The 71,061-nt window shown below is 45.8% G+C and overlaps 2 protein-coding genes across 2 annotated transcripts in view; both read left to right on the plus strand.

Annotated features, from left to right (window-relative positions):
• Nucleotides 1–15,039: 15,039 nt before the first annotated feature.
• ZNF892 (zinc finger protein 892) lies at nucleotides 15,040–17,291 on the plus strand. The gene is made up of 2 exons (XM_063077817.1): nucleotides 15,040–15,091; nucleotides 16,372–17,291. Exons 1-2 carry the CDS (start codon nucleotides 15,040–15,042, stop codon nucleotides 17,289–17,291), a joined length of 972 nt encoding a protein of 323 aa, XP_062933887.1.
• A 43,294-nt stretch (nucleotides 17,292–60,585) lies between these two features.
• PROM2 (prominin 2) overlaps nucleotides 60,586–71,061 on the plus strand; it is a 12,606-nt gene continuing 2,130 nt past the window's right edge. Inside the window, exons 1-18 of the mRNA XM_063078629.1 lie at nucleotides 60,586–60,901; nucleotides 61,533–61,582; nucleotides 61,961–62,163; nucleotides 62,266–62,386; nucleotides 62,680–62,743; nucleotides 63,026–63,115; nucleotides 63,461–63,663; nucleotides 64,052–64,126; nucleotides 64,780–64,843; nucleotides 65,035–65,194; nucleotides 65,540–65,692; nucleotides 66,610–66,733; nucleotides 67,311–67,402; nucleotides 67,539–67,623; nucleotides 69,230–69,376; nucleotides 69,890–69,961; nucleotides 70,740–70,832; nucleotides 70,974–71,027. Of these exons, the coding sequence (XP_062934699.1) occupies nucleotides 60,658–60,901; nucleotides 61,533–61,582; nucleotides 61,961–62,163; nucleotides 62,266–62,386; nucleotides 62,680–62,743; nucleotides 63,026–63,115; nucleotides 63,461–63,663; nucleotides 64,052–64,126; nucleotides 64,780–64,843; nucleotides 65,035–65,194; nucleotides 65,540–65,692; nucleotides 66,610–66,733; nucleotides 67,311–67,402; nucleotides 67,539–67,623; nucleotides 69,230–69,376; nucleotides 69,890–69,961; nucleotides 70,740–70,832; nucleotides 70,974–71,027 (2,094 nt within the window). The 5' untranslated portion in view covers nucleotides 60,586–60,657. The remainder of the gene's footprint in view (nucleotides 60,902–61,532; nucleotides 61,583–61,960; nucleotides 62,164–62,265; nucleotides 62,387–62,679; nucleotides 62,744–63,025; nucleotides 63,116–63,460; nucleotides 63,664–64,051; nucleotides 64,127–64,779; nucleotides 64,844–65,034; nucleotides 65,195–65,539; nucleotides 65,693–66,609; nucleotides 66,734–67,310; nucleotides 67,403–67,538; nucleotides 67,624–69,229; nucleotides 69,377–69,889; nucleotides 69,962–70,739; nucleotides 70,833–70,973; nucleotides 71,028–71,061) is intronic.

Genomic DNA, 71,061 nt, shown 5'->3' on the forward strand with positions numbered 1-71,061 from the left:
CTATGCGGGAGGACCTCATGTAACCACTTATCCTCACCCCTCCTCAGAGGACTCACACTGGAGGGAAGCCCTATGACTGTCAAGAATGCAGGAAAGGCTTCTGCCATAGGAGCAGGCTTAAAAAACATCTGATGTCTCACTCTGGGAAGAGACCCTTTGAATGCAATGAATGTGGAAGACTTTCTATGATTGACTAACTCTCGCTGAACATCAGCAAACTCATACTAGAGAAAAGCCCTTTCGATGTAATGAATATGGCAAGGCCTTCTTTGTCCACTCATGTTTTATTCGACATCAGAGAATTCATACTGGAGAAAGTCCTTATGAATGTACGGAATGTGGGAAGTCCTTTAGCCAGAAAAACATTCTCGCTCGCCATAAGCTCACTCATGCTGGAGAGTGGCCCTGTGAATGCAAGGGGTGTGGCAAGGCTCTGTTTGACATTCATCCCTCATTCACTACAGGAAAGTGCACACTGGAGAGACTCCTTTCGAGTGTAATGAGTGTGGGAAGGTTTTCTTTGACTGCTCATCCCTTAATTGGCATCAGAAAATTCATAGTGGGAGACAAGTCCTGTAAATGCACTGAATGTAGGAAAGCCTGCCTCCGGTAAAGATGGCTTAGTCAACATCAGAGAGTGCACGCTGGAGAGAAGCCATATGAATGCACGTGTGGGACAGTTTTCAGGTGTAAGTCCTCTGTCATCCAACATCAGCATTATGCCAAACAGCCTTCATAATATCATGGAATATCAGAATATCATGTACTTCAGCCAGATAAGCAATCCCATAGAGACTTAAGATGCTTTTGTTCAAGATAATAAAGATTTATGTTTGAGAACCTTCTAACTACTGCTTATTCTCATGTTTCCTTTTGGTATCGGTCTCAATAAATAGTCTCAATGGACCATGCTGTAGATTTCACCTGGGATGCCTCACATTTGAGATAACACTCTGAGGATCCCCAAATTGGTCAGAAGCTCTCCAATCAATATCCTTTGTAGGAGGGCTGTGTGGTTAGCTCAGTTGGTTAGAGAGCCACCTTGTAACAACAAGGTCAAGGGTTCAGATTCCTGTACTGGCCAGCCACCCCCTCCCCCATAAAATAAATAAATATAAGTTTAAAAAGGGGGGGTTGGCGCTGGCTGGTTGGAGCAGCTGGTTAGAGTGCAGCATTATAACACCAAGGTCAGGGTTCAGATCCCATACCGGCCAGCCACCAAAATGTTCTTCATAAGTGTTTGGAGGGGGCCCTAAAATAAGCATCATGTATTTTATTTACTTATTTATTGCTGGATTACATGTTCCATGAGAACAGGAAATGTTCCACATCTGTGCACTGTTGTGTCCTCATTGTTGTGCCTGGCACTCATCACACATTTTCTGAATGAATGAATACCTACCTAGTCATGAAAACTTGAGCCCCAAATCAAAACACTTTACAGAATTAGAAACATCAGTAAGAAAATAAACATCAAGCTTATATCTGCTTAAGACTGAAAATGCCTTAGCTCTGAGTCCACTCCTGGAGCTCTGATATTGGCTATAAGCTCTTATTCTTCACTTCAGCTTTCAGGACCCTTAGATTCCCTAAACTTCAGCCCTTCTAGCCTCATAACCTGACCTCTGGGCTGTGGTAGACTAACCCATCATCCAGCTATGCTCGTTTCTAGGGTAGTTGTTGTTGTTTTTATCTTTGTTTAATTTCATTGATGACTAACATTCCCTAGTCTGGCTCTACCATTCCATGAACGCCCCAGACACACCACCTTTCCTTTCTCATTGCATGATCACTCATAGCTGCTGAAGGGAAGAATATTTACGTCAAAAAGATCAGAGTCCAGTTGCAGCAGCCAGCTCAGCCATGGCTGCTGGGCAGAGTCCCAGGCTGACGAGGTCAGCCACGACCAGGAAATCGGGCTATGTCTAATCTCAGAGAATGCCACAAAGCCAAAGTTAACTCCAGACATAGCTCATCCATGACTGGTCATCCTTTAGTACCAAAGCAACGGACGTGAGGATGTGGCTGAAAGCGAAGCTACCAAGTCCTATCACATGTGGTGTTCTCCCTCTTGCCCTCAACATCAGTATCATGAAACTAAAATACACTGTCCTGTCCACTCCTACACAACAAAGACATAGATTGCATTCTTCACATCTACATCTTTGAGAATTCCTCCTTAGTAATAAAACAATAATTCCAGAGAGAAGCTAAGAGAGCAGAAGCACCAGGAGGAGGATGGGTTTTTGATGTCTAGTACTTTTTTAAAAAGCACAATTATTTTAATTTCTTGTGCCACATTGGCACTCTCATGGATGAAGTATAGAGAATTAGCACAGCCTTCTTTTCTCTCATCCTGTTAATGAGCAGAAACCTAGACTGTTAGGCAGGACAAATGGAGTGATGGTGAATCCCAGTAGCAGAAGCCACAAAAAAATCAGTCCCCATGGTGACCAAAGATCTGCCCCCTGGCAGTACCAAAGCCTGTTGAGCATGAGATAGGCACCTTGTAAGGACATGGATTCCTTTCCATCATACGTGGGTACAAAATCTTTGTAGAGTCTACGGAAGAGACAAATGACCAAGTATCCTAGGGTCAGCAGTTCAACTTACCAAGTCACTTTATAGAACCTTGTGATAAATTAACGTGCAACAGCTGAAGTGCTGACAACGAGCACTGAGTAATGCCTCCTACGGCTGATGCTGTCGTCGTCTAACCAGAAGTCATTCTTCACATCTTTAACAATAGGAATTCTGATTCTATTCTGAGCAGCAGAGGGCCCAACTATATTTCTCAGCCTCTCTTGAAGCTAAGTGTAGCTAATCTAGCCAATTAAATATTGATATATCAAATATCAGGCCAATGATATACTGATATAATCAGAATTTGCTGGATAAGACTTCTGAAAGGCACCTTAAAAGAGAGAGCAACACTAAGAAACTCCCTCTCGGCCTTGCCCTTCCCTTCTACCCGGAATGTGGGTTTAGCAACTGGAACTCTAGCAGCCATCTTGTGAATTTGAGGATATAAGCCATGCTTTAAGGATAGCAGAGGAGAAAAATAGAAAATGCCTGATTCCCTGATGATTTTATGGAGGCTTCAGACTTGAATGTGAGAGAATAAACTCTTTTGTAATAACCACTATATTCACAGCCAAAGGAAATTCCCATTAAACATTCCAAGGCAATACATAGATTCAGCAGAAAGGGAGCTAACTGCCACCCAGAGAGAACACTGCCACAGACCAGGACCAGAGGGGAGGTGGGCAGTACCTTACTGTGAGGCTGGCCTGACCTCAGAAGCATAATGGACCACATCCTTTATGATCAGTTCCAGAACATTGATGACTCCAGGGTTGTAGCTAATTGTGGCAAAATAATGGTGACAGAGGAGAAAGGTGCGGATCTTCCCTGTCCCTATAGCCCAGCATAATTCTTTGCAAATCTTTCATAAAAATCTGGTAACTCAATCCCAGAGTCCTTCAAATATCCTTTTGCATGGCTTGTTTTAAGTCCAACTTATCTGCCACTCCTACTAAAAACATATCCATTTATCCATATACAATTGTCTTTTAATAGTACACAGAGAATGAATTATAAATAAAAGATATATAATCGCACTATTTGAGTTTGGCTAACTTGCTTATGTAGCTCTTGGCTGTTAATCATACCTGGCTGTGGAGACACCTAATAACGCTCCAGGTCTACTACTTGTCTCTTTCTGTTGTTTGGGGGTGTGTGAAAGGGAAGAACATGATGTGTCTTGGTGCAAGAGGATGATATATTAGCTGAAAGTGTGTCTCATGTAAAGGTCTATTGTTTTCCCTCACAATGCCTATTCCCAATATTTCTTTCCCAATAACCCCCAACAGCTACCTTACTAGGAAATGGGAGTTTTCTATTACTCCTTGAAAAGCCATAAGTCTATTAGATTGGTTAGAGCATGGTGCTGATAACACCAAGGTCAATGGTTCACATCCCCTTACTGGCCAGCCACCAAGGGGAAAAAAACAAACAACAAAACAAAAAATCAAAGTCTATTAGATAGAAGCATAGTAGGAGTAAGACTCCCTTCAGTTGAATAAGTAACTTTAACTTTATGAGTTTCAAAGAATCCATAATACTCTTTTAGCTATTGTTGAGTGAATAAACCGAGCATATATTAGCAAACCAAGGACAGGCTGAAACCAACCCTGAATGTCCTGTGTCTGGGCAAAGTGGACGCAGACCACTGTATCACTTGCCTACATAGACCTCTGTGTATCAGACACCTTTGCATTCTTCAGTCTTCATGGTTTCCTCTCCCAAATGTGAGATAAAATACCAGATCAGCACTTACCAGGTTCCAGAAATCTATATTGGTTTATGCTTGTGAAGTCAGCAACCATCTTGGTGTTATTCTGTGGCTCTTTTCTGGACTGCTGTGCCAGCTCCTCTACCATCAGCGTGACTCCTTCATTCTGATGAATGGTCAGAAATTTTATGTGTGAATTCCTGCTGCCCTATATTAGAGTTCTTTAAATATCTGGCCACTGACACTAATGTTCCTTGAGCATCACTAAGACCCTAAGGCATTTTGCTTCCTTGAAATTCCTTGTGCTAGGACCAGAGACCCTCTGTCATCCTCTCCCAGTGGCTTGTCTTTAGGCTCCTCCTTATTGGTCCAGGCCTGTGCCTCTGCCTTCATCGCCTGGTCCTAACCACCAGTCCTGGCTGCTCCATGAATCAGCACTCCGACCCATAGGTCCCCCTTGAAATAATGCCATCACTAGAGGGACCAGGGGATCAGAGATGGCCATGCTCCTAGCTGGTGCTCTTAAGCCTAGGGCAGCAAGAGTGAGAAAAGGAAGTAGCAGGGAGGGATGGGAAGAAAAGCAAGGTGGTCCTGTTGGCTTCTACTTCACAAGCTGAGAAGAGAGATTATTATCCAGCAAGTGCACCTACTTGGCTCTGAAAGACATCTCTGTGTGGAGAAACCATGCCTTGGAGCAACTGATGGGTGAAGGAAAGCAGAAGAAATTTATCTGACCAGCTCCCTCCGTCTCCCTTACATTCCCTCCTTCAGGTTGCATTATCCAGCCACCCCTAGGGAAGCCTGATCCCACAACCCATCGTGTGGCACTGGAACAAGCCTGGAAGAGGTGCAAGGAGCCAGAAACCTGAGGCATGCAGCTGTTCGGCCTGTGGCAGGCAAGGGGGAGAGCCTGACACCCTCAGGCAGGTAACTGTGCAGCTGCAGTGGTGCAGTTGAACAGCTGTGTGTTCAGAGGCTCTGACAGCTGAGGTGGGGCAAAAACTGAGAGTCTGTGCAGAGGCCTAAGGTAACACGACCAGGCATGAGGCACATGCCCAATTTACTCCCTTTGCTGTTTCATTCCAAGCCTGATTTCCTGTCTCAAGTCTGACTTCCTCTCTCACTACCTGAGACCATTAACACCTCTCTCTTCTGTTGAATTTCATGTCCCCCAAACCTTCACCTGTTTGCCACCCAAATCCTTCCTTTCTAATTTTGGTTTTGCCCTCTTCCATGGTAATTAACAGATTCCTCATTCATTTCTCTCAACATCAACTTTCACATAAAAATAAATGGCCTTTTATGGCCCTATAACTTCTTAAGGAAGGCCGGGATGCTTTCCTGACAGGATGTTGTGGCAAACACAAAGGCAGACTAGAAGGAAATAGTGGCCCTCACTAAATTTAGAAGAACTCAAGGACAATCCACCTGTAAGAGACAATGGGCACTCACTGGGGACCGATGGGCTTTTATTCCAAGGTGTTCCAATTCCACTCTACTGTTGTGTGACACCAGTTTTTGTGCTGGGGGGAGGTGGGCGGGCATGCTAGTGTCCAGGGCCACGTTATTCTAAAGTAGGGCCTACATAAATAAAAGCCGGGTTATGAAGGAAGTCCAAGATTTCCAAAAGCACACGGATGAAGTCTAAGAAAAGCAACGAGAACAGTATTAGTTTCAGGCCCTTTTACCTTCTCTGCAAAGTACAGAAAAGAGCATACTCTCATGCAGTCATTGATCACCTAAGTACTCGTAAATACTCGGGGGATACTTTTTGCCCCCCATAGAGCTTAGTTTCTGTTGTATGTATGTTGGGGGACACCCAAAAAATAAAAATAAATAATTATATACTAGAAAGAGAGAAATGCTATCAGAGAAAAATAAAAGTAACGTGGTCAGAGAAAACTTCACAGAGAAGGTGAACCAAGGATTGCAGGGGGTGAGAGAGCAAGCCATGTGGCCATTAAGGGGAAGGCTATCCAGGTAGAGGGAACAAGCACAAAGTCTCCATGGTGGAAGCAAGCTCCACTTGATTGAAGAATGACGAGGAGGCCAATGTAGCTGCAGCAGAACAAGTGAGGGGAAAGTCATGGATTACACCAGCGAACCAGTGGGAGTGGATGGTGCACATTATGAAGGGCCTGTGAGCCACTGTAAGGGTTTTGGCTTTTACTGGGATGGGGAAGCCATTGTACTGAGAAAACAATGTGCAGGGTAAGAGTAGGAGTGGGACTAGTTAGGAGGCATTTGCAGTGATCCAGGCAAAAGATGATGGCGACTTGGGTCAGGGTGCTAGTGGTGAGAAGAGGCCAGATTCTGCATATATTTTGAGAGCACAGCCAACAGGGTTTGCTGAGGAACTGGATGTGGTGTGTGAGATAAAAAGAATGACAAGGTGTTTGAACTGAGCAACAAGAAGGATGGAGTTGCCAATTACTGAGGTGAGGAAAACTACAGGTGGAAGAGGCATGGCAGTGGGGGAGGAGGAACAGCACAAGTTCAGTTTCAAACATGCTCCATTAAAGACATTTATTAAACATCAAGCAAAGAGGTTGAAGAGACAGCTCAAAGTCAGGGAAGAAGGCCAGGCTGGAGATATACACTGGGAATTGGCCACATATGGATAGTATTTAGAGCATCTAGACTGAATAAGGAGTAAGACTAAACTAAGCAGTTAAGTGTTGATAGAAAAAGAAGAGAGACCCAAGGTTTGAGCTCTGGGGAATTGCAACATTTAGTTGATTCCCAGACGAGCAGCTTCAGCTTCTCCTGGGAACTTTTTATTTTTTTTATTTATTACTTATTTTTTTAAAAAAGATGACCGGTAAGGGGATCTTAACCCTTGGCTTGGTGTTGTCAGCACCACACTCAGCCAGTGAGCGACAGGCCATCCCTATATAGGATCGGAACCTGTGGCCTTGGCATTATCAGCACCGCACTCTCCCGAGTGAGCCACGGGCCAGCCCCTCCTGGGAACTTTTTAGAAATGCAATGTCTCAGGCCCCACCGCAGACCTCCTGAATGAGAGTGGAGTCCAGCATCGGGTTTTAGTAAGCCTTCCAGGTGATTCTCATCCAGATAGTTTGAGAAGCACTGGTTTAGAGGCTGGGGAGAAGACGAAAAAATACCTAAGGCGACTGAGGAGTGACCAGTCAAGGAGGAAGAAAACCAGAGTGTTTTTCCAGGAGCAGGGAGTTGTCAAGTTTTATCAACTGCTGGCCATAGGTAAAGTGACATGAGGACTGAGACTGACAATTGATTTGGCAACAAAGGAAAAGGGATTTCTGTGATGGGGATGGTTAGCAACAAGAAAGGTATTTCTTGGCATTCCAGACAGGTCAGCTGGTGGTGCCTTTCATACACACCATCTTCTGAAGGAACCTGACCATCTCACATCTCTTGCTGATGGAAGGGTGGGGAGACTCTCTCTGGCTGTTTGTTAGGCTGGCTTGACATTGTCTGTGTTATCGGGGTAGGTGGGGACAAGAGGCAAGCTTTTCTCTTTCCTGTAAGAATCACTTTTGCTCTCAGCCCCCCAGGAAAGAGGCAAAAATGATGAGAAATGGAATCTTTACTCTGCGAAGCCTTATGCCTAGCTAAAAGTTGGGGATTCTACTAGAGAAAGGACAATTGGATATTGTGGCTTGTACCCAAACAGGGACACAAGTAAGCTAATTAGATTTTCTCTCTTGGGAATTTGAACTGGCTAAAAAATTGGCACTTTACTGCAGGAAGATAAGTGAGAACACGCATTAGTCTGAACATCCACTGACTCCTAGAGCTCATGGGGTTGGAAAGAGTTTCAGGTTCCAGTCTCCCTGAGGTCAGCAGTACCAGTTACTGGTTTTCCTTGGGGCACTGGCTATTCATGGATTGAGGTGATTTCTTCATTGAAATGAAATAGAGCTCGCTGCCCTCATAACGTACACTATCTGCTTCTGTAGAACTGCTTGCTTAATCTAAGTACCTCCATTTTGCCCCATCTGACCGGCAGACTACCCCCCCCCTTCTGCATGAGATACGGTTGACCCTCCCATAGAAACAAAAAACAATTGCATAGAAACAGGAACCACACACAATGAAAACTTGTACGCTTGCCTGCTCGAATGGCTCATTCTCGGCCTCTGTGACCTAGCTCCCTAGCTTGCTTTGCGCACCTGGACAAACCCATGTGCCAACGGGATGTAGTTTTGGCCTTTAAAAACCCTACAAGACCGAGGCCGATGCCGCTCTTGGTTGCTCCTTGGGCAATGGTCGCTGGCCAGCTGGAGTGAATAAACGGCCCTTTTCTGCACCAGTGGCGTGTAAGTGCATTTCTGGTGGGAGGGGGCCTCACAACAAAAATCCCACTTTTCCTTAAGCAGAGGTGCAGCCTGGAACAAACATCCCTGGTTACTTGAGGTAAGCCGAGGAGGCGCAGTAGAGGAGGAACGACGGGCTGAGAGAAGCACCCTTCGGGATGCGGGCCCCTCCTCTCCGAAAGGGCACGCAGCTAAGAAGGGAATCCTGCGCCGCCCTCCGCCGTTACAACTGCGGAGAGCGAACGTCCCACGCGAGGCGGGGCTTGGCGCGGCCAGCGTCCGGAGCCGACATCGAGAGAGGGACGGCCCGGAGAGCAGCGGGGGGTGTGCTTCGCTAAGGACCGGGCGCTCCTGCGGGCCTGGACGGCACAGGCCGTCGCGGGACACGCGGCGCGGGAGCAGAAGGCAGCCTGGCGGGCGGCCGCGGGGACCTCTGGGAAGCGGCGTCCGGCGACGGGGGCCGCGCCCTGCGGAGGATTCTGGGAGTTGTAGTTCAACCTGGCGGTCGGCCGGCGCCGCTCGGCCCCGCGGGCTCCGAGATGCCTTTCTCGTCTGGCCGCGCCTTCATCAGTGTCGGGGGTGCGGTGGGGCCCGGGGTGCAGGAGGGCTGAGCGCGGGTCCTTCTAAGTCTGAGTGACTGGAAGGAGGGCGGCGGGAGGGCCCCCGGGTGGGGGGCGCCGGTCCGCCGGCGAGGGTCCCGCGCGCGTTCCCGGGCCTCTGGGCGCACCCGAGCCGCGGAGCCCCTGGCCTTTCCCCCGCAGCGCTCGTCTCCGGTGCTGGCCGGAGGAAGGAGTCGCCATGGAGCCTGGGGGCAGAGGTGAGAATTTAGGAGTGATGGGGCCGCGGTGCCCGCTGGAGAGAAAGACAAGGAGGAAGGATGCCCTCCGGCTGGGGCGGGCTCGGGGACGAGAAGCATCACGCCCTCTCTGGGAGACAGCCCCTTCCCACCACTTGGTTTCCCCTTGAGGTTCTGAGGCAGAACCTGCTACCTCCATTGCCCTGCTAGTTGGTAGGGTGACGGATGCCTCCCTTGTCCCCCCAAATCGACAGATCTGACAATTGGCTTTTGATAGTGACTTTCTTTTGTCCTCACAGGAACCCTATAAGGCAGTAAGAAGGAGACTCTTTGACCCATTTGGCAAATAGGGAAAGCGACGATTCGAGAAGTCATGTCGTTGTGTAGAATCTCATTTTAGTTCTTTTGGGGAGGTGGGGTGGGGAGGAAGTGTTGTTTCTCCACAAGACACAGAACTTTTCCGAGACAGACCGTATGGTATCTGAAAAGCTAGTGTTCAAAAAGGATTTAGTTTTCATTCATCCTGTGACCCTGGAATACAACAGAGATGAATCGAGTGAGGTGCAGATTGACACACAGAGACTTTGAGTATTATTGAGACTTTGAGTATTATTTTGACTACACAGCAGATGATAGATAGAAATATGTTTTCATTTATGTATCCAGATTATCATAGCAGAGTTCTACTGGAGTATAAGGGCAGAGAAGGATAGAAGGAACCTGAGCCAACAATGGTCCCAACTGTCTTGATTCAAGGATGTTGTGGGGTTGTCCCTGGTTTCCCTGTGCTGACTCTTCTTAGGTGACGGGTAGCTGGTGTATGGTAGTTTCTGTGAGATTACTGCAAGGCTAAAGTAGTCATTATGGCTCCTGTCTCCACTTCTAGGATCACTCTCTGAGGACTCAGACCTACCCGGTGCTGGAAATCCAAAAGAAAAAGGTGTGACTACCGTGACAGCTGTGCTGCTGACCCCTGGGTCCGAGGTAAGTTTAGATTTCTTCTTCTTTTTTTTTTTTCCTTCAAGTCTTAGAGGATTCCATTGTTATGGAATTGCTCAGCCCTGATTCCTAGTTTACTGGGTTCATCCTGATAAACTGATGAGTCAGGAACCTCACAGAAGATGCTCCTCATTTGTGCAGAACTTTCTTTCCCAGCATTGCTGCTTCTCTACGCACTAAGTACTTGCTGCACACTCCCAAGCCAGTCAGTACTGTAATTGGCCTTGTGGTGAGATGCAGACTAGCAAAAGCCACTTGCCCCTGCCTCATGGAGATAAGCAAAATAGTTAAGCATCATAAAAAATATGTGTATTTTTTAATTAAAAAAATTTTTTTTAAAGATCCGAACCCGTGGCCTTGGTGTCATCAGCACCACATTCTCCTCAGTGAGCCACGGGCCAGCCCAAAAATATATATATATTTTTTTAAATGCAGAAATAACTGGTGCAAACAAGTCATGAAAGCCCCCAGAAGAGGTTTTCCATTATCTACAGTATTGAGAAAGGTTTGGAATAAAAGTTGCACTTTGGAAAACAATGGAGAATACAGGAATATTCCAAGAAAGAGAACAGCTTTGGCAAAAAAAAAAGAATAAAAGAGTCTCTAAGTAATGGGAGAGTTGGAGGTCTTCAAAGAGTGTGTGAATCACCATGGGGCGAGCTGGAGTGTGGTGAGGGGAACCTGGATGTGTTGTACCCAGACCACAGAACAATCTACACTGGGTCTTATACCAAAGGCAAATAGCTCCCATGAAGGTTTTTAGAGGCCCAGCAAGATGAAACATGCCATAACTGATTGGATAGAGAAGATTAATAGAGATGTGGCTGTAGGATCTGGCCAGGACACCTGGAGATTGGCAAACCCTTTGGTACAGGTGCTGGAACTGCTTGTCTACAATCAGACCAGGCCGCATGGCATACAGGTACTGACGATCCATGTAAAGTGATGGAGAAAACACCAGTATTGATTTAGATCTGTGAATCTCAGGTGGCTTTCACAGGGAAGAGGGAAGAAAAAGGCTGTAGCATCTGCTGGACAGCATCTGATTGGTCTGCCTGTGCTTTCCAGCCCCAGCACATGTGCACTGGAATGAGTTTGACTGCTGCAATTTTCTCAGGAAACTGAAGTCTGAAAGGAACTGCCAGTTAGTCTGTTAGTGTTAGCATTGTTTGTAAAGAAAGAAGACTTGTGTTGATCACTCCTGAGGCATATAGCCTTAAGCCTCAACTTAAATAAAAAGTATAAGATTTTATACTTCAAGTGTTAGAATAAAGAGTTTATTATGGGCCCGGGATTTTCCGTAAGTAGTTCTTTAAACTTTATTTCATTATGTGCATTGTTTTATCAGTTGTTTTTGGATCGTTATATCATATACATTAGAATGCTGAATATAAACAAAATTAAGCATTATATTCATGTATGTGTTTAGGGGGCTGTGGTAAAAGTGATAGTTCAAAGGCGATAGTTCAAAGACTAATTCATTTGCTAGCAACCCAGGGACTGGTCTATTTTAATGTGTCTCAATTGAATTGTAGTGGTACAGAAATTTTAGAAATAGGATTAGAAAAATTATTAGACATTTGTCTTATCAGCAGTAAACGGATTCAAAGGAATATTACCTGCCCTGCTCCCTCCCCACATTTCAGTAGACAAACTAAACTTTGTGCCTATCATCTAGATTAAGGTTAGGCTAGAGTAAACACTCCTGCAATGTTTTCAATCTTTGATACACTTCTGTTCCCCTTCCCACCTCTGTTCCCATGCACCCCTGTTCCCATGTACACTTGTTTCTACTAATTCTGTTCATTCATACCTTCCTTCATTCAACTATGCAACAAATATTTACACAGTTCCTGCTCTGTGCCAGGTACTGCATCCATGAGCAAAACAGACCTGCCCTCTGCTCTTGTGGAGCTTACAGTCTAATGGGACAGACAGACATTAATCACAACGTTCCCTCAATGTGTTTAATCCAGGAGAAGGGAGAGAGAATGGTGCTGCAGCCAGAGAGTCAGGAAAGGCTGAGCTGAGATCTGAAGTGTGAGTAGGATTCAAATAGCTGAAAGGATCAGATAGCGGGAGAACATTCAGAAACAGGAAACAGCATGTATAAAGGAACAAAAGGGAACATGGCACACATTTCAAACAGCTGAAAAGTGGCCACCAACTGGAGCCTAGAGAATGCGGGAAGAGTGTATAATGGGATAGAGAGTAGATGGGGGGGGGGGGGACCAGATCGATCAGGGCCATTGTAACAAATGACAAGAACACTTTGGGAACTTTCAGAATAATTTGGGCTTGAGTGAATCTATATTCTGTGACATGTGTAGCAAACATCTTAATTTTTAATATATATTGGACTGAGTTTATTCTGAAAGGAAAACTAGACAGAATACTTCATATTTCTTGAACCTCTTATATTTTAAAAACCATACCATAAAGAAAATATGTAATTCATAATTATATTATCTCCCTTTTCCCATATATGAATAGTAAGGAATTTTGTAGTTCCATAATTTAATTTATTGATACAAAACTAATAACTTTGTACCTTTAGATTTTACATTGAAGGCGCTTTCCTTCCTACTCGCAGGTAACATGCAGTTCTGATGCATGGAGGCAAAGAGTGAATCTGTGGACTACAGATGCACCAGAGAGTCTTAATGTTGGAAGGGACATTAGAGGTCATTTCCTATCCTTCCTTCTCCTATGTTGTTAGCTTTAGTCCTTCCCAGAGGCCTGTGAAAGGACATCCGTTGGTGAGCACTGGTGTCTTTGGTTTTTTCAGGAATCATTGATGATCAGGGACATGGCTGAGGCTCTCACCCAGTGGGAACAGGTGAACCCTCCTCAGGGAGATGTGCCTGGGAAGCATAGGAATCTGGTCTTGTTGGGTAAGGATGGCTCTCCCTCCTGCTGTGAATTTACCCAGTGTGGTACCTTTGCTTCCTCAGTTCCTAGGAGCGCTGAGGTCCTTAGATTCAAAGATTCTTAATTTCTGTAAGGCCTGAGACAGGCCATTTCTGCTTCTTATATGTGAATATAATTTTAACACTCCCAGAATTAGGGATGGGCACCTCTATTGTATGGACCTGTAGCTTCTTTCCTCTCTACTCCTTGACCAAGGATGTTGATACAAAGTTCTAGTGAAAACAACTCTTAAGAGAATGGGTGCTTGTTCTCTTAACAGGGAAAGGTAAAAACAAGCATCTTAATTGTTCTGAGCTCTATTAAACCTCATATCAATCTTCCTACCTTTCTCTGAGCACTTCTGAGGAAGAAACCTAGAACTGATCTCACTCTTTCTCATACTGTCTTCCCTCAAGACCAAGGAGCTAGCACTGAGCTTTCTAGCGGACTCCTTTTTCTTTCCCCATGAACAGGGCTTCCAATCTCCAAGCCTGATGTAATCTCTCAGTTGGACTGTGGGGAGGAGCTGGAGAGAGGAATTTCAAAAGCAGCCAGTCCAAGTAAGTGAGTATTGGAAACAATGTAAATAAAATCCAGATGGTCAGTGGAAATGCCTGTAGAGGAGCCTTTCCAGATTTTGCTAGACCTATGGAAAAGTTGGAGCGAGGTCCCAATCTCTCCTGTGCCACACTCCAGCTCTGTGAATGATCTCTTTATAAAGTCATAATTTGATTTTTTTAGAGAGTAAATACTCCACCCTTTTAAACCAATTCTTTTTCCCAAATAAGGTGAAATAAAACCAACATTTTAATGTTTGTTAATAACTTACTTGGGTGCAAGGATGTAAACTAGGCATTTTCACATGTTGTTTTATCTGTGCCAGATAATGCTATTGTTTGAGTCTCAGACCAATGCCTATAAATTGATCTCTGAGTTTTCCCTTGCTTTCCTCTCCACCCAAGCAGAGAAAACATACCATGGTGGTTAAGAGAGCAAACTTTAGAACCAGTCTTCCTGTGTTCCAAGCCAATCTTAGCTACTTACTAGCTCTATGACTTAACAAGTCACTTATCCTCTCTGTGACTCAAATCCCCAACTGTAAAATGGGGATAGTACAGCCCTTGATCCATAGGGTTGTGAGGATCAAATGAAATCCATGAGAAATGTTTAGAACAATACCTAGCTATACGCTGAGCAAAAGATAGCTACTGATTAAGTCCCGGTAACTTTTTTTTTAAGATGTCATGGATTTGACCTTATTACTTCAGTCAAATTGTATTACTGCAGTAGACTATGAGCTAGCTATATTTTATTTAACCTTATCCTTGTGTGATCGAGGCAGCATAATACTGCTAGATTCCCTGGTGAATTGCTTACTTTGTCAGTGCCATAATTCCTCTACCTGGTTTCAAGGCTTTTTTTAGTTTACCTGCCTAACTTTTTTGCCTTCTCTGTTCTCCAACTTGAACCCTTAACACCAGCCAGGCAAGTCCCTTATTATCCTCCACTAACCATGTGTTCTCTGTGAATATTTAAGGCTTTAATTCTTCCACTTCTGTTAGCTGGAAGTCCATTCACTTTTAACCTATTTCTACATATTTGACCTTTAAAATCCCAAGCACTTCCCTGTGTATGATAGGGAAGTTTAGGACATTGTATCATATTGATTCATTTAATGTAAGTCATGGTTGGAGTGGATATTAAATATCATCTAAGCCTAGAAATATTTAAGCATTTTAGCAATGAAGGTTTTCCCACCAAACTCTTACCAGGAAGCCCAGGATCTTGGAGAAGGTATCCTGACAGGTTGGGGACCAATCTGAGCACATGGAGCTTTGACCTTCCCTTCCCAACACAGTGCTGTTTTTCTTTTTCTTTCCTTCTTTCTTTCTTTTTTTTTTTGTTTTTTGGCAGCTGGCTGGTACAGGGATCCAAACCCTTGACCTTGGTGTTATCAGCACCAAGGCCGAGCACCACACTCTAACTAGGTGAGCTAACCCACCAGCCCTCTTTTTTTTTGTTTTTCCTTACTTGGTTCCATTTTACTCTTTTTGGTTTTCTGGATATGGGGTGTGATAGTCAGCAATCAGGTGATCAGTTGCTTCCTAATTAATGAGCTTTGTGATCGTTTGAATTTGTAGATCTGGACCACATTGAATGCTAGCTTCTAGAATTTGTGTCTCATCTTGAGACTGCAAACAACAGAGATTTTAGTGTAAGACGGATGATTTTGAAAGATTAGTCTTTTAGCAGTGATTGGGACATATTGGAGTGGGAAAAGATTGGTGGCAAGGACATCAGCTAAAGATGGTCTTTCTCAAGGCATGAAGTAATGAGGCTCTGGTGAGATGGGTACAATGAGTAATCCCTGGAGGGTCATCTTTCTCTGGTCCCAGTCCTGTCACCACCCGACCCTGTTTTGTGACCGCTGTTTCCCCACACCACCTCTGCTTAGTCTTGTCCTGTTCTTCTTTCTCATTTCCTGTCCTGCTGCATACACAGATGTTGAGTACCTGCTCATCCTTTCCCTTTGTGCAGCTGTACTTCTTTGCCCAGTCATCTTTCTTTTCTCAAGTTCTCCCAAGATTGCAAGACTATTTTTGAGAGCTTTCAAGTTCATGCATTCCCCGTAAGCATTTTTAGTTTGTTTGTTTCATTATTTCCCTACCACAGCAGTTATTTTTCTCTCAGTATAGGAAATGATGCATGTGTATTTTTTCTTCTTTCAGACTGGGAGACAACAGGAAGCAAGGAGCTAACTCCAGAGAAGGACATCTCTGAAGAGGAATCAGTCCCTGGAGTGTTATTAGAAAGATTTCCAAAGGAAGGTTCCAGTGAATGTGAGGATTCTTTAGAAAGTCAGCAGGAAAACCATGAGAAACATTTGATACAAGAGGTTGTCACTCAGAAATTTTCTGGGGAGAGAAGTTTCCAGTGTGATGGATTTAGAAGAAATTTCAATCGGAGGTCATTACTTGTTCAACAACAAGGAGAGAGACTACATAATTATGATTCATTTAAAAAGAACTTAAAACAAAATTCGGATATAATTAGGCACGAGAGAATTTGTACAGGAAAGAAGCCTTGGAAGTGTAATGAGTGTGAGAAAGCTTTCAGTTACTACTCAGCTTTTGTTTTGCATCAGAGAATTCATACAGGAGAAAAACCCTATGAATGTAACGAATGTGGTAAAGCGTTTAGCCAGAGCATACACCTTACTCTACACCAGAGAATTCATACCGGAGAGAAACCCTACAAATGTCACGAATGTGGGAAAGCCTTCAGTCACCGCTCAGCCCTTATTCGGCATCACATAATTCATACCGGAGAGAAACCCTATGAATGTAATGAATGTGGGAAGGCCTTTAATCAGAGTTCATACCTCACTCAACATCAGCGAATTCATACTGGAGAGAAACCTTATGAGTGTAATGAATGTGGGAAGGCCTTCAGCCAAAGCACGTTCCTTACCCAGCATCAGGTAATTCACACTGGAGAGAAACCTTATAAGTGTAATGAATGTGGCAAAGCCTTTAGTGATCGTTCAGGTCTTATTCAGCACCAGAGAACTCATACTGGAGAGAGGCCTTATGAGTGTAATGAATGTGGGAAGGCCTTTGGCTACTGTTCAGCCCTGACTCAGCACCAGAGAACTCACACTGGGGAGAAGCCCTATAAATGCAATGACTGTGCCAAAGCCTTCAGTGACCGCTCAGCCCTTATTCGTCATCAGAGAACACACACTGGAGAAAAACCTTACAAGTGTAATGATTGTGGAAAAGCTTTTAGCCAGAGCTCATCTCTTACAAAACATCAGAAAACTCACACTGGAGAAAAACCCTACAAGTGTATGGAATGTGGAAAAGGCTTCAGCCAAAGTTCATCCCTTTCTCAACATCAGAAAACTCATGCTAGAGGGAAAACCAAGAAGTATGGACAGTCCTTCAGTGATCATTCAGACTTTAGCCAACAAAAGAGAATTCATACTGGATAAAGATCATGTAAATGTATATTCAGAAGATATTTATTGAGCATCTACCATACATGCTGTGGGGCTACAAAGAAATTTAAGACTTACAAAATAGTTATTGAGAAGTCATTGTTTATGTAGGACAGAGTTTAATTAGGCTGTAAAGGGGGGGTATGTTTTTTTGAATGTCCTAATGGAGGACACTGAATCTTCCTGGGGAAAGAGGAAAATTATTTCTGACATCCTAATGTGTATGTAAACTATCAGATCCTTTAGAGAGAAATAGGGTATGCCATGGTGGAAAGAAGACATCTTGGCTGGGCTAGGTAGTCTCTTAACGCAAAGGAGATAAAGTTGTAAAGAGATAAGTGGTCCTTTTAGGGAAATTACAGGGATAGAAATAAGAGATTGAGAATTTATGATGAGTTTGTTCAGGGTCAGAAGTGGTGGCAGAAGGAAAGTTGTCCTTCTGTCCTAAGTATAAGGACACAAAGAATGGAGAGGATAGAGAAAAAGCTAGGGGGGGAAATGCAAGAAGTGTTGACAGAGATAACTACTCAACTGAGTATTCACAACCAGGAAAATATTAGACTTCTTAGTTGGTCAGTTGCAAAGTTTCTATGAGGACAACTTTACCCTGAAGCTGAGGAATGTTGGCCTGGGGGTCTGCTTCTGCACTTTTTGTCTTTTGGTCTTTGTTCATTGAGGTGTCACCTACGAGGATTCATGTCGAGACCTACAGCTTAGAAAGAGAGAGTACAGAAGGGATCTTTGATGTGTTCAATCTGTTTTAAGCTATCTGAATTACCTGAGAATGTGCTTATTTATAAAGATTTACCTCAGTTGGATGTAGTTTGTACCTTAGGTTTTTTTCATACATAGTAAAATTTAGTTGTAGACTTGTTCTAATTAGATTGTGAAAAACTTGTTTTGAAATACTTGCCTTTCACCATTTTACTCTTGGGTAGAGGCAGATGACATCACTATTTTTTTTTTTCCCTTGAAACTTTGAAGGTTATTATTGGAAACATTATTTCGAGTGCAGTATTTTTAATTTTCAGAAGTTTCACTATTATGTGTCTTGGTGTGGATTTGTTTGAGTCTAGGTTTATATATTTTGCCAAACTTGGGAAATTTTTAGCCGTTGTTTCTTTGAATACCTTTTTAGATGAGCCCCCACTCCTTGTCTCCTGGGATTCTGATGACAAAAATGTTAGGTCTTTGGTTGGAGTCTCACAAGTTCCTGATGTGCTGTTCATTTTTTTTTTTCCAGTCTATTTTTGTCTTAGTCTGCTTGATTTCCCATAACAAAAATAGCCATAGACTGGGTGCCTCAAAAAAATTCATTTCTCACAGTTCTGGAGGCTGGGAAGTCCAATATCAAGGTGCCATCTGACTCAGTTTCTAGTGAGGGTTCTCTTTCTGGCTTACAGATGGCTGCCTTGTCACTATGTCCTCACGTGGACTTTCCTTAGTGCATGTAAGTGGAAAGAGATCTCCTTCTTATAAGGCCACCAATCCTATGGGATTAGGACCCCACGTTTATGACCTCATTATACCTTAACTACCTCCCCCAAATCCTATCTCCAAATACAGTCACATTGAGGGATATAAATTTTAGGGGGACACAGTTCAGTCCATAACATTTTCCCCTTGCCCCCCATTTATGTCCTTGTATGCAAAATACATTCATTCCATCCCAACAGCCCCAAAAGTCTTAACTCATTACATCATCAACTCTAAAGTTGAAAGTTTCATCTTAATATCGCTTAATCAATATGGGTGAGACTTGAGGTACAGTTCAATCTGAGGCAAAATTTCTTTCTAGCTGTGAACCTGTGAAACCTGTACATAACTTCCAAAGTATAATTGAGGGACAGGCATGGGGTAGACTTTCCAATTCAAGAGGGGAGAAATAGGAAAGAAGGAAGGGGTAGTAGGTCCCAAGCAAGTCTAAAACCAAGCAAGGCAAATCCAATTAGATCTTAAGCCTTGAGAATAATCCTCTTTGACTCCTGCTTTCTGGACTCACTGGGGTGATGGTCCTGCCTCTGCAACTCTGCCAGGTGGCCTCACCCCCAAGGCACTGTAGGGCTGTCCTGCCTCTAAGGCTTAGGTTGGAGACGATCTGGTGAGCTAAGGTGATCACTTCACCATTTGAAACAGAGGAGGCAGTGCTGATTTTTCAATTGTCTTTAGGGTCATTCTTTCCTTTTTTTGACAATAGTGCCAAATAGGTCTATTGTCTGGTCCTGTAAGATGTCTGAAGTCCAACAGCCTTCCTTCATTTAGTCTCTTTTTCTCTGTCCCCTTTAGTCCCAGCTGGCTTTATTTCTGCTGGTATAGTCCCATTTTTGTTCTTGACTTCTGTTTGGATAGCTGATTGAGTCCATGTGTCACGCCCATGATCTCTTTATCAAATGGTGTTCTGCCACACCCTTAGTGTTTTCTTCATAACAAACTTTCTCATTTTGTGCGATATGGATAGAATTTTCCAGATCTCTTAAGTTCTGGTTCTTTTTGCTTAACAATTTTTTTCTTCAGTTCATCTCTCTCCACATTATATTATAAGCAGTACAGTAAGGAGGATCCAAGCCACACCTTCAATACGTTGCTTAGAAATCTCGGCTAAATATGTCATTTCATTACTCTCGAGTTCCACCTTCCACAAAACACTAGAACACAGTTTAGACAGCTTTGCCACTTTTCAACAAGGATCACCTTTCCTGCATCTCCAATAACATGTTCTTCATTGCCATCTGAGACCTGACTAGAATGGCCTTACACATCCATTTTTCTAGTATACACCTCAAAACTTTTCTAGCTTCTACACTGTTATCCAGTTCCAAAGCTGCTTCTACATTTTTAGGTATTTGTTACAGCAGTACCCCACTTCTCGGTACCAAATCTTAGTCTGCTCAGGCTGCCATAACAATACCATAGATTGGTTGGTTAGAACAACAAATTTATGTCTCACACTTCTGGAGGCTGGAAGTCCAAAGTGAAGGTCTAGCAGGGTTCAGTTCCTGGTGAGGGCTTTCTTCCTGGCTTATAAGATGGTTGCCTTTTCACTGGGTCCTCACATGGCCTTTCCTCAGTGGATGTGTGTGGAGAGAGAGATCTCTTCCTCTTCTTGTAAGACCACCAATCCTGTTGGATTAGGACCCCACTTTTATGACCTCTTTTAATCTTAATTATCTCCAAAAATCCTATCCATATACAGTCACATTGGGGGTTAGGGCTTCAACATAAAGAATTTGGGGGAGGGAGAGAGACACAATTCACCCCATAGTAAATTTCTTTGTTGTTCAGATTGGATATTTCCTCTTTTTCTATCTTCAGGCTCACTGGGTTGTCCCTCTGTGCCTTCCATTCTGCATTGAGTTTTATTTCAGTTATTGTATTTTTCTGTTCCGTTTGATTATTCTATTTCTTTGCCAAGACTTTGATTCTTTGCTGAGACTTTATATGTTTTTGTGTCAAGCATGTTTGTAATTACTGAGGCATTTTTATGAGAGCTACTTTAAGATCCTTGTTAGAAACATGATAAAGTAGAAAAAAAATTGTTAGGTTATTCTAACATCTGTTTCGTCTCAGTGCTGGCATCTGTGGATTATCTTCTCATTGAAGTTGAGATTTCCTTGATTGTTGGTGTGATGAGTGATTTTCTATTGGAATCTGGACATTTTGAGTATTATGTTATATGACTCGGTATCATTTTTAAATCATCTGTTTTGGCAGGTCTCTTCAGACACCACTTTGGTGGAGAATGGGTTGGCAGGATGTGGCTTCATTAAGTTGCTGTTGGAAGTCCCAAGTACATCATTGGCCTCTTGACACCTGGGGCAGGGGTCAGTACTGCTGGGCAGGGGTGGAATTTACAGCTCCACACTAGGCCCCCCCCGATACTACCCTCGCTGGGAAGGTCAGCAATGTCCTGTTACTGCTCCTGACATGGTCTCTACTGGCACCATGGGGGCGGGGTGTGACTTCATTACTATTGGGTATTGGTATAAGGCCTGACTCTCTGCTAACACCACAACAGTAAGGAGGGAGAGAGATGTCTTGTCTCTGGGTAGAGCTGGAAACCTAGTCTCCCACGTCTCCACTGACACTGCCAGGGTGGGGTGGGGGGAGGGTAAGTTTTGAAAATCTGTCCACTTGGCCTTCTCTGATACGACCCCGTGGTGAGGGTGAGGGATTGAAGAGCCTTGTTACAGCCTGGCGAGGGTGGAAGTTTACCCCCGACTCAGCCTTTGTTGGTGGGGATAGGGCTACGGTATTTTCCGTGGTGTTTGGCTGGAATAGAGTGGTTATTTTCTAAAAGTTTTCTGTCTTGATTGGCTGTTTTCTTCCCAGTCCTTTGGCTAGAAGAAGCAGACCTTTAGGCCCCTTTTTTTTGTCTGTGCCTGTTGGCATTTCTGGGTTGTCAGCTTCTCCAGAACCCAGACTGGTATAGATGAGGCAAAAAGAAAACCCAAGAAACTCACTGCTGTGTTGTTCCTCAGGTTCCTAGGCCCCTAGGCAGTCTATTCTCTCTTCAGCTTGTGGAACCTTCTTACGTTTGTCTTATATATAATATCCAGGATTCTTAGCTGTACTTAGAGGGATAGGGGAAAGTACTACTCCATCTCTCCCATGACATCTACTCAACTCCAGCCAGCATGAACTGCCTGTTGTTGGGAAACCTGGGCTTTCTTGTAAGATCTCTCAATATATTGTTGGCAACTGATTCAAACATTTTATAAGAGCAATGCAAGCAAAACACATTTGCGGCTATGATCAGCCTTCAGTCTGTGATCTCAGACTGATTTGACACTGCAATGGCACATCAGTTGTGTAGAGTACAACCCAAAGGTTTGTGGGATACATAGGTCATTTGTTACCAGTTAGGAATAAGTACCAAGGGGAATGCTCACTGGTTCCCTAAAGATAAGCTACCAATTTGGTAGGTAGGAACTACCAGGTGGCTTCATCTAGCTTTGAAGTAACTGTGGTTTTTAATTTGGGAAAACACCAGTGTTTATTGTAGATTGCAAACTTGAGAAGGAAAGATAGATATGACTAACAATATAAACTATAGGGTTAACATTTTTTGTTTGTATCTTTGTTCCAAGATTATGAGAGAACCACTGGAGAATTGGATTCAGAATTTTGGTGCCTTTTTTTTTTTTTTCCAATTATGTATTATCTATATGTGGCTATACATTGATGTTAATTAGATATATAGTACATGTTATAGAGAACGAACAAAATAAAGAATGAAAATAATTGAGATTTGGGACAAGTCACGTAAGCCTTTGAAATCTGTTTCCTCTGTATATTTTAAAAATGTGATACCTACTTGAGAGCGGTTAGAATTTGGTAGAAAATGGATGCAAAAGTGATTTGTAAGCTATCAAGTGCTATATAACTATTAGGTATTGTAGATGTAGTTATTTATATGGCCTGTCCATCATGTATGCCTTATGATGGTGTAGCCCAATAAAAATCACTATGATTAATGGAATGAGTCTTTTTAAAATTTTTCTTGAACAGCAGTAAAATCTGCATTTTTTGAGATGATCAAACAGTTTTCTTTGATCTATTAATGTGGTAAATTACGTTGATAGATTTTTTTTATGTTAAAGAATCCCTGCTTTCCTGGGACTTACCCAATTTCCTGATTTTTTTTTTTCCCATCTCTGGATGAGTGTGTTTCTTGAATGTTTGGTTACATTCACCTGTTAAACTGTGATTATTGTGTTTGTAGAGTATGTTTTGATTGGTTTTAGGGGCTATTCAGGTTTTCTATTTCTTCTTGAAAGTTTTTGTTAGGTTTTTCCAAAAATAATCTTTTTGTCATGAAGTTGTTCAAAATATTTCTCCTTTTTTTATTGAAGCATAATTAATTGTACATATTTGTGGGGTATAGTGTTGAATACCGATACTTGTGTGCAATATGTGATGCTCAAGTCAGGATAATTAGTATATTTAACACTATACAATGTAATCATTTTTGTGGCAGTATTAGTCCATTTTGTGTTGCTATAACCGAAATACCTGAGACTGGGTCATTTATAAAGAACAGAGGTTTATTTGGCTTACGATTCTGGGACAGCTGCATCTGGCACAGGCCTCAAGCTGCTTCTATTCATGGCAGAAAGTGGCAGGCAGCTGAAGTAGGGTTCTATTCTACTTCTCGCAAAGTAGAACACATGGCAGTGGAAGCAAGAGAGAGAGAGAGGGGAGGTGCCAGGGTCTTTTAAACAACCAGCTCTCTTGGGAACTAGTAGAGCGAGAACTCACTCACTACCCCTCCTCCCCCAAGGAGAGCATTAATTCATTCATGAGGGATCCGCCCCCATGACTCAAACAGCTTCCAACACTGTCACATGGGGGATCAGATTTCTGCATGAGTTTTGGGGAGACAACACATCCAAACTCTATCAAAGGCCCTTTACCAATTCCTCACTAACCCTCCTCTACCTCTCCTTTTCCCACCTCTGGTAACCTCAGTTCTGTTCTCTCCTTATGAAATTTTAGCATATTATTGTGATTGTTGTATCTTTCTTTTTTTATTGATTGATTTTTGTAGGTCCCACTTATGAGTGAGAACATGCAGTATTTCTCTTTCTGTGCCTGGCTTATTTCATGTAACATAATTTTCTCTAAGTTCATCCATGTTACTGCGAATGGCAGAATATCATTCTTTTTTATGGCACAGTCATATTCCACTGTGTATATACACCACATTTTCCTTATCCAGTCATCCATTAATGGACATTTAGGTTGGTTCCAACTCTTGTCTATTGTAAATAGAGCTGCAGTAAACATGGAGCACAAGTATCCCTTTGACGTGATGATTTCCATTCATTTGGGTATGTATCGAGCAGTGGGATTGTTGGCTCATATGGCAGTTCAATCTGCAGTTGTTTGAGGAAACTCCATACTGTTTTCCATAATGGCTGCACCAATTTACAGTCCCACCAACAGGTTCCCCTTCCTCCACATCCTCACCAGCATTTGTTATTCTCTGTCTTTTTGATAATAGCCAGTCTACTTGTGGTGAGATGATATCTCCGTGTACTTTTGATTTGCATTACCCTGATGCTGAATGATGTTGAGCATTTCTTCATGTGTCTGTTGGCCATTTGTATATCTTGCTTTGAGAAATGCCTATTCAGCTCCTTTACTCATTTTTTAATCAGGTTACATTTTTTTTTTTTTTTTTTTTTTTACTGTTAAGTTGTTTGAGTTCCTTGTATATTCTGGATATTGATCCCTTGTTAGATACACAGTTTGCAAATATTTTCTCCCATTCTGTAAGTTGTCTGTATTTTCTTTGAAGTCCCTGTTTTATCTGTAGTTATGTCCCTTTTTTCTTTCCTGATATTGCTTATTTGTGTCCTCTCTTTTTGTCATCATTCTGTATCCACAGATTTGTCAATTTTACGAGTCTTTTAAAACAACTCACTTTTTGGACTTATGTAAAATCAACTTTATCAAAGTACACTTTACATACAAGAAAATTCATCCACTTAAAGTGTTCAATGAGCTTGACAAATGTGATACCTGTGTAGCCACCACTGTAATTGTGTGTGTGGTTATAGTAGTTCCTCCTCCTTCCTGTCTCCTTCCTTCCTTTCTTCCACTGTTCTATGAATTTTAAGACCTGTGTAGACTCATGTAATCATCACCACAATTAGGTTCAGAACAAGTCCATTACACCAAAAAATCCCCTTGTGCTGCTCATTTTTGGACTGGCTTTTTCTTTCCTACTGAGTATAATGGCTTTGAGATTCATCCGTGTTGTGTGTATCATTTATTCTTTTCTATTGCTGAGTTGTTTTCTATTTCATGTACCACAATATGTTTATCCATTCACCTGTTGAAAGATATTTAGGTTGTTTTTAATTTTTGTTGATTATGAATAAAACTGTATTAACATTTGTATATAGGTTTTTGTACGAACATAACTTTTCATTTCTCCAAGTTAAATATCTAGAAGTGGAATGGCTCGTCATTTGGTGTGTGTTTACCTTTGTAAGAAAGGATGAAACTGTGTTCCAGAGTGGTTGTGTAATTTCGTATTCCCACCAGCAATGTATGAGAGGTGCAGTTGCTCCACTTCTTTGTCAGCACCTGGTATTGTCAGCATTTTTATTTTATCTGTTCTAACAGATGTGTAGTGGTATCTCATGTGGCTTTGGTTTGCATTAGTGACTAATGGCGCTGAGCATCTTTTCATGTGCTTATTGTCCATCCGTGTATCTTTGCAAGAACTCCATCCCTAACTAAAGTTTAGGAAGTTTCTCTTCTACTAGTTTAATAAAAATGTTTATATTTACATCTATGATCCATTTCTAGTTAATTTTTGTGTAAGGTGTGAAATAAAAGTTTCAGTTCATTTTTTTTTTTTTTTTGGATGTGCTTGTCTAATTACCATCATTTGTGGGGAAAAAAATCATTTTTTACTGAATTACCTTTGCACTTTTGTCAACAATAGATCATATTTGTTGGATCTATTTCTGGGTTCTCTGTTCTGTTCCATTGATTAAAATGTCCATCTATTTGCCAAAACCACATATTGTCTTGATTACTGTAATTTTATAGTAAATATTAAAATCAGATAATGTAAGTTCTCCAAGTGTATTCTTGTTCTAAGTATGTGTTATCATTATATGTTTGTCTACATATCATGACATGTTTTACTTTATATGTTTTGAGGCTCAGTTGTTATCTGAATACAAGTTAAGAATTGTCATATCTCTGGTGATTTGAATGTTTTATCATTATGTAACCTTTTTATTTCTAGGAATACTTTATTTTGTAACAGATTTATTGAGATATAATTCAAATACCATAAAATTCACCCATTTAAAATGTACAATTCAGTAGTTTTCTTATATTCAGTGTTGTACAGCCATCACCACAATTAGTGTTGGAATGTCTTTATCACTCCCAAAAGAAACCCTTTAGCTATGACCCCTGCTATGGTCTGAATGTTTGTGTCTCTGCCCAGATTTATATGTTGAAATCTTGACACCCAACGTGATGGTTTAGGAGGTGGATCTTTAGGAGGAAGGAAAATTAGATCATAGGGGCATAGCTCTCATGAATGGGATAAGTGCCCTTATAAGGGAGAGCCCAGAGAGATCCCTCACCCCTTTCAACATGTGAGGACACAACAAAACAACAGGCATCTATAAACCAGAAAGTGGGTCCTCACCAGAATCCAACCATGCTGGTGCCTGGATCTTGGACTTCCCAGCCTCCAGAACTGTTAGAAATAAATTTCTGTCGTTTGTACGCTACTCAGTCTATGACACTGTATTTTTGATATAGCAGCCAGAACAGACTAAGATAGCCTCCCAACCCCTCCAGCCGTCCCTGCACTAGGCAAGCACTAATTTACTTTCTGTGTCTATAGATTTGCCCATTATGGACATTTCATATAAACGGAATCATACAATGTATGGTCTTCTATGGTTTGAATGTGTCCCCCACAGTTCATGGGCTGAAAACTTGATCTCCAGTGGTGTTGGGAGGTGGGGAATAACGGGGGTATTTGAGTCATGGGGGCACCACCCTCATGAATGAATTAATGCCATTATTGTGGGAGTGCATTCCTTATAAAAAGATGAGTTTGGCTCCTTCTTGTTCTCTCTTTTTCTCTCCCCCTCTCTTTGCCTTTCTGCCATGGGATGATGTAGCAAGAAGGCCTTTGCCAGATGCCAATCCCTTGATCTTCAACTTCCCTGCCTCCAGAACTGTGAGCCAAAAATTTCTATTCATTATAAATTACCCAATCTGTGGTATTCTGTGATAGCAGCACAAAATGGACTAAGACATGGTCTTTGTGACTGGCCTCTTTCACCTCGCATAGTGTTTTCATAAGGTTCATCTACATTATAGAATATATTAGAACTTGATTTCTTTTAAAAAAAAATTTTTCTTTCTTTTTTGTAGTTGTAACAAAAGAAACTGCATAACATAAAATTTACCATCTTAACCATTGCCTTAGTCTTTGTGCTGCTGTAACAGAATGCCACTGACTGGATAGTTTATAATGAACAGAAATTTTTGGCTCACAGTTCTGGAGGCTGGGAAGTCCAAGGTCAAGGGATTGTCATCTGTCAAGGGCCTTCTTGCAGTGTTATTCTGTGGCAGAAGATGAAAGGGCAAGAGAGAGAGCAAGAGGGGGCCAAATTCACTCTTTCTTAATGGCACAAATCCCACCAATGAGGGTGGAACCCTCATGGCCTAATCACCTCTTAAAGGTCCCACCCACATCTTAATACTGTTACAATGACAGTTAAATTTCTACATGAGTTTTGGAAGGGACAAACATTCAAACGATCACAACTATTTTTAAGTGTATAGTACAGTCATGTTAAGCATCGACACATTATTGTGCAACAGATCTCTGGAATGTTTTCATCTTGCAAAAGTGAAACTTTATATCCATTGAACAACAACTCCCCTTCTCTGCCTCTCCCTAGCTTCTGGCAACCACCGTTCTATTTTCTGTTTCTAAGAGTCTGGCTACTTTAGATGCCTCATATAAGTGGTATCATGTAGTATTTGTCTTTTTGTGACTGGCTTATTTCACTTAGCAAAATGTCCTCAAGGTTTATCCACGTTGTCAAAATTTCCTTCCTTTTTAAGACCAAATAATATTTTATTTTTATTTATTCATTTATCTGTCATGTTTTCTTTATTCATTTATCTGTCAGAGGACATTTAGGTTGCTTCTACCTCTTGGGTCTGTGAATAATGCTGCAATAAAAATGGGTGTACAAATCTCTCCTTGAGATCCTGTTTTCCATTCTTTTGTATATATAACCAGAAGTGGGATTACTTGATCATATGATAATTCTAGTTTTAATTTTTTTAGGAACCTCCATACCATTTCCTTAGTGGCTGTACCATTTTACATTTCCACCAACAGTGCATAAGGGTTCCAGTTTTTCCACATCCTTACCAACACTTGTTATTTTCTTTTTTTAGTAGCTATCCAAATGGGTGTGAGGTGATTTTGATTTGCATTCCCCTGGTTATTAGTGATGCTGCGTCTCTTTTCATATGGTTGTTGGCCATTTGTGTATCTTCTTTGGAGCAATGTCTATCCAAGTATTTTGCCCATTTTTAAATAGGGTTATTTGTGGGTTTTCTTTGTTGTTGTTTTTGAATCATAGTTCTTTATGTATTCTGGACATTAACCCTTTACCACGCACATGGTTTACAAATATATTTTTCCCATGTAGGTTGCCTTTTCACTCTGTTGATTGTTTCTTTTTGCTATACAAAAGTTTTTAAGTCTGGTATAATCTATTTGTCTATTTTTGCTTTTGTTGCTTGTGCTTTTGGTATCATATTCATGAAATCATTACCATATCCAATGTTGTGAAGCTTTTCCCTTGTTTTTTTCTAGGAGTTTTATAGTTTCGTGCCTTACATTTTAATCTTTAATCAATTTTGAATTAAATTTTTTTGCATATGAGGTATAAGGTTAGGGTTCATCTTCATTCTTTTGCATGTGGATATTCAGTTTCCTGACACCATTTGTTGGAGAGACTGTCCTTTCCCCATCGTGTAGCCTTGACACCACTTTTGAAGATCATTTGACCATATATGCGAGGGTTTATTTCTAGGTTCTCAATTCTGTTCCATTTATCTATATGCCTGTTTTTATGCTAGTACCATACTGTTTTGATTACTATAGCTGTGTAATATGTTTTAAAATCAGGCAGTGTGAGGTCTCCTGCTTTGCTTTTCTTTCTCACGATTGATTTGCCTGCTTGGATTCTTTTGAGATTCCATATGAATTTTAGAATTTTTTTCTATTTTAGCAAAAAATGCCATTGGGATTTTATAGGGATTGCATTGAATATATATATTGCTTTGGGTAGAATGGACATTTTTGACAGTATTAGGTCTTCCAACCTATGAACACAGAATGTCTTTACATTTATTTGTGTCTCCTTTAATTTCTTTTAGCAATGTTTTGTAGTTTTCCACGTACAAGTCTTTCACCTCTTTGGTTAAGTTTATTACTAAGTATTTTATTCTTTTTGGTGGTATTGTAAATGGGATTGTTTTCTTAATTTATTTTGGGATTGTTCATTGTTAGTGTATAGAAATGTAACATATTTAGTGTATTTCTTTGTATTCTGCAACTTTGCTAAATGTATTTGTTCTAACAGTTTTTTTAATCTTTAAGATCACGTCATCTGCACACAGATAATTTTATTTTTTTCTTTCCAGTTTCAATGCCTTAATCAGTTGTAACATACCCTCTTTCATTTCTGATTTTGCTATTCGAACCTCCTCTCTTTCTCTTAGTCTAGCTAAGGGTTTGTCAATTTTGTTGATTTTTTTTAAAAAACCCAACTCTTAGTTTTATAGATTTCATTGATTGAGTGGGTGCTGGATGGAAGAGCAAGCCCTTGATCTCTTACATGGGATGCAGCCCCTGCAACAGGTACTTGGCGGGGACAGGACGAGAAATGCTGGTGTCCTGCCTTTCCCATGAAGATACAGTAGCTCTTGACTGGGACATGGGAAAAAGAAGAGTCCTGGGTTCTTAGCTGTACCTCCTTGAAGGATTTTTCATCACACTGGGCTGAGAGGGAGGAGAGAAGGAACGTGTCTTGATTCAAATGCCAAACTTGATGTTCTTACCAACTTTTAAAGGCCTTAGAATGCTTTAGCTTCAATCACTGCTGTATCAGTTTGGCTGTTGCTGTATTGCAAACCATTCTAAAATTTAGAGGTTGAAGGGCTGGCCCGTGGCTCACTTGGGAGAGTGTGGTGCTGATAACACCAAGGCCACGGGTTCAGATCCCTATATAGGGATGGCCGGTTAGCTCACTTCGGAGAGCGTGGTGCTGACAACACCAAGTCAAGGGTTAGGATCCCCTTACCGGTCATCTTTAAAAAAATAAAAATAAGGGCTGGCCCTGTGGCGCACTCGGGAGAGTGCAGCGCTTGGGAGCGCAGCGGCAGTTCCCGCTGCGGGTTCGGATCCTATATAGCGATGGCCCGTGCGCCCACTGGCTGAGCGCGGTGTGGCTGGTCACAAAAAAAAAAAATAAATAAATAAATAAAAAATAAAAATAAATAAAATTTAGAGGTTTAAAACTATAGCCTTGTATTATTCCTCATGACTCTATGCGTCAGCTGGATAGCGATCTTGGCTGGGCTCAGTTAGGTGCCCACAATCAGGTGATGTGTCAGCTGTGGCCATGGCTGAGAGGGCCCTGCTCTCCTTCCCATTCTTCTAGCAGGCTAGCTTAGGCATACTCTGCTGGGGGCAGCAGTCCAAGAGAGTGAAATCATGCAAGGCCTTCTGAGGCTTCAGCTCAAAACTAGCACACTGTAACTCTTATCAAATTCCTTTGGCCAAAGCAAGTCCCAAGGGCAGCCTGGATGGAGAGGAAATAGACTCCAGTTCCTAATTAAAGGAGCTTGCAAAGGGTGTGGATACAGGCAGGAGTGAAGAATCGGGTCCGTCTTTGCAATCAGTGTAGCACAGTCTTAAGTATTGGTTATATTTTGTTGATATTGTCATTATTTTATATAGAGAATGTTTGTTTAGATTTTCCCATGTGTTTATCACTACTTACATTCCAGAAGAACTCCCTTCTGGGATGATTTTCTTTTTTTCCTGCAGGAATCTTTTTAGAAGTTACTCTGATGAGGATCTGTTGATAGTAAATTATCAGTCTTTGTTTACTGATGTCTTTGTTTTTGCTCCAGTTCTTGATGTGCATTTTCACTGGACATGGAGTTCTAGGCTGACTATTATTTTTCTTTCATCACTTTAAAGATAGTATTATCTGTCTGATCTGACTTAGTTTCTCATTTTTTAAATTAATTTTTTTAACTTAAATGGTATTTTGTATTTTTTTTTCTAATTACAACTTTCATTAGCTGCATTATCTAAATATTGACAAAAAAGAAGACGTGGGCTCAGTCTGCCATCTTGATAAAACCCAGAGTAAAAAGGCACGATCTCCTGATTTACTTTAGATGCAATACCTCACTTGTCTCAAGCAATAAGTCTGAGTGGTAGGTACAGCAGTTATCTCATGGTTTTGTAATTATGAGTTGTGAGCTTACATTTTACTGGTCTTAATATGTTGAAATTCTGAAAGACCTGGGTTGTGGTGTATTTCTCCAGAGAATAGAATAAATTCATTTCTTGGACTGGGATTTCCTGAACCAAGCAGGAAAGGTGATCTCAAATGCCAAACCCTCCTGGGCACAGGTCTGTGATTATGATCTGCTAGGGGAAGATCACCCCCTCCCCAGCTGCCATCACCACGTGTGGGAGGTGCTTCGACAGATAAGTGTCTCCGTGGGCTCCCATTGTGGGGGGTGAGATTTATTTTCTATCTCCTGTTTCACTAAGGATCTCAATCTTATGTGGTGTCCCAGATCTAACTCACCACCCTGCTCAGGCCCAAGTCCTGGTCCCCTGGCCTCAAGTGACCTTTGAATCCCAAGTTCCAGGTGGTTAAGACCCGCATACAAGGCAGCGGATCTCTGGTTTCTTTTGACTTAGAAATGCAGTATTTTATTAACCTAATTGTTTTCACAGGCAAAGAAACAATCGCTGCCACCATTGATCAATATGGCCCTAGGAAGGAGGGAGCTGAGGCTTCTCCCTCCTCTTTTCCTTCTACCCTCCCTCCTTCCTTCCTTCCTTCCTTTTTCTTGTTTTTCTTTTCCTTCCACCACATTTGCTTTATCATTGTCCACAAATGTTTTTCCTTTGCTGAGCTATATGAATCAGAATTACTGACATCATGGCATTTTTACCGCTAATGTCATGTATCCTATGAGAATATGTGTCAGCATGTGTCTTTTATGAGCAAGTACATTCTCCAGCATAATGACAATCCCATTACTCAGCCCAAGAAATCTAACACCGATACAAGAATATTACTTAATACAGTCAGTTTTAGTTTATCCACAGTTATCCCAAAATGTCACTTACAGCTCCCTTGTCCAGTTTCCAATTAATAATGACACATTGCATTTATTTGTCCTGATTCTTTAGTCTCCTTCACTGTAGAATGGTCTTTTCATATCTTTTTGTCTTTCGTGATATCAATATTTTGAGGTGTCCAGGACAGTACTTTTTTTTGTTTGTTGGTTGGTTGGTTTTTGGTTTTGGTTTTGGTGTTTTTGGCGGCTGGCCAGTCTGGGGATCAGAACCCTCGACCGCAGAGTTATAACACCACACTCGAACCAACTGAGGTGAGTGGCCTGCCCCAGGCCAGTTGTTTTGTAGAATGTCCCACAATCTGTATTTTCTGATTATTTTTTCATAGTTAGATCCATATTAAGCATTTTTGGCATAGATGTGTAATTTTCCTTAAATCACATCAAGAGACTTACGATGCCAATTTGTTCTGTTCCTAATGCTGTCTGGTTACTTTGTTCACGTGTCTAAATTCTCTCATTGTGATTAAAAACCTCTCCCTTTGTACTTAATAAGTAATCTATGAACAAATTGTTCCCCAACAACTTTTCATTGGGTGTTTTTAGACTCCGTTGATGATTCTTGCCTGAATCAGTTATTACATTATTGCTTACACAATGGTGTTTTTCTAATTCTGTTATTTTTTGTACATGTTGTAGTTGGCATTCTCACAAAAAGAAGAGGTTTTATCTCCATGGGTTCATGGCTTCCTTTTAAAATTTTTTTTAGTTGAGGTTTAACATTTCTAAAATGTGTAAATCTTCAATAAACAGCTTGATGAATTTTTACATATGTATAAACCTGTGTAGCCACCAACCAGCTTTAGCACCACGCTCAGCCAGTGAGCAAACTGGCCATCCCTATATAGGATCCGAACCCGTGGCCTTGGTGTTATCAGCACCACACTCTACCGAGTGAGCCACGGGCCGGCCTCACCAACCAGCTTTAGGACAAGGTACAGGCCATTTCCATTATTCTGGAAGGCTCCTCCATGCCCCTCCCCCGTCAATCCACCCCACTCCACCTCATCCTCCCAACCCCCACCTCCCACCCCCGTAGGTAACCAGTGTTTTTGGTTCTATCCTCCTCTGCTAGTTTTATTTGTCCTTGAACATTATTTAAATAAAATCATATAGTATGTACTCTTTTGTATCCAGCTTCCTCACTCCACGTTCTGTGTGATTCAACCATTTTGCATGTATCACTTATTTGTTCTTTTTCATTGACGGTGTAGTAGTGCGTTGCATGACTATACTGCAATTTGTTTATCTGCTCTCCTGTTGATCGACAGCTGCTATGAACGTTCCTAGTAAGCATATGCATTTCTCTTGGGCATATATGTACACCTAGATGTAGAATTCCCAGGTCATAGAGCAGGCATGAGTTTAGCTTTAAATGATAATGTCAAACAGTTTTCCAATGACTTTAACAATTTACAACCACTCTGTCAGCAAAGCATGAGAGTTCCAGCTTGTCAACCCTTTATAATCGTAGTCTTTTAAATTTTAACCATCTGGTTCATGTATGGTGGTCTCTCACGGTGGTTTCAATTTTCATTTTTCTGATAACTAATGATATTCATCACTTTTTCAAATGCTTGTTGGATGTTCGGATATCTTCTTTTTAAAAGGGGCTGTTTGAGTCTTTTGTCCATTTTTTAATTCTGTTTTTTTATTCATTTGTGGAAGTTCTTTTTATATATTCTTGTATGTATATATGTCCACACACACACACACACAAGTCCTGTGTTAGATATCTGTATTGGGAATATTATCTCCCATCATTATATTATGATAAAATATGGAAAAACAGGGGGCCTTCATGCTGCCTCTTCTATACTTTTCTTCGGGCAATTCCTCGTTTTCTTATATGATGGAAGTTCCAGGTTCACTTTGGTCTTTCCTTGCACCAAATCTGGAATCAGCCATTCTCCAAGGATCCTTGGTTCCTTTTAGTGAGGAATGATTTCTTTGTTTTTTGAACCTCTGGGGGTAGGTCTTATGTTTTCATGGGCTATTGTGTTTTAATCCAGCATTTCCATTTTAAAATGTGAGGAGTTTTAGGGAATATTTGCTTCGCCTAATGCTGACATAATAATTTATGTAAATGATTATCATCCTTATTTTGCTGCTCATGTAGGATAGGACTCCTCCCAACTTTGAAAGTGAAAGGAAACTCTCACACTACTGGTGGGAAGGTAAAAATGCTACCACCACTTTGGAAAATGGTTTGGCTGTTTTTTATAAAGGCGTCCATTGACCCAACAATCTGATTCCTGGATGTTTGCCCATGAGAAGTGAAAATGTATGTTTACAAAAAGATTCATTCAAGCATGTTCCTAGTAGTGCTATTTATATAGCAGCCAAAACTGGAAACAGCCCAAATGTCCATCAGCAGTATAATAGAAAAACAAATACTCAATAAAAAGAATGAGCTACCGATACACAGATGAATCACAAAAGCATCATGTTGAGTGAAGAAGTCAGAACAACACAGTACAATGTTATATGAGTCCACTCATATGAAGCCATAGAAAAGATGAAACTGATCTGTAGTGACAGAAAGTAGAAGAGTCACTGCTTTTTAGGGGAAGGAGCACCGAGAACTTTCTAGGGTGATGACAATATTCCTTATCTTGATTGGGGTGTGGATATAAGTGCGTATCTGTTTGTCAAAACTGTACAGTTAAGATTTATGTATGCAATGTATACAACATTTTCCTAAAATGTGCATAAGTATGTGTGAGTGTGTGTGGGTATGACTTATACCTCTGAGTCTGAAAAGAAAAAAGGCAGGATGGAAATATTAACTGCCTAACAAAAGCTTAGAGTTAGCTGAGTAGATGGAATCAAATTAACTTCAAGGTAAGACTTAAAGAAAGGGGGAAACAGGAGCTCTGTGCAGTGTTACTGGGCTGCGGGGCTGCTGCTCAGGGGCTCAACTTTGGTTGTGGTTTTTCTTTAGTGGTTTATTTGCCTTTTAAGAACTGCCCTGTAGTTCCCTTCAGCTTCACCAGGTGGCAGTGTTGTATCAGGCAGTCAGGCGCTTGGGAGGAGTCTGATCCCTGCAGGCCCTTGTGCTCACTGGAGCAGCCAGAAAGAACTGGTTTCTTCATGTCATCATCATCAGTCACTTTTGAGCAGACAATATGACTCATCTCGATTATTTAATTCACCAAGATTAGCTGCAAATAACTTTTATCTGTTTCCAAAAATTATAAATAGGGCGCAGATGTGCCGCTACTGCAAATGTTTAAGAGAATGTACTTACTGCTTTGTTGAAAGCTGGGCGAGTGCTTTCCCATGGACTGAAATGTAACCTCCTCCCGGAACGGTTGGCTTGTGGGCGACACGGTCCCCTGCGGAGGGGGTTGCAAAAGTGGAAATTTTTTCTTCAGTGGCTTCTGCGCCATGAAAGTCAAATAAAAATATAGAGATGAATCTTTAGGGGGGAAAAAAGTTTTATTTGAAAAACAGGATTGCAATCTAGGACATACCCACAGACCACGGTGGTTTCCCGAATATCCAAAGAACAAAGAAAGGGTTGGGAATTTTATTAGGGAGAGAAATGCTACTACTGTTTTGAAAGAAAGCTCATCGGCACTAGCGAAGTCCCTGGGAGTTGGCAGGCTCTGATGCGTGAGTGAGGGCGGTAGGTAACATCAGTCTTAGTCATGGCAGGTGGTTTCAGCAGCTACCAGGTAAAAGCTAGTCTCAGGGCTACAGCAGGCCATTTTAGCAGTTGGGCTTGCAGAAAATTTTCCTTGGGGCAGGTGCTATGTGCCCCAAGTGCTTTTTCTCCCTGGACCCTTGACTCTGATTTAGTTTGGTTATAACAAGAATGACCCAATTTGTAAAATTAACTTTCACACCTTCATGACTTTCCCTTTCAATTTTATTAGAGAGCTCTGGGCTTCGCTAATAATTACTAACATTTGTTGAGTGTTTGCCTCCCTGCAGGTACTATTGTAATTGTTAAACATACATAATATAATTTCTGCTTTAGGAGGTAGGGACCACTAATATCCCAATTTTTCAGGTGCAGAAACACAGAACAAGGGGCCTGGTGATCTCTTTGTGAGAGGGCAGCTGGGCATGACCCTGGCAGTGGGACCCCAGGACTGCATTCCAGACAGGGGCACCTGGGGCTCCCAGGGTGCCCCTGGGACTCTCCTAGCCTAGTGGCTGAGCAAAACAATAGGATACAGAATTTCACAAACATTTGCATTACAGTATTTTGCTTTTCATCCCTTCAAAACTCTTGGGTAGACTCACCAGTTCAACGTTTGTCTTTCTTAGTACATCCCATGTACTGGCAGACATTTAAGCTAGGACTTCCAGCCTGTCTGCTTCAACAGAGAATAAGGTAGCTGCTCACTTTAGAAGCCTTGTGTGTAGAGAATAACTACAGCAACAAGAGAATGACTCTGTTTTCATCATTACTTAACACATCTTTGTACCCTGATCCCTTCAATGGCTCCCACTAATTTTGGCTGCTCCTTTTTTCATATTTAAGGGAATAGAGCTGCAGAAATATTCCTTCGTTCATCCATGCTTGTAGCATCATAGTGGATACATAATGGGTACTAAGTGAGAGTTTGTGGACTGAATGGCCTGTTGAATTCTTGGCAAAATGCACCTGAAATTATTTTTAGCTCTCTAATTCTAGTTTGCCTCATTATGTGGAATGTCCTGTTCTCTGATGGACTAGTTGTTTTTGAAAGACACATTTTCCTGAGGGACAACTTCAAATCACATTCTGGGTCTCTGGTTTTATTTTTTTGGAAGCATTCCTTTATCCAAGGTTTCTTATAAGGACTCCAAATTACAGCTGTTTGTATTAGCTACACACACACACACACACACACACGACTTACATCTTTCTTTCCCTTTTCACTACACACATTTGCTCAGCTCAGGGCAGGCTGTTCCTAGCTGACAACTGCTGCTGCTTGGTGCCCCTGCTGCCCTTAGTCTGAGCCTGGGCAGGACCAGTGACCAGCACCAGCTCATCACCCAGTTTCTCATTGTGTTGAGCACATACAGTTGCTGTCATGGGGACAACCAGAGGCCTCAGGATGGAGAAGAGAGATGAGGACCTGTGGTGTAGAGATGGTGCTGACCCCTGCTTGGCAGAGGGGAAGAAGGAACACCTCATGGAAGGTGCCCTAGGGAAGGGGCTGAGGAAGTCTCCTGGGACCCCCAAAATGAGAGGCTTTGAGTCGAAGCTCCTTCTGGCTGCATGTGGAGGTGAGACCTGAGACCTCTTGCCTGGAAAGGCGGTCCTGTTCCAAGCCAGGCCTTCCCACTGGAAACCTGCCCTGAGCCACACACATCCTGTTGAGCCTGCCCCAAGTCCTTCCAGTGACATGGACTCTGCTCAGAAATGCATGGTCAAGTGGAGAGACGGACAGAAACATAATTACCCTAGCTGGGAAGAGGTGCGGCCATGGAGATAGGTAGGAAGGCCCTGGCACCTTGGGGACCACGCCTGGGGAGAAGGCCTCGCTGGATGGTGCAGTCGGAGGCTTAGCTGGTGGAGAACTATGGGAGGGCATCTGGGTCAGCGCGTGTTCAAGGGCATGAAAGATTGTGGCAAGTTGGGGGCAGAGATAACTTTAATGTGGCTGTGCCGTAGGGTCAGAGTGGTGTGTTAGATGTCACTGGAGATAACAGTTGACGCCAGATTGGAACAGGTTTGACCAGCATGTGAAAAAGCCTAGAGAGGGCCCGATCCGTATGGTGCTGTTGTTAGTTAGCATAGTCTAGGCTATGCTTCAGTAACAGATTAACTCCATATCTCAGTGCCTTAATTCAGCAAGGATTTCTTTTTCACTCTGGTCAGCATCTGGTCTGATGCTGGCAGGTATGGGGGAGGCAAAACTTTATCTCTCTCCTCTGAGGGTCCCAGCTGGGCCTGAGAATTAGATTGACTTGAGGTAGATTGACAGGAGGAGAGCATTCAAGCTTAATATAAGTTTTGTGTGACACGGGAGCCCTCATGAGGAAATGAAGACCCAAAGGAATGGCAAAACCGAAATGTTTTTGCATTAGGTTGAACAAAGAGAGACAATTTTGAAAAAGTAACTAAATTATGTGGGAGGCTGAAGGGAGATAAGAATTATTTTAACGAGGTCTGTTTATAGGGAATTCTCCTCTGCACAGGGAGGGCATCTTTCACAGGGAGTGTTTATCTCCTGTTTTCAGGAAGAAAAGAGGAGCTTAGAATGCCCACGTTGCACCTGCTGTTTTTCAGGTTGCCTTTAGCTCGAGGCAATCCTTATGTTACCTTCTGCTATGGTTCAAATGTCTCCCCAAGCTCATGTTGGAGGTTAATCCCCAACATGGTACTTTAAGGTGGGGACTTTAAGAGGTGATTGCACCACGAGCGCCCTCATGAATAGATTAATCCATCCAGGGATTAAAGGGTTAATAGATTGGTGAGCTGTCATGGGAGGAGACTGGTGGCTTTCTAAGGAAAGAAGCACGTTAACACGCTCTTGCTCAGCCCTCGCCATGTGATGCGCCTCCTTGGGACTCTGTAGGGTCCCCCCCAAGAAGAAGGCTCTCACCAGATGCACCCCCTTGACCTTGGACTTCTCAGCCTCCAAACTGTAAGAAATAAATTTTATTTTCTTATAAATTACCAAGTTTCAAGTATTCTGTTATAAGCAAAAGAAAACAGACTAATATGTCCTTCATTTCCCCCTTTTAAATTTCCAAGAAGTTTCACTGTCCAATAGCTAGGTCTGTAGATGGTTTTATATCTTGTTGGATTAGCTTCTTAGTCCTGATAATAGGTCAGTTTAGTTGAATAGTTGTGGCTTGTTTCAGGAGGCCGTGCTGCAGGTGACAGCAGGTGTCCATTTGAGTTAGGTCTCTGTGTGGTGCAAGTGATCAGGGGCATTTCTATGGAAACAAAAGAAAGCAAAGATGAATAGGTGGAAACCTTGTTTCTGAATCCAAAGGGCAGCCGGTCAAAAAGGCTTTTAGATTCAATCTCAAAGCATCTTTAGGTGGTAGAATGTGGATGGTAGTTTTAGTTTGATGAATTTCCTAGTTTGCAGTTTAAATGGCGTTGGGTGTCCCAGTGAACTTTCCGAGTGGCCTATGCAACAGCAGACATGAAGGCAGTTCATATATGATCTGTTATGGTGAATTCTCTGAAGCTGATATGAAGTCAGCAGGTGTAGTTTGTTAGGGTTTCAGGAAAGTGGTAGCTTGACTTTTTAGTGATTCCAAATCAGAAGGGTGGGAGAAAAGTTAGAAATGTACATTACTGACAAAATGCACAAAACAGCAGGAGCCAGTTCAAAAGAGGAAGATGCTCAAAGTCAGTGAACATGATACTCTTCGACACCTCACAAGGGTGTGTTATAGCTCTAACTGAAACATAGAATTCTCTCCCTACAATTACCCCTATTTTTATCAAAGATAATTGAAATAAGACTAATTAGTTTGTAAAATAAGTCTATTCTCATCTAACTTAGCTTGGTTATTTACGTAAGTGCAGCAAGAAAAGTGATTTGATCCCATAGGCTCTTTCTAAGTCTGCTTTGCTGGAACTTTTAATGAAGAATCTCAGATCAGACCTTTAAGAAGTCTCTAGAGGCTAAGAAGCCAAGGCAGGATCTTGTCATCAGATGTTGCCTTCAGTACCTATAAATTCGGGTGAATTCCTGTCTTCTTGAGGTCCCCAAGATATCCTAAGGTTCTTCCTGACAGGAAGTGACCTTCTTTATTCACCTGTGAGGCTGGGAGCCCTGGAAGCAAGGAACCAGGCTGGTTTTGTCAAGGGGCTTTATTGGTTCCGTAAAGTCAACCTTAGTTCCCTAAATCTGCCTGGTTATATCTGAAAATATGATGTCTCAATGAAGGCCTTGCTAATATAACCAATATTTTCAATTGTGTCTTGTTATAGGGAGAACAGATTCTTATTGAACCTATGCAAACAACTATATTGCCATGAAAATAAGAGTAATAAGAATACTCATTAGGGGTTTCCAAATTCTGGAGGGATCAGGTAGGGAGAAAAAGATAAAGGTCTCAATTTTGTTTACAAAGGTATAATTTACCACATTGCTGTAAGCTATAGATAGCTTAAGAGAAAAAAGTGTTTCTTTACATCTAGAACATAAAACATTAAAGAATCAGCAATGTTTAAACAAAGTCATAAAAATTACAATCATCATCATCAGTTCATTAAGTCTCATGTAACTAATTACTGTTATACTTTATCTTGGTGATGGAGTTTGCATGTGTTGTCCCCTCCAAAACTCATGTGGAAATTTGATCTCCAATGTGGCAGTGTTGGAAACTGATTGAGTCATGGGGGCGGATGCCTCATGAATGGATTAATGCTCTCCCTGGGGGAGGGGGGAGTAATGAGTGAGTTCTCGCTCTGTTAGTTCCCACGAGAGCTCGTTGCTTAAAAAGACCCTGGCACCTCCTCTCTCTCTCTTGCTTCCTCTCGCCATGTGATCAGCTTGTACCCACCGGCTGCCCGCCAATTTCCACCATGAGTAGAAGCAGCCTGAGGCCCATGCCAGGTGCACCTGTCTCAGAATCATAAGCTAAATAAACCTCTTTTCCTTATAAGTTACCCAGTCTCGGGTATTCTGTTATAGCAACACAAAATGGACTAAAACATTTGGGTTAGTAGTTTTATGAATCTATCAGTTTTTTCATTAGAGTTCTGAAAATTCATATCAAGTTCAGTGGTACAATCTTAAAGTTATCAGAAACATGAATTGCAGAGTACTCGTTGGAGTTCTTTCCATGAATCTCTGAAAACAAAGCACTTTTGTCTGTAGCTGATTGTAAGAGCTTTCAGAAAAGCATCAAAGTACAACAATAACTCTCTGTGAATGACAAAAAGACTCTAAAGTAGCCATGATTAAAGATATGGTGAGGTTTTACTATAATATAATTGACAAGAAAATTAGGTTATTTCTGTGGCATACACCATTTTAAGATAACTGGAATTGTGACTGATTACATAAACAGTGAGGGCACTGACAAATTTCTAGGAATTTCATGTAATTTATGAAGCACTTCTATTGGTAATATATGCTCATACATAAAACTTAAGAAGTTTTATCATAACTTTTTATTTGACAATGTTTCCCATGTAATTTAACATATCAAATTAGCCTAATTAGTCTAATAGCTCTTTTACAAGATGAGATACAAATCCTTTGAGACCTTCCCGGGGCCCTCTGAAAAATCCCAAATTTAGATCAAGGTAAAAAAAAATACTTTATTTGGAATTTGATTTTGGTAAATGTAAAAAAATGTCAACAGGTTTGAATATTTAATTAAATAGAATCATAGGTCATTGTAAAACAATACTTAGTTATCTATTTGGCCAAGTGACAATAAAAGATTTTAAAGGCAAATATAGGAAGTGAATAGCTGTAAAGAAATAACTTAGCTCTTTTAATATTGGAAAGACTCAGTATTTCTTTTTAAGCAATCAAAGACATAATAAAGACAACATGAAGTAAAATAAATTATTTTGATAAGATACAGAATCTTTGTTTCCTAAGCACATTACTAAAAAGGTGAACAAAAACCCTTTATGATCTCTTATCAGGGGCCATCCAATAATGTAAGAAACTTTGTCATTTCAACAGAGAAAGAAAATTAAACTCTCGTTTTTGTCAATACATTATTGAACTCATTTTGAAAATCTTTATAAATAAATCTGTTTAATCTTAACCAGCTTTGACCTCACAACACAAAGTTTATTTTCCTCAAATCTACTGGAACTTTCTGTATCCATCTAGATTTTGTCTTATTCTTTTTCTCTTTTTAAAAAAATTCTGGAATAACCAGTTATTTTATTTTAGGACAAAATCACTCTCTTTTCCCTTAATAAAAGCATGTCCTTAATACTTCACACCTTTTTTAAAAATAAAAAATACACCCTCCTTTCTTTGTGTGCTCTTCACAGGAAAATGCATCCCGTTTTCCTCCCATGCTTTGTGCACAAAATTTTTACCCTTCATCCTTTTGGTTTCTACCACTTTCATTTACATATATTAATTATAATTTTAAGTCATTAATAACCTTTCTTTTATAGAGAAAACTAGGAAGTAGACAATTGTGAATTGTTTCAAATATCAGCATCCTGTAGTAGATTGGAAAATTTTATGAATATACCATCTCATAATTCCATAGGTACACACTTTTTCATAATGTAATTTTTCAATGTGACAAAAAGAACATGTTTATTAATAGACTCAAATATCCTTTGTCTCTCTGAAAAAAATGAAGAAACAAAAAAGTAGATAAACTTATGTTTAATAATTAAGGTTTCAGTATTTTATCTTATTGGAAATGATGTAGATATACAATGAATGTCCATCTTTTAACTTAACTTAGTATATAATTGAGCTTTCAAGTTACTAAAAAGATTTTGAAACCTATTTTAAGTAGACATGTGAAACATAAGCATTGTTGAAAGCATAAGCATTTATAAACTTTTATTTCACTTACATTTATTAATTAACTTGATTTTAACAACTATGTTTGAATTGTTCATGAAAATTTCATGAGATAATAAACTAATCATCTTACGTTATCTTTTTATACAGATAAATCAGGCAAGTATCAAAAAAACTAACCTAAAAGTAACCAAAAAGTAACCTAAAAGTTAAAACATACAGCTCTTTTCAACTTTTTCTTTTTTTCCTTTTTATTACAGTGTTTAACATACACCACATAATTTATTTTTATTGTATATTTTGTTTCTTGGGTTGAATTTATAATTTAATAATCTCAAATGTTTCGTGAAGATAACATAGCTTATTTGACTAGTAAACACAGGTAGAAGAAGTTACTGTCTGCATTTTATTTAATGATGACAACTTTCAAGACATGCCTGCTTTAATTAAATCAACAAACTTGAATGAGCTTTAAAATAAAATACTTAGGAATTGAGTTAACCAAGGATGTGAAAAATCTCTATAATGAGAACTACAAACCACTGCTGAGAGAAATTAGAGAGGATACAAGAAGATGGAAAGATATCCCATGCTCCTGGATTGGAAGAATCAACATAGTGAAAATGTCCATACTACCCAAAGTGATATACAAATTCAATGCAATCCCCATCAAAATTCCAAAGACATTTTTCTCAGAAATGGAAAGAACTATCCAGACATTTATAGGGAATAACAAAAGACCACGCATAGCCAAAGCAACGCTGAGCAAAAAAAAAAAAAAAAAGCTGGAGGCATAACACTACCTGACTTTAAACTATACTACAAAGCTATAATAACCAAAACAGTATGGTACTGGCATAAAAACAGACACACTGATCAATGGAATAGAATAGAGAATCCAGAAATCAACCCACACACCTACAGCCACTTGATCTTTGACAAAGTCACCAAGCCTATACACTGGGGAAGAGACTATCTCTTTAGCAAATGGTGCTGGGAGAACTGGATATCAATATGCAGGAGAATGAAACTAGACCCATACCTCTCACCATACACTAAAGTCAACTCAAAATGGATTAAAGAATTAAATACACACCCTGAAACAATAAAACTTCTTAAAGAAAACATAGGAGAAACACTTCAGGAAGTAGGACTGGGCACAGACTTCATGAATATGACCCCAAAAGCATGGGAAACCAAAGGAAAAATAAACAAATGGGATTATATCAAACTAAAGAGCTTCTGTACAGCAAAAGAAACAATTCACAGAGTTAAGAGACAACCAACAGAGTGGGAGAAAATATTTGTAAAATATACATCTGACAAAGGATTAATATCCAGAATATACAAGGAACTCAAACAACTTTACAAGAAAAAAACAAGCAACCCAATTAAAAAATGGGCAAAAGACCTAAGTAGGCATTTCTCTAAGGAAGATATACAAATGGCCAACAGACATATGAAAAAATGCTCAACATCACTCAGCATCCGGGAAATGCAAATTGAAACCACACTGAGATACCATCTCACCCCAGTTAGGATGGCTAATGTCCAAAAGATTGAATGATAAATGCTGGTGAGGTTGCGGAGAAAAAGGAACTCTCATACATTGTTGGTGGGACTGCAAAATGGTGCAGCCTCTATGGAAAATGGTGTGGAGGTTCCTCAAACAATTGCAGATAGATCTACCGTATGACCCAGCTCTCCCACTGCTGGGAATATACCCAGAGGAATGGAAATCATCAAGTCGAAGGTATACCTGTTCCCCAATGTTCATCGCAGCACTCTTTACAATAGCCAAGAGTCGGAACCAGCCCAAATGTCCATCATCGGATGAGTGGATATGGAAAATGTGGTACATCTACACAATGGAATCCTACTCAGCTATAAAAAAGAATGAAATACTGCCATTTGCAACAACATGGATGGACCTAGAGAGAATTATATTAAGTGAAATGAGTCAGGCACAGAAAGAGAAATACCACATGTTCTCACTTATTGGTGGGAGCTAAAAATAAATAAATAAATTCACACACACACACACACACACACAAAAAAAAAACCGGGGGAGGGAAGAAGTCACAACAATTACAATTCCTTGAAGTTGATATGACAAGTGAATGGAAAGGACATTGTTGGGTGGCGGGGGGGAGAGGGAGGAGGGAGGGAGGTTTCAGTAATGGGCCACAGTAATCAACCACATTGTATATCAACAAAATAAAATTTAAGAAGAAAAAATGAAAACAAAAAAAAACTTGAATGAGCTTTTATTTACAGAACATTATCCCAGATCATGCAAACTTGAAAAACAGTTAGGTTAGTTTCTATTTTCTGAGAGTTTTTAAGAATACTTAATTTATGTAAGTACTTATTAATCTTTAAGACAATTAAATAGAGCTCAATTACAAATTAATTTTAGTAATACCAACTGGAAGTAGAAAAATATCACCTATACATAACATGGAAGCATAGAGATGAACATTCAGATACAAACAGATATCTTTTAGTTTTCATTTTAAATCCTAGCCATGAGTTAGATATAAATACAGGAACACACATTTACTAATTTATATGAGTTGATTCTCATCTGTGCCTTATTAATTTTTTCTTTTCAATCTGATCTTCCCATAGGTAACATTAGGACATTTTTTTAAAGATGAGAGCTCTCTAAATCAATCTTTTTAGATATAAAAGTTTGAATCTTCAAAGGTATATCTATTTTAATTGTGACTCAAAGTCAATAAGCCTTTTTATGGCTTAAAATCAATAAGGCTTTTATGGCTTAACCACAGACACAAGAAGTGTCCAGAGGGTGCAAAGCATGTGGTACCACAGGATCCACAGTCTCTCCCAATGATCTCCTAGGAAAGCAAAAACTCTCGTTGTTAATAAGGCAATGAAGGTTGAGACAGCAATGGCCCCTATGGGCTGGGACCCCTTATTAAGACAAATTTCCTTGAGAGCTGTCACAGTCGGACAAAGAGATATTTCATGTTTGGAACTTAATGCAAGCCCAACAACTTGGGTTTCCCAACTAGCAGAGATCGGAGAGAATATTTCACTGGTCACAAAGCTGTGTCTCAGGACTGAAAACAAGACAAAAAGCTCATCTTATGATTAACTCCTTATGACAAACCACGCAAAAGATAGAGACAAGGAAAACAAGGACTATTTCTGGGAGACTGTGGATCCATAACCAATGGGTACCCAGAATCAAATTCACAAGGGTCACCAATCAAAGAACTAATTCTTAGAAATGTTTTTCTCCTGCCAATCTGAATTTGGAAAGGAAGGGATAAGAAAAAAATCTTTTGGTCCCTCCCTTGAATAGACAGTACAGACAGAAATCCAGGAGAGCTACTTTGGTAAGAATTCCCACCTTCTGCTGGCTTTTGTCGGCTCCAGAGCATGTGTGGGCGTCCCATCCCTTCCTTGTCACCAGAAACGGTAGCGGAGGCAAAACCTTATCTCTTTCCTCTTAGGATCCCAACTGCACCTGAGAATTAGATTGACATAAGATGATTAACAGGAGAAAAACATACAAATCTAAACTAAGTTTTATGTGGCATGGGAGCCCTTGTAAGGAAATGAGGACCCAAAGGAATGGTAAAACCTATATGCATTTGCGTTAGGTTGAACAAAGAGAGACAATTGTGGAAAAGTAACTAAATTATGTGGGAGGCTAAAGGGAGGCAAGAGTTAGTTTAACATGGCTTGTTTGTACAGAATTCTCTTGGCTATGACTCCCCATTGAGGAATGTTCCTTTTCTTCTGGCACAGGGAGGATATCTTTCACATGGGAGTTTCGTCTCCTCTTTTGGGGAAGAAAAGGGGACATTAAAATGCCCATCTTATGTCTGCTGTTCATCAAGTTGCCTTTAGCTGGAGGTAATCTTTATGTCAAAGTGGCATATTTTGGGGAGACATATTCTGCCACTCTTTTCGGGGACTGGTATGTGGGGGGTGGAGGCGGTATCTAGTTTGGCAACTTTGCCAAGAGCCAGGGATCCAGGCTGGTGGGACACCATGTTGTAACATCGCCTTCTCGACACATGGCTGCAGGGTCCCCACCCCAGGGGAAGGGAGCCTGGCACCTCACACCTGCCTTGCTACACTTTAGCCACAAAGTAACACTCCTTACTTTTGCTTACATCCTGTTCACCAGAATTAGTCACATGGCCCAAACCCAAGCACAATGGAGTCCTCCCAGTGTCTGAGAGAGGAAAGTGAACGGAGCGTTGCCTTGGCCACAGAGGTCAACAAAGGGGAGGGACAGAAACTTACTGTGGGGCACTGAGTAGCCCTGACGCATTATAGGAACGGAAGTGTTACGATCAGGTGGCTTCACTTGTGGGCCATTCTTTCTGACTGCATGGGCAAAACTTGAGCATTTGGGCTCTGGGACAGGCAGTCCACTGCCTTTGGGTGACTTGAAAGTGCCAAGGCTCCAGGGCCACTCCATAGTTTAGCAGGTGCTGCTGGATCTCAAGGATTTTCTGTGGGACAGAGTCAAAAGACAGATTCCAGCTGTGCCCTTTCCCCGCCTGAAGAAAAGGCCATTTCTCCCTGAAAGGAGTGCCCCTGGGGAGCCATGTTTGACCTTGGGGTTTCTTGTCAGAGTTTCTGTTGAACCTGGAATCCTTGAGCTGACCTGAAGCTTCTGTCTCCACGGTTTATGCCCAGATCCTGCTGCTTTTTGGCTCCCAGCACACCACAGACCAGAGGCCTCCTGCTTCCTGCTGCTGCGTTCCAGCCCTTCGCTTCCGGTCCTCCTCTGGCCACATGCCACTTGCCGCCTGCCACCTGGTGCCTGCCTCCTGCCGCATGTTGCAACCTGCATTCACTTGCCAGAGCTTGGGAACCTGCACTCACCTGCCTCTCACCCGCTGCTCTAGCTCCTGCTGTGCTCAGACCCTGCCGCCCCAGTCCAACTTTTGTCCACCCTTCAGTTTGCCACTGATTGCTTCACACCAACTTTGAAATAATGTGTCTGGCCTCTTATTACTTGCCTGCACCCTGATTAGCCTAGATCCTAATTCTAGTTTATCCTCTTAGCCCTTCCCCTCCTGGCTCTGTTTCGCTGACACCCATAATCCCCACTTTGTCACATCTCCCCAATCAGGGGCCCGATCTTCTTTTGAGCCCCCCGCCTTCCTCACCAAAGTGCATTCCTGGCCACCCTGGGGCAGTCTGCTCCATCAGGTTGCAGTAATTCAAACTGCGGGTCCTCTGCCGGTGCGTGGGCATTGATTTGGTTGACCCTCCATGGAAGACTTGACACCGAGGCCAGTCTCGTGGTTTCTCATCCTCTCTTCTGGGGCTGGGAAGGGCTGGCTGCAAGAGGAAAAAGCCCATCCCTATCTCCCACAGCCCTGGCCAACGGGTGCCTCTGCCTCCATTGTCCCAAGCCCTGCCTCATCTGTGAGAAGGATGCTCTCTGGGGAGAACTCCTTCCTGCAGGACGGATGCTGCCTTTGTATGCAACCAGCGGAAATCAGCAGTCAGTTTCTGCAGCCACGAGTCAGCCTCAGAGGTCAGCAAGGCCAAACACCCCTTCTGCATTCAAGGAGACTGAGCTCCGTAGAGGTTAACGTGTCTGAAGTGAGAGGCTGAGGCCAGATTGGAACCCAGGGTGGTTCTCTTTGAGTGAACCCTGTCCTCGAAGTATCCCCTCCACAGTGATCTGCAAAAGGCTGAGCACTTGGAGGGCGCTCAGATCCAATTCCCAAACAGAACCCCCCCATGATGTTGTCATCACATTTCAAGTTTGGGTTTTTCACGCCGGGACATGAGACAGGAGGAAGACTTAAGACAGCACAGAAGAGGGAAGGCCTGCTGACGGATGTAGCCCAGGAGAATCTCCCCACGACACAGCGAGTGTGAGGAACGTGGTTGCTGACATTCGATTTGAAGTTTTTCCTTCCTCAGTTACCTTCTGTTGCCCCCTAAACCATTACTCAAAGACTCTTACACGATTCCCTCAGTGGAGACTCAGGAAGGAAGGAAAAGCATCGGCTCCCTAGATTCCAGGCTGTGGCCGGAAGCCAAGTGAGCAGGGGGACGTGAGGTAGTCCTCCCTTGTCCCGAGGTCTCAGATAGAGGAGGTGGCCTTGCAAGGAGGTGGGGAGGGCTGATGGGGGCTGGGGATGAGCCACTGGATCTGGATATGAAAGGAGAGGGGCCCTCCAGGCAGAAGTCCTGGGGTCACTCCTCTGTGTCTGCTCACGCATCCGGTTCCAGGGCCACGGCTGACAGGAATGGGCCCCAGTGCAAGGACTTGGGGCTCCCTTCCGCATGGGGAGTCACACAGAGATGTTGTACTATGCAGGCATGCTGTTTCACATTTGGGTACCAGGAGAATAAAACAGGAAAAGAGGGTAAAGAGAAGGCATGAATTGTGTGGTTTGGGTTTGAGAAGCACACAGTTCTACTTTGATATTCTATTTGATACTTATGAATGCTTGTTTTTATTATCTTCAGCACTTTGTAATTTGCTCTTAAAATATTTTCACTAATTGGGGACGAGGAGTGTAATATGTAAATGTATGGGCAGCCACAACGCAATATTACATTATTCCGCAGGTTAAGGAGGACAGGCACGTTTTCTGACCTGTGCTCTGAGGGGAGGTTGTGCTTGGTACACTGAGAACACAGGCATCTGCAGTTAAACACACTTGGGGCACCCAGGGTGGCACTGAAGGCTGGATCCACACAATGTCCACACTCCCCTTCTCCCTGAACCACAGAACCCTGGATTTATTCCAGGCAGCAGAGTACCCAGCTGAAAGATCATGATTCCCAATCTACCTGTAGCTATGAGTGGCCTCGTGACCAAGTTCTAGCCAATAAAATGTAAGTTCAAGGTCTTGGGGTGACTACTGGGAAGGCTGTTTAGAGGAAATTGCCTCAACCAGGAGGAATATCAGCCCCTCCCAGCCATCCTCCAGCCTGGAATGTAGATGTGATGACTGAACCTCCAGCAGCCATTTTGTTCCATGAAGCAATCACATGGTTAGAAACTGTCTTAGGATGACAGAGTGGAAAGAGAGAAGGAACATGTGTCATTGACACTTTCTGGTGCTACCAGGCCAGACCTGGATGATCAACCTCTGATCTCATTTTATGTGAGGGGAATACATTTCTGTTTTGGTTTACCCACTGTTATTTTGAGTTTTCTGACATATTCAACTGAACCTAATTCGAACAGATACCTGACATAGAAATCCCCTTGTGAGAATCAGAGTTCATATTAAGTAACAAATTAAAGACAGCGAGAAGCTTTACAATAAAGAAACCTATTGTAGGCAGGATTCTAAAGATGTCTCCTGAAGATTCCTGTCTCTTGGTTATTCAATCAAACGCTATTCGAGGTACTACTGTGATGTGATTTTGCAGATGTAATTAAGGTTACTGACCAACTGACTTTAAGATAGGGAGCCAATCCTCGGATATCCAGGTGGGCCCAGTGTGAGTCCTTCAATACAGACTAGGAAGCAGATGAGTCAGTCAGAGAGATGAGATGGGAGAGATAAGAGAAATCTGGCAGATGTGGAAGTCAGAGAGTCTCAAGGTGAGAGGGATTTGATGCACCCACGGCTGACAGCCAGCAAGGAAATGGGACCTCAGTCATATGACTGCAAGAAACCAGATACTTCCAACAACCTGAAGGAGACTGGAAGTTGATTCTACCCCAAAGCCTCCAGATAAGAGTCCAGATAATCAACCCACACCTTGATTTCAGCCTTCTGAGACCAGAGCAGAGGAACCAGCCACGCTGCCCAACTTCTGACCTACAGAACTGTGAGATGATAAATTTGTGCCTGTTTGGAGCCACCAAGCTTGTGGTAACTTGTCTTAGCAACAACAGAAAACAAATACAGAAACCTGATTAACTTTACTTAAAATATCAAACTTTTGGCAAAATAACACATGCATATGGTTAAAAATAAAAGAGTAGAAAAAATTATACTGAAAGTCAGCAAAACCCTACTCTGCCCTTGCTACCCCCAATCATACTTCCTTCTCTTGATTCTTTTTTCTGATATTACCTCCATATTTCTAAATAATATGCTTATGTTGCTATATTTAGATTTATGAACTGTAGACATTGTTAAGTAACTTTATATTATGAGATATTAAAATGCAGCTCTTTTATACCATGCACCTTTATTTTTCTCATCACACCAAAATAGCTACATGCTGAGTTCATTCCATATTTGGGGCTGGCCTGACTGTTGCATGTGTGCTGGGATCACGTCTCCTTTATTATTCTATGATATAAAGTTTCCCTTGTTTGGTAACTCACCTAATTTACCAACATATATCTTTATTTCCAAAAAACCCAACAGGCACTTTCTACAAAGTTCCTTTATTCTAGAAACCCTCTCCCTCGGTACCCTTCTCCCCTACACACACACAAACACACGCGCACGCGCACACTGCTCTTCTCATGCTGTAATCTGGCCTGGATGGTCTCCAGGTTATCTGAACAGCTGTCTTTCTCAGGCATCTCTTTGCCTCTCTTTTGGGATGAAGTCACTCTTTCCTGATTTCTGTATCTTTCTCAATCTGGGCTTGTGCCATCATTTTGGGGGAGCACATCCTCTAGTAAGTTCCACAAAAATGCTGCAGGATATATTAATGTTTCAGATCCTTTCGGTTTAAATTTTTAGGTCCTTTAGTCTAAAATTATCATCTCTATGCCACCTAAGTGATAGTTTGGCTGGTTATAGGAGTCCGTGGAAGACCACGTGGCCTCTGCATTTGGCACTATTTCATTGTCCTCTGCATCTGGATGCACTGATGCAGTGTCCTCTGCATTTGGGGGCACTTGATCCACACTTTCCTGCATTTAGAAAGAACTGCTCCACTGTCTTCTGCATTTGGAAGTTAATGGTCCACTGTCCTACCTATCAGGAAGGCACTGCTCTGCCAGCTCTGCACTGGGGGACATTGTTCTGCTGTATCTGTATTTGGACATCACTGCTCACTGTCCACTGCATTTGGATGTCACTGCTCACTGTCCACTGCATTTGGATGTCACTACTCACTGTCCACTGCATTTGGACGTCACCGCTCACTGTCCACTGCATTTGGACGTCACTGCTCACTGTATTGTTCATCTGGAGGCACTGCTCCAATGTCCTCTGCATTTGGAAGGGACGATCCCAGTGTTTCCTGCATTGGGAAGCCATCCTTCCATTATTCTGATTTAGAAGGCATTGCTCTGCTGTCTGATACATTTGGGAGACACCGTTCTGCTCTCCTCTGCTTTGGAAGCCACTCTCCACTGTCACCTTCATCTGCAGGCATGAATCCACTGCCTTCTGCTGTGGAATCACTGTTTCCTGGCCTTTGCAGTTTGAGGCACTGCTCCACTACTCTGTATTTGGAAGTTGATGCTCACCTGTTGTCTGCCTTGACAAGACACCACGTCATAGTCTCATGTGTCTTAAAGGCACGGCTCCATTATCAGCTATCTTGGATGTCGCTGCTGCTGTGAAGTTCTCTGCACTTGAGGCAGCATTCCTCTTTGCTCTGCACATGAAAGGCACTGACATACTCTGCGTATTTGCAGGCAGGGCTCCAGCTGTCATCATATTTGGACATCCCCACTGCTGCTCTCTCATCTTCATTTGGAGTTATGGCTCCACTGTCCAGTGCATTGCAAAGGCGCAGCTGCAACATCCTCTGCATTTGATGAAACTGCCCCACTACCATTTGCATTTCCACAGCACTGCGCCCCGTCCTCTGCACATGGAAGGTGCTGCTCCACTGTCCTCTGTATTCAGAGGCCCTTTGTCACCATCCTCTGTATTTGCACCACTCTACTCACCTTGTGTCAGAGGCACTAGCCGTTGTCCTCCACATCTGGAGGCACTAGAGCTCGTTACTCTGAATGTAGAGGGGCTGCTCCATTGTCCTCTGCTTTTATTTGGATGTCACTGCTCCACAGTCCTATGCTTCTGAAAGGAATCGCTCCAACTTTCTCTACATTTTGAATGCACTGCTCTGCCCTCCTCTGCATCTGAAGACACCCCTTGACTGTCTTCTGCATGTGGGAGGCACTGCCCCACTGCCCTCTGCACTTGGACGACACTGCTCCACTGTCATCTTGCTCGGCTGTTCTCTGCACTTGGCATGACCAGCTGGAGTGAGGTGACTCTCACTGTCGAGGAGCTGCTTTGGTCACTTACCTCGTCTGTTTTCTTGCTGGCACATTAGCCCATCTCTAAGAGCTCCGCTGTCACCTCACTGGCTCCAGGGGACCCCACAGGCTGCGGGATCTTGGTAGGGAGTTCTCTGCATCTCCAAACATGCCGGGGATGGGTGTCACTCCCCAGAATCCAGCTGGCCAGCAACTAACTGAAAGCTTCCCAAGAGGTGCTTTTGGCGCCCTTCTGCATCCCACTCCTCCCTGCCACCCAGCTGCTTCCTGTCCCACAGCCTAAGACCAGTGGAGGGACGTGCCAACTAGTCCTTTCCCCACAACCCCTTCTCAAGTACATGCTCCAGATCTATATGTACTGGGGTGGGGCTTTGGCTATTTAAGGTGAAGGCTGACTGTGTGTGGTGGATGGGGAAGGTGGGGTCGACATGCCCACAGGTAGGAATGGAATCCTGATACCCTGATAAGGATTGAATTGTGTCCCCCAAGTTTTATGTATTAGAAGCTTGATCCCCACTGTGACTGTTGGGAGGGTGGGAAATCCTGTTACGGTGATTGACCTTGAAGAGGTGTCACTGATTAATAAGTTGATAGATTAATGGTGGTCCTGGGCATGGTTCTGATGGCTTTAAAATGAGCCAGCTGAGAAGGTTAGCTTTCTCTCTGCTCTGCCACTCTCCACCATGTGAGACCCCTGCATTGCTGTAAAGCCACTACCAAAGAAGACCCTCACCAGATGTGTTCTCTGGACTTTGGACTTCCCAGTCTCCAAAACTGTAAGCAATAAACTTTGTTTTCTTTTAAATTACCCAGTTCCAGGTAGTTTGTTATAAGCAACAGAAATGGACTAATACACACCCCCTCCCTACCTGACACAGAAACTTCAGGAGTGTGGGGGACGGGGCAGCCCTGCCCTCCAGGATAAGGGCTGCTCCTGTGAGGGCGTCTGGGGCTACCCTGGCTCTTAGTCCTCCTGGCCCACCAGGACCCCTTGGGGAGCTCACAAAACCCACAAAAGCCTGAACATAAGCCCTGAAGATTTGCATTTGGTGGCTCTGGAGCAAGATCCAGGCATCTGCAGGTGATACCAATGGGCAGCCACGCTGAGACCCGGGCCCTCCCTGGGCGTGTGGAAGGCCCTTTCTGCTCTCGCCCTGTCCTACTTTGCTGGCTGGGAAGCAAGCCTCCTGCTCAGATGGCTGCTCCATTACAGCCACTGAAAAAACTGGCTCTCCACCTGAAGATGTGGGGCACTTGCATGTTATCAGGAGAGGAGGCGTCCCAGGGGATGGAAAGCTTTGCCACTGCCCCATTCTTCTATAGCTGACGTTTCTTTGGATAAGGATATTTGATTCAGAAGCCCCTCCCACAGTTTTATGTCACTCCCTTACGTTTTGGGGACACAGACTGTTGTGCAATACATACTCCCATGTTGTCACTCATAGAGGAGCATTTCAACATTTTATGTTTTGTGATACCTGAGTTTCAATGAGCAGTGATTATGCATTGATAAATGCATCACATGATACCTGCCACAATGAGACCCTCACTTTTGAGCTGGCCTTCTCTAATGAAATGGGGTGGGGTGAGCTCCCTTTGCAGGTCACCCAGAGAGGAAGGACCTTCCCCTTCAAAGAGGCTCAGAAAAGCAACTGTCTAGTTCCTTCCTGTGAACAGAGTCCTGCTTCCTGGGGGATGCCAATGGGGAAATACTTCTGAGGTGTCTGCTGCAGCAGGTGCAGGAGTGCCTGGGACTTCTGGGGTGTCAGGTACCCATGTTGTCTCCCTGGTCTGGGGGGAGCCTGACACTTTCAGCCCCATCCCTAGGCTCTGGAATGCACCAGCTGCACAGAAAAGGGAAATGCTGCTGGAAGTGGACCCCCAAGAGGGCTGGCTGTGCCTGGCCTCATCCTTCCATGGCCGCAACCAAGCTCAGGGGTCGGTCTGTAGAGGGACAGCACGTAGGTGAGACGTGGTTAGGAGGAGCCAGGGTGGGGTCAGATCTCTTGGCTCCTTCCAGTGTGGAAGACAAGAAGCCAATGCCGGCTTTTCCCTGACTTTCCTGTTCTCCATCTTGACCCTTGGGGCTGCTCCTGGCCTCAGCACATGGCTTGGTGCCCTTGGCCCTGCCTTGTCTGGTCGTGGCTGTCTCTAGCGGGAGTCCAAGCTGCAAAGCAGGGCTGAGCAGCACAGGACGATGGCACTGGACTCCAGCTGGCAGCCCTTTGCCCTCTCGGGCAGTCTGGCATTACAAAGGCATCTCAGGCGCCTCACCACATTATGGACTCATGCTAACTTGTGGTCGGCTCATCCATTGTGGTCTTTTTGTTTCCGCAAACAGTTATGAATCTAGGAATCTGCGAACTGGCCACTGCAGCTCTCCTGCCTCCATTTCGTGATGTGGGTTTGAAGCCACTGTACTAGTTGGTCGAGATTCTTTCGAATCCTCCTCAGCCATTTTGACAAGACTGATTTCTAGGTGCTGAGCAGAGACAGGCTCTGATTCAGAGCAGGCAACTCACACCAGAGACTTCCCTTCAAATTTTGGGCCGCACTTTTGCACCTGGCAGGGCATCACCCATCAGTCTCCTGCCTGAGGTTGGTGGGATCGTCGTCTGCAGGCCTAACTCCCTCTCCCAGGCCTCCACTGATGCGGAGCCTCTGCTCCCACATCCTGTGTCTTCCCAGGACTGACTCCCAAGGGTGGGGCCACTTTTCCCTGGCTGCACCAGAAGACCTGTCTATGTAAGACTGCTGGTGTGTAGGGCTGGCCCATGGCTCACTTGGGAGAGCCCGGTGCTGACAACACCAAGTCAAGGGTTAAGATCCCCTTACTGGTCATCTTTAGAAAAAAAAAAAAAAAAAAAAAAAGACTGCTGGTGTGGAGCTCCTGGGCATCTGGGCAGGACACGCCCAGGAAGAGACTGAGTACCTGAGTCTGAGAGATGGTTGTGGACATGGGCCCCCAAGAGGAGAAACAGACGTGGTGCCTCCAAAGAGGGAACCTCAGCAACCTTTCCTTGTACCTATCATGGTGGGAGGAGACCAAATCAGGGAAGACGTTGAACAGGCTCATCCCGAACAGTGTCCATCATCTTTCTAGGTCTGGTACTAATGGGCTCCCACAATGCCACTGACAATGGGAAGCTTCAGGTGCCTCGAAGTTCCACCAGCCAGGCTTCTCTCTCTGTCTTCTGCCAAAGGGGCCTTGGCAACAGTGCCACAGGGAGAGGAGGGAGCTGACATCAGTGTCAGGGGTGGCCTGGGCCCTGATTTTGAGACAAGCCCTCCCCTGACCTTGGAGAGAGAGGGCAGCCAAGAACGACCTGAGTAATGAGGAGGAGCATGAAGTTGGGGCCCAGGTAGCCCCGGAAGACCTGGCTCAGCTGGAAGATGCTGTCCTCCCATCTGACAAAGAGACTAACAAGTCTTGAGGACAAGGTGACCTTCTGGTCCCAAGTGGACTCGGCCGTGCAGATGGTGCAGAGCCTACCCAGTGGGCCTGGGCTGCAAGGACTAAAGATTTTTGTTGACCTGAAACCTTCGTATAGCAAGTCTTTCTGGAGAATCTATTTGGTACTGAGTTATTTCTTCTAGAAGCTCACCCTGCCACAGCGAAGCAGAGCACAGCCATCTCTGTCTGCCTGGGCCGCTGCGCTCCTGACTTTGACCACTTTTGACAAAGCTGCCTGAGGTCCTGGCACACCTGTGGCCTTCTGGCGCATGAAACCCTCGTCTGGCCTGCAGCAGCTGTCACGGGGACTCTCAAGCACTTTGCTGAAACCCTCACGCACTCTGTGCCTCAGTTTGGGCCGTGCCCGTCCTCACCACGTGTGAGGCTCACCTGGCGCCTCCTCCCCTTCCCGCCCCAGCCCACCTTTCCTCCCCGGCTTCACTAACCGCAGCACACACAAAATTGAACTTTGTGGACTCTCCCAACTATTTTTCTTTAAAACATTCTATTGTATATATTTGAGGTTTGCAACATAACGTTAGAGGATACATATAGACAGTAAAAAGTTACTATAGTGGAGCACATCCACCATCTCACATCGTTACGTTTTGTGTGTATGAGGACAGCAGCTAAAATCTACTCCACAAAAATCTCTAATACATATAAACTCTTTGTTTTACATTTTTGCCTCAGTTTCTTCTTTTAGGCTGACAGGACTCATAGCAGACAACCTGGGGAGATAGACAGATAGGCTCAGATTGGCAGGACATTCCCCTCTGCCATGCTGGACACAGAGAGGCTGTCTGCAGAGGAGGCCTTTGTGAAGCAGGGAGAGGCTGTGGCCCAGGGAGAGACAGAAGCTGGGACAGAAGCAGTGGGCACCCAGTGGATTTCCTGCTCTGGGCTCCAAGCCCTCCTGGGGCCCCTTGAGCTCCAAAGCTCCACTGAATCCTTGTAATCAGTTCCCACTTTTCAAATCCTTCCGCTGGTCTACATGGATTTTTGATTCTTGCCATCAAGAGTGTTGACTAAGACTACGGCTGTGTCCTAGCCTCGTGATCCGACAAGCAGATCTTTCTTGTCTTAGGTTGGTTTAGGACCCAATCCCAGGGCATATCATGGGCCCCAGCGACAAGGAAGAAAAGGAACCAGTTTTCTGGGCTGCTGCTTCCTTGAGAACTGCTGAGCATCTCCTCCTCTCTGCTGCCAGTGGGGCTGCACAGGAGGCAGCCAGAGGAGCCCACGTGCTTTCTGGAGGGCAGAGAACCTCCAGTTTCTCAGATCTCCATCTCTTCCCTCTCCTCTCCCACCTCAGGGCTGGGGGGGTTGGGGAACATCAAACTTCTGGGGATGTGTGAGTCAGGGGTGGGAATGTAGCCCCGGGAGGTGTTCCTAAGGTCACCCCAGGAGCACCTTATTCCGGGTCAACCAAAGAATTTTCCAAGGAGAACAGAGGGTCCTAGGGGGCCTTCAGGAGGAAGGGAAGTGCAGGTGTGCCCAGAAAGGTGTGGATAAAGGAGGGGCAGGACAGAGCCACCCTTGGATCCCCTTCCCCACTTCCAGGAGCCCTCTAGCCCTGTCCTGCCAGCCCCATGCCTTTCGAGGCTGCTCCGGTGGCACCAGTGGCTCCCCTGCTGGTGAGCTGGCTCCCTCCAAGGACTTCACTTACAGCAGCAGCTTCATGGCCTCCTCTGCCCACTGCCCTGGGCTGGCCTGAGCCCCAACTGCTCTCTCAGGTGAGGCCGGGGCTGGGAGTCTGATGACAGATTGTTCCATCGGGATCCTGCTGGGGAAGGAGATCTGTGACGTTGACTCCTTACTTGGCCACTTACTCAGGAACCTCCCTCCTTCTGTGCCTCAATTTCTCCTCCTGTCAAGTAGGTGGATTCAGTATCGCCATCAACTCTCCCACCCCCAGGCTGAGGAAGAGGCTTGGTATGTTTTTGTTTTTTGCTTGGGGAAATCTTACCTTCAAAGTACAATGTTTTTATTACAGACATTTGAGAAAACAATAGCAGTAGCCATTGATGGGCTTAATGACAATAATTGAGAAATGGGAGAGAGAGAGTGGGAGTGGAGGACCTGGGGCCTGGGCTACTTATTTCCCAAGTCCCCAAGGGTTTCTTGTCCTTGGGAAGCTGAGACCTAGACTCCCCAACCCGTAGTGCCCCCACATCAGAAAATATAAAAAAGCCTAAATGGCAGGTACTAATTGCACCATAGGTAGAGTCTATCATGCGAGGCAAGGACTATTCCATCCTGCTGCTGATGTGGCTAAAGTTAGAAAGTGATCACTAGGGGAGTAATGCTTTCTCTCCACCTGAGTTGGAGGAGGAGCAGGCAGGCCCTGGGGAGACCAGCCTCCAGGGGGCCAGGAGCCCCCAGCACAGATGCCGAGCTCAGGTGAGTCAGATAGGGAGGCTGTGAGTCAGGGGTGGGGTGGCATAGCCTGCTCCCAGTGACCCTGGGGTGCCAGGCCCCCCCCCAGCCCATTCCTCACTAAAGCCCTGATCCTCATCTGTGGCTCACCCTTTGATGAGGTCCCACTTCCTGTCTGCACCCCGTTATTAACCAGACTGTGCCTTCTACAACTGTGTCCTCTCATCCCTAGCTCTGAGAAAATGGCAGGGTCAGCAATGGGAAGGGCAAGAACTCTTCTGTGGGTCCAGCCCTGACTCAAACTGAAGTCCGTCTTTACTACTGACCCTGCCATGGGCAGCCAGAAACCCTGTGCCTCTCACCCACCCCACAAATCTGTGCTGAATTGGTGCCCTGGGCTGAGCTCAAGGGTCCCAGCAGCCATAGACCCAGCCCCTTTCTCCAGGGCTCTTCATCAGGGGGTGGGGGCTGCCATGGAAACTCACTGTAGTAGTCCATTTTCTGTTGCTTATAACACAATACCTGAAAGTGGGTAATATGCAAAGAAAAGAAATTTCTTTCTTACCGTTTTAGAGACTGGGAAGTCCAAGGTGCAGGGGGCACATCTGGTGAGGCTTTCTTATTGGTAGGAACTCTCTACAAAGTCCCGTGCCGAAGCAGGGTGTCACACGTGAGAGCCAGGCGAGAGTGCTTGTTAAAGTGCTCAATTGCTGTCCTGATGTGGCATCCAGTCCACGCCCATGACAGCCCATGAAATCATTAACCCACTTCTCCATAAGTGGACTAACCCATTCATGAGAGTAGTTCTCATTATCCAATCTCCTCTTAAAAGCCACACCTTTCAACAGTGCCACACTGGGAATCAAACTCCCACATGAGCTTTGGAGGGAACATTCAATCCACAGCACTCACAAACTTCTATTTCTTCTTTAAACACAGGTAACACAGGCTAATGCACAGAAACTAGGAAGCACAGGCCAGCAAAACAGTGTTCAAAATTGCCCATGATTCCACCCAGAGATGCTCACTGTTTCATGCCTTCACTGCACGGGCTGCTCTGCAGTCCACTACCTGTGCTTACGTGTGCACTGTATCTTTCAGGTAAAAGACACATTTCCACATCATTTTCTTTGATGACTCTCCAGTGTGTCATGTGAGATGCTCATTTCACCAGCTCCTCGGTGGTGGCCTTTGGGACTGTTTCTGGTATCTTGAATAATGCTGCTGGGAACAACCTACACCTATCCAGCCACCTTTCCCCATGACCTGCTCAGCTACAGGTGACTTTCTGGGTACTGTGCTTGCAGCCAATTATAAAACAGAGACTCGTGTAGACACATCTCTGGGCATATCCTTGATTAGTTCTTTTAGCTGATGACTGGCTGGGGCATGGCTGGGTCAAAGGGCACAGCTCTGCTGGGATTCACCCTCCCAAAGGACTGTGCCTGTAAGCTTATGCCTGTGCTCCAGAGTGAACAGAGTGGGCCCCAGAGGAAGCAAGGAGAGTGCGCCTGGTTCCTGGGCCTGTGTGTCTGGTTTTATGATCCCTTGGGCCAGGGCTTCACTAGGTAGCTGTGTTTTCCCAGCCCCCAGAATGGGATATATATTTAAAATTGGGCCACCCTAGATGACCCAGAGCCACTAAGATTCCTCCTGGACCCAGCTCCAAGGCAGCCGTCGCCCAGGACTATCTGGGGAGAGGAGAGGGAGCCCTGGTTTCCTTCCCAGAGGCCAAGGGCGGGTCCAGGCCAGGCCCCGCCCCCCTCCCGCAGGCCTCCGCCCTTGCCCTTCCTGCGCTCAGGGCGGGTGCAGGGTAGCTCAGGAGCCCAAACCTGTCAGGCAGGTTTTGAGAGCCACGGGGACAGAGGGAGCAACACTGGCGAAGGATGCACGGCCTGCCCGCGTGCGCCCGCACCCTCTGCCTCCTGAGCCAGTCCCGCGTGCCCCGCTGCCCACCCGCCAGACCCCATGGTGTGCGCACTGAGCCTCCTGGCGCCCCTGCTGGGCCTGGGGCTGGGGCTGGCCCTGAGCCTGGCGGGGACGGCGGCTGTGGACTGTGGGCCCATCGGCGCGGCCGAGCGCCTGACATTCGCCCCAGCAGCCAGGGCCCGGTGGCTGGTCCCTCGCGTCCGCGCGCCGGGGCCCCTGGACCCCCTCTATGGCACCGTGCGCCGCTTCCTGTCCGTGGTGCAGCTCAACCCCTTCCCTTCAGGTGAGTGTGTCCCCTCCCCCAGGGTGAGCCTCGCTCGGCAGGAACTGGGCCCCCAGACAGCCTCCCTCTACCCCTTCCACCTACCGCGTGTGCCCACCCTGTCAGCAGCACTTGGAGGGTCCCTGGCATTCCTCATCACCATCTTCCTTGGCAGAAGTCCTGGGGTACAAGGGCAACATCTGGAGAGGGCTCCAGAACTTTGTGTGACCTTGGTCAAGCCCCTTTTCCTCTGAGTCTCCGTTTCTCTGTCTGTAAAGTGAAGGAGACTGCATTAGAAGTCCATTACATTAAACCTGCGCAGACGTCCTCTGAGTCTAGTGGTGCCAGGGGTTGGGAGCGCTGGGAGGGGATGAAGGACCCCTCTGATCCTCGTCCCTTGCTGTTCAAGAGAAAGGGCAGCCAAGCCCAGCCCCTCTTCTGCCTCTGCCCAGGCTGTAGGGCCTACCCAGAGGGTTAGGAGGGAGGTCTGCAGGCCTCCCTCGGCTGTTCCCTCCTGCAGCAGTGCTGAGGCCTGGGCAGGATGGCACAGGACTGTGGTGACACTGCCTTCTCCAAAGGTGTCATGGTGGTGCGAGGGGGTGGGCCCTGGAGCAAGGCAATGACTGTCCCCAAACTTGGCTCTTTCTGGTAGAGTTGGTCAAGGCCCTGCTGAATGAGCCGTCCTCTGTGAAGGTGGAGGAGGTGAGAACCAGGGAGGTGCTGGGGGAGGGAGCGCAGGGTGAGCTGGGGGGGTGGGGTAGGAAAGCCTCACTCCACTCGGCTCACCCACCTTGCTGGGTGGGGGTCTCAGGCATCCTTTCCCCTCCTGCCTGGGTGCTGCAGTCAACAGACCTGCGTTGAAACCACACCTCTGCCATTCACCTCCTTGAACTCACGTCGTCATTGTAAGATGACAACAGTGGGGACACCATGCACCTCTTGCACGGGTTCTAGGAGATCCAGGCGCAGGGCCCACTGCACTTGTGCTCCCCACTTCTGGTTTCCCTCCAGAGTCAGGCAGAGGCAGGGCTGGAATGTGGGGGGTCAGGGCAGCCTCTGATGCCCCACTGCCCTGCCCAGGTGGTGCAGTACGAGGCGGGCTATGTGGTCTGCGCTGTGATCGCGGGCCTCTACCTCCTGGCAGTGCCCACCACCGGGCTCTGCTTCTGTTGCTGCCGCCGCCGCCGGCGCTGTGGGGGCCGCGTGAAGATGGAGCACAAGGCCATGGCCTGTGAGCGTGGGACCCTCATGGCCTTCCTGCTGCTGACCACCCTCGTGCTGCTGTGAGGGTCTGCCCAGGTCAGGCGGAAGGGGTGGCCATGGCCCGAGGCTCCCATGGGCACTCCACAAGTCCCTTCCTCCTCCCCTCCCCTCCATCTCCACAGGGTTGGCGTCATCTGTGCCTTTGTCACCAACCAGCATGTGCATGAGCAAACAGGCCCCAGCATGGAGGCTGTGCCTGAAACCCTACTCAGCCTCCAGGGTCTGGCCTCCAATATCCCCCAGGTGAGCACCTAGTCATTCCCGTGCTCCCATGTGCCCCACAAGCTCCAGGCTCAGGCAGAACAGCAGAGTGGGTCCTCCAAGGCCCATGACCTGCCAATCAGAATGGTTGCCCCTTCCTCTATGAACCTGGCTGCCCTCTGCTGGAGAGTCGCTGTAATATGTAAACACACCCATGGTGTCCTCTGTATGGATGCCCAGCTGCCTGTAATAGGGGTCGCAGAAGGGGCTGGGAAGGGTCAGAATTGAGCTGCCAGTGACAGGGAAGGGCAGCCTCATGCCCTGTGTTTGTCTAGGAGCTGCAGGCCGTGGCACAGCAGTTCTCCCTTCCCCAGGAGCAAGTCTTGCAGGAGCTGGATGGTGAGGGTAACAGCTGGCTGGCCGGCACCAGGGCCCCCTGCCCAGGCCTGCCAGGGGGGTCCCTCTTACTCCCTTATCCCAGATCCACCTGGACTCAGCCTCGCAGAAGTGGGCATCCTGCCCAGCTGGACAGCCAGCACAGCAGCAGCTGCGGGACCAGCTGGAGAAGCCAGCGCCCCCTGCAGAGCGCAGTGCCAGGGCCTGGGGAGGCAGGATGGATGGTGGGGAGGGCCCTTGGGCTCCTGGGGGGGCGAGCCCTCCAGACTGCCCTGTGCTTTCTAGGTGTCAGTGAAACCATCGGGAGCATGATTCACACCCAGCTCAGGAACACCGTGTACCTGGCACTGGCCTCTGTGCTCAGCGTGGGTCAGGGTGAGCTGGATTGGAGCCCTGTGCAGTGTGGGGCCCTGCAGGCATCCTCCTGGGCAGGCTCACCCTCACCCAGCCCTGGACTTCTTGGGCTACCTCAGCGGGCCCCACACTTGACTTTCCCATAGCATTATCCCAGGATCCCAGCATTATCCCAGGAACCCTTGTCCTTTGGCATCCCTGCTCACATCCTGGCTTAACATGCCCTGGGGAAGTTTGCACTCTAACTACAGAGGTTAATGAGTGCAGGTCCCTTTGGCTGGGGGAGGGGCATGTTCTACCTCTTGCCAGGCCTCTGATGATGCCAGGGGCCCTGGAGACTGCTCAGGCTGGGTGTGGGTCTCTCAGCCCTGCAGGACTCCACAGACCATCTCCGAGTCCTGAATGCCACCTCGGTGGAGCTGCGGGAGGGGCAGCAGAACCTGGAGCCGGCCATCCAGGGGCAGCGGGAACGCCTCCTGACCCTGCTGCAGGAGCCCGGGTGCCAGGGGAACTGTGCAGGGGCCCTGAGCCGGGCCCGCGCCCTGGAGCTGGGCGCCGACTTCAGCCAGGTGCAGGCCCAGGGCGGAGGCCCCTTGGAGCTAAGGGCCACTCTGCCTGCTGCCCAGGAATCCCGAGGCATCCGAGTAGCCCAGGTGTTTCCTGAGGCAGACTCCAGGTCCTCCGCTGGCTGGTCCCCCCTTTCTCCATGCTCCCAGGGTTAAGAGGGTCATCGTGGCAGTGGGGCAGGCGCTCTCCTCAGGCCAGGCACTGTGCTGTGAGCTTCATGTATCGGCTCCTCAAATCCTCACTGCCACCCAGGGCAGTCGAGGCCATGGTGGTTCCTTCCCATTTTACACATGAGAACACTGAGGGCTCAGAGGCATCTGTCCCCCTCCCCCAGCAATCCCTCTCAGGCCTCTCCACGGACTTCTTCATAACCTCCCTTCCCCATTTCAGGTGCCCCCTGTGGACGATGTTATGCATCGGCTGAAGGGTGTCCCTGAGGCCAACTTCTCCAGCATGGTCCAGGATGTGAGTGTCCCTCTAGGCTACCCAACTCCTCCCCCACCTGCCTGGGAACTCACAAGTGAGGACCCTCAATTTCCCCCTTTGGGGCAGGAACCCATTTGAACCTAAGTCTTAGGGACTCAACTACTACCTGGTGCCCTGGGCTGGAGGCTCATGGTGCCCATCCTCAGTGTGCACATGGTCTGGTGCAGGAGGCAGGCCCAGAGCTCAGAAGGAAGAGCTAGGACCCTCAAGGGGTAGGGCTGGGGGCCGCACGGAGCGAATGCTCAGGCTGAACCCTGGGGGAGGGGAGGGTGCAGTGGGACCCTGCTGGGTGGTGGCTGGAGCAGAAGGTTCCAGGAGGACGGAAGTGGGAGCTGAGGATGGGAGGGAGTGATGCAGCTGGGCTTTCCGGAAGAGAGCTGAGTTGTTCACAGTAGTCCAGGAAGAGGGGTGGGACAGAAAGGAGGGGTCTGTGGGGAGCAACGCTTTGGGGAGTTGAGTCCCGGGCCGAAGGAGGGGAGAGGAAGGCAGCAACCCAGAGAACAAGGGGATCCTATTTCCCAGGTGGGATCACTGAGGGGGGATGCCCTCCCTCTGGGCCTGGTGACTTCGGGTTCCCCAAGCTGGGACACTGGGTGGAGGGTGGAAGCCACAGTTCCACTTGGTTCCCACAGGAGAACAGCACCTTCAACAGCCTCCCGCTCCTGGCAGCCCTGCAGACATACAGCGTGGTCAGAGGTGAGGCCCTGCCCAGGGCTCAGGGCAGCTGCCCACCTGCTACCCCAGTCCCACCCGTACCAAGGAGGCTTGTTGAGAGGAGTCGGCGAGGGTGGAGTGGGGAAGGGTGTTCTCCTTGGCTGGGCCCTGACAGCGAGTGGGCTTTCTGTGGGTGTCTTCCCCATCTCATAAGTCCCCGCTGCTCTGGGCAGACCTGAAGGAGGCAGTGGCCCAGCAGCCCGAAGGTGTGAAGACACTGGCCAAAGGGTTCCCGGACTTGATGGCAGCCTCCCGCTGGAGCCAGGCCCTGGAGAAGCTGGAGCAGAGCAGCCGCCCCTACCTACAGGAGGTGCAGAGATATGAGACATACAGGTGCCTGGGAGCCGATGGGGTAGGGTGGGTGGCCCAGCCTCTCTGCAGCCCCGAGGCCCATTTCTCTCCCCTACCAACCCCTGGCTGTACTGAGCCTCTGTCTCCATTTAAGCCAAGACCCCTGCCTGACTCCTTGGTCCTCCATGTCCTCACTTGGTCATGTGCCCCCAGGACATGAGCCTGGGGACCTCATTGAAGCAGAGGCCTCAGGAAGTGTTCACACATGCCCTCCTAAAACCCCAGCCTGGAGGTTAGAGACCTCACCCAGCCACTAGGTCCCACACTGGCTCATGCCGGTGCCCAGCTGCCTCCCTTCTCAGTGACACCACACCCTCCCTGTGGCAGGTGGATTGTGGGCTGCGTGCTATGCTCCATGGTCCTGCTTGTGGTGGTCTGTAACCTGCTGGGCCTCAGCCTGGGCATCTGGGGGCTGTCTGGAAGGGAGGATCCCAGCCACTCGGAAGCCAAAGGCGAGGCCGGAGCCCGCTTCCTCATGATGTAAGAAAGGCCGTGGAGAGGGGAAGGGTGTCTCCCCACTGTGCTGGCCAGATTCCTCCCACTCCCGTGGACAGCTCCTGGTGTGGCTACAGGAAAGGAATCCTGGGAGTCAAGAGACTGAGGTTTAGTGCTGGCCTCAGAGGCAACTCACTGGGTGACCCATCTAATGATGCTAACTCATCTGGACCTCAGTGTCCCACCTGTATAAAGGGGCTGGACTAGAGTGGGAGTAGCAAAGAAGCAGCACTTCCCCCCCCCCACACACACCAGCGGCAACTTCCCACTGAGTACAGACACGGCCTCAGAATCTTTCTCAGCCCAGCTCCCAGGCAGCCACCACCTCCAATAGGAGGCAGCATCCCTAGACAAGAAGGTCTCTAAGGCCGGGGTGCCACGTACACTTGCACAAGCTGTTCACTACACAAGGGCACCTGGCCAGAGAAGCGACTGGGGGCTAAAATCCACCCCATGTTTTACCCTCCAAGCCTCGCAGCCTGGCAAAGAAGCCCAACAAGTCAGTGGCAACAGGTCTAAGGATCTGTACTACTCAGACCCACTGGGGTGCTGCTCAATGACCCTTTTGAGGGCTGAGTTCCGGAGCAGGTCACCTCCCTGGGCTCTAGTCCCACAAGGGAGTAGTCTTGGCTCTTCTAACAAAGCAGCTGCTCTCTCCCTGAGGCTGCCAGGGCCGGCCAGGGCACCAGCGGTCAGGTGGGGATGGGGTGAGGAGGAGGTCGGGGTGCTCAGGAGCCCTGAATCCTTCTCCTGCCCAGGAGGTTGTGTCCTCCGAGATCCTCTCCTCAGAAGGCTCTGTCCTGGAGCCAACTCGATGACTGTGCTGGCCCTGGGACACAGGCGGGGCAGGGGGTGTGCGGCAGGCTTCGCTGTCCCTCAGTGCGGTCTCTCACCCTCCCCAGAGGTGCCGGCTTCAGCTTCCTCTTCGCTGTCCCCCTCATCCTCGTCCTCCTTGCCACCTTCCTGGTGGGTGGCAATGTGCAGACGCTGGTGTGCCGGAGCTGGGAGAGTGGAGAGCTCTACGAGGTGGGCCTGTCCCCACTCTGGGGCCCAGAGGGAGGTGGAGGAAGGTGTGGGAAGAACAAGAGGGTTAGGAGAAAGGGGGAGCCAGAGGGGGCAAAAGAGGGATGGAGGAGCAGGAGGGATGAGGACAGAGGCCAAGAAAGAAAACCAGTGGATAGGGAGGAGCAGAGAGAGAGAGAGAGAGCACCCATGTGTCCCTGGGACGCTGCGCAGGGCCCAGGGCAGGGACCCTGAGAGACTGCACCCAAACCCGAGCCCCTCTCCTCTCCTAACCCTGAGTCCGGAAACTGGAAATCCTGGTGCCTGGTGTGCTCCTAGTAGGTGAGCTGTGATGCTGGTCTGGATTCTCTGCCAAAGATCAGGCGACCACCCCTCTGGGACATTCATGGGAAGAGGCCCTGTAAGGATTGAGGGCCTAGGTGTAATTTGAGTTAGAGTCTAGGATTGGGCTGGAGTCACAGGGGTGTTTCCCATGCCTGGTCTCTGCTGTGCCGAGGCAGCAGGCCAGGCCCTCGGGGAGCCGGGGGAGCATCGTTGCCCCCGCCGCTCTGTGCCCCATTGCTCCCTGCCCCACTCCCAGTTTGCAGATATCCCAGGGAACTTGCCCCCGTCCATGAACTTGTCGTACCTTCTTGGCCTGCGGAAGAATATCAGCGTCCTCCTGGCCTACCAGTGAGTGGACAGCCTGAGCTGGGGGCTGGGGTGTGGGAGGGGCAGGGGGGCTGAGGTGGGCGTCCCCTTAGGGTGAGGTCAGCCCCCACCTGCCAGTCCTTGTTGCTCACTTTTGGGTCCCGTTGTTCCTCCCCAGGCAGTGCAGGGAAGGGGCCGCACTCTGGAGTGTCCTGCAGCTCAATGACTCCTACGACCTGGAGAAGCACCTGGATATCAGGCAGGTGAGAACATTCCAGAAGGCTCTGAGGACCTCTCCTGCAGACATCCACACTCTGGTCTTACCTCTGTGGAGGCACCACCTCTTTGAACCTGAGAAGTCTGCATGAGCGATGGAGGGGCCTCAGGGCACAGGCCCCAGCTGCAAGCTCAGGGCCTGGCCCAGGGGAGAGCCTGGGGAAGGTGCCAGGTGTGGGGGTGGGGGTGTGGAGCCTGTGCTCCAGGGTAAACTCAGCACAGCTGAGGCTGTAACAGAAAGGATGATGATAGTTAGAGGACGAGGGAGCACGTGTGTCCTGACTGAGGACAGGCATTGGTTGGTATGCTCCGGTCAGGAGGAGGATGGCCAGGGAGGGGACACGGTGGTTCCTTAGGTGGCTCCTCCAGCAGTGTCTTCAACCAGACAGGAGTCCACAGGAGTCCTCAGGACTAGGCCAGAGACACTGTGCTGTGCATAAAGCCATGGCCCTCCAGCAGAGGGGTCTCAGCCTGGCCCTGGGAGGGGAGGGTCCAGCCCACAGAAGAGTGCACAAAGAGGGCTTCAGATTCAGATGGACTGGGCCGTCTTCAGAGGCCATCTGGCAACATACCAAAGGTGACCTTAAAAATACATGTCCCCGGGCCGAGCCCGTGGCGCACTCGGTAGCATGCTGCGCTAGGAGCGCGGCGACGCTCGCTCCCGCCGCGGGTTCGGATCCTATATGGGAATGACTGGTGCACTCACTGGCTGAGTGCCGGTCACGAAAAAAAAAAAAAAAAAAAAAATACATGTCCCCAAAGGAGCTGGTAACAAGCTGATTCTGCAGCGATAAATAAGACAAGTTGTGCATTCTAGGGCTCTGGGAGGGCACAGCCTGACCTGACACTTTTCCCGAAGCTGAACTTGTCTGTCACTGACACCTGAAATGCTGCCGTAGCCCCCGCCTCTGCGGAAGGCAACCTGGCTGGATAGGGAGAGGCGAGCGGAGCTGGGCTGCATTCTCTAACTTGCTGTGTCACTTTGGGCAAGTGAACGTTCCTCTCTGATCTCGTTTCTTACTTGTTAAACACGGGCTGGATTTCATGAGCTCTGAATCTCTTCCAGCAATGGTAGGAAATGCTGAGGATCTTTCTTGAAATGCAGCTGCATCCATTCGCCATGCATGCGTCCATTCATTCACACAGTCAATAGACCTGTCCCTTGTCCACCGCATGCGAGCTTCTGCTCTAAGTGGTAGGGCTTGGGATGAAATAGGCAGACAAGCCCTGCTCTCATGGAACTAACAGCAACAAACAAGTACACAATTAAATAAGAGAATTTCAGAGCAACAGGTACTGTGAAGTCCTTAACACAAATGATGTGATAAAGAGGGACTGAGAAACCTGTTTCATATGAGGTGGTCAGGGAAGGTCTCTGTCACAGCCCAGTAGCCAGGTAGGTGCTGGAGGAAGGTGGTGGAGGGAGGGGAGGAAGCAGAGGCCTACTGGGTGCCTGTCTGGGGCTGGGCGCGTGGCCAGGGTAGGGGGCCCTGGCTATCCAGGAGGTAATGGTGACCCCTCGACTAGGGGAACATCTCTGAGGTCCTGGCTCAGCAACTGGGCATGCTCCACATCCCATCCCTTCCCTCCCAGTATACCAACAAGCTGCGGCAGGAGTTGCAAGGCCTCAAAGTGAACATGCAGGACCAGGACCTGCTGAGCCCAGCCGCCCACCGGGACCTGAGGGCCCTGCAGAGCAGTGGGATCGAGAGCATTCACTACCCAGACTTCCTCATTCAGGTCAGCAGTGGACCCTCAGGTGCTCAGCCAGATGGTGACAGAACAGAGGGGCCCACAGAGGAGCTGGGTGTGTGTCTTACCTTGTCCCGGCTCTCAACCTTCCCTCGACTCCTCCACGTGTTCTGGGGCGTTCTCCTGTTGGGAGTGCCCCAGACCCCACGCCTGTCCTGGTACCACCACCCAGGCCATGCGGGAATGAATGCCCTCTGCCCCAGCTCAGCATCCTGTGTCACTGTTCATGGTCCTGAGCCACTAGCACGAGGAGTGCTGGTGGGAGTCGACTCTTCCTCGAGTTACACCAGAGGGCGCCTCATTTTGTTGTTATTTCTATCCTGTTGGAAATGTCTGAAATATTCAGTTTCAGGTCCAACCCACTGTGATAGATGTGTCACAATAGACTTAGCTGGTGTGGGGTACATTTGACAAGACTGTGAATGTGGAGTCTGGGGGCAAGCGGAGGGGGTGGTGGGGAAGCCGGGTCCATCCCTCTTGGCCTCTCCTGCTTGCCCCCAGATCCAGAAGCCTGTGGTGAAGACCGACGTGGAGCAGCTGGCCCAGGAGCTGGAAGGACTGGCCCAGGCACAAGTGAGCAGGGACCGGAGACCCCACTGGGCAGGCAGGATTCAGAGGAAGGCCTGGGAGGCTGGAGAGGGTGGGAGTGGCTGGACTGGGGAGGGGGCAAGAGCAAAGGCAGGGGATTGAGGGCCCCCACCAGTGAGGGCTAAGGCTCCCAGTCCCCCAGCTGGACTTGAGGGCTGTGCAGCCAGAATCCTCTGACTCAAGCTCTGCCACCAATTGGCGGTGTGGCCTTGAGCAAGTCACTGAACATCTCTAGGCCTCAGTTTCTTCATCTGTAAAGCAGGCTGTCCTCTGTCTCAGATCAGATGAAGTAACTGGTCTGTCATCATGCAGTTAGGCAAGCGTTTCTACGTGCACAGCACTTGTGGCATCTGCTGGGACAGGTGCTGTGGAGACACTGCAATGAATCAGATATCATGAAAGTTGCCCTCCAGGGGAAAAAAATAGCATTTTTTATTTATGAATATTCACAAACCCACAGCAGCCCCTCATGGTGGGTAGATCAAGGAGCATTCCTCAGTTTGGGTGGATGTCACTGTGGCTCAGAGAGGTTCTGTAGCAGATTTAGGGGTACCCAGTGAGCTAGGGATGGACCTAGACCTCGGACTTGAGTCCACCAAAACAAGGTCAGGCCCTGGAGCTTAAGGAAGGCTCAGTTTTCTGCCTCTGAGCGCAGCACTTTCTACCTCCCCTCAATACATCGGGTTGACAGGCTGTGCACAGGATGGGTTGGAGAGGCTGTACTGTGCCGGGCAGGGAGCCATTCTGATCTGTCTCCCCTCAGGGCAGTTCTGTGCTGGGGCAGCAACTGCAGGAGGAGGCCCAAGGACTCAGAAACCTCTATCAACAGAAGGTCATGCCCCAGCAGAACCTCGTGGTAAGTTTGGGGGAGCAGGGAGCCCAGGGCTTGAGGTAGAGGAGAGGTGGAGAAGGGGCTGCAAAAGAGGAGGTGGGTGCCAGGAAGCTGTCCCCTCCCCCCAACCCCTTCCCCTAACCAGCCCCGATCTCTTCTCCACAGGCGAAGCTCAACCTCAGTGTCAGGGCCCTGGCGTCCTCTGCCCCAAAGCTCCAGGTGGCTTCTGGGGGTGGGGAGGGGAAGGTGGAAC

This window comes from Cynocephalus volans, chromosome 14 (assembly GCF_027409185.1).
Source record: "Cynocephalus volans isolate mCynVol1 chromosome 14, mCynVol1.pri, whole genome shotgun sequence".
NCBI classification, from domain to species: Eukaryota; Metazoa; Chordata; class Mammalia; order Dermoptera; family Cynocephalidae; genus Cynocephalus; species Cynocephalus volans.

What these genes read in the sequence shown, in the direction of transcription:
- ZNF892 (XM_063077817.1), top strand. Translation starts at nt 15,040, where the DNA reads ATGAAGGTTTTCCCACCAAACTCTTACCAGGAAGCCCAGGATCTTGGA. An exon ending in AGCCCAGGATCTTGGAGAAG is followed by an intron (nt 15,092 to 16,371) that starts GTATCCTGACAG and finishes GAATTTGTACAG; the next exon opens with GAAAGAAGCCTTGGAAGTGT.